This window comes from Akebia trifoliata, chromosome 12, assembly GCF_017979445.1.
Source record: "Akebia trifoliata isolate Shusen 1 chromosome 12, ASM1797944v1, whole genome shotgun sequence".
Classification (NCBI taxonomy): Eukaryota; Viridiplantae; Streptophyta; class Magnoliopsida; order Ranunculales; family Lardizabalaceae; genus Akebia; species Akebia trifoliata.
Window position 1 is genome coordinate 7985971 of NC_141386.1, and position 72089 is coordinate 8058059.

At 36.4% G+C, this 72089-nt stretch overlaps 2 protein-coding genes and 1 long non-coding RNA gene across 9 annotated transcripts; 2 read left to right on the plus strand and 1 right to left on the minus strand.

Moving 5' to 3' along the window:
- Nucleotides 1–13300: 13300 nt before the first annotated feature.
- LOC147388841 (nudix hydrolase 20, chloroplastic-like) lies at nucleotides 13301–33504 on the minus strand. 6 transcript variants are annotated; one of them, XM_086418026.1, is made up of 9 exons: nucleotides 33142–33502; nucleotides 32913–32977; nucleotides 31527–31713; nucleotides 30165–30245; nucleotides 23835–23960; nucleotides 14649–14728; nucleotides 14288–14403; nucleotides 14005–14125; nucleotides 13301–13768 (listed from the first exon to the last, which is right to left on the minus strand). In XM_086418026.1, the coding sequence occupies exons 1-9, from the start codon at nucleotides 33379–33381 to the stop codon at nucleotides 13699–13701; spliced, it is 1086 nt and encodes a 361-aa protein (XP_086274152.1). In that variant the 5' UTR covers nucleotides 33382–33502; the 3' UTR covers nucleotides 13301–13698. The 6 variants fall into 6 exon arrangements, 5 of the variants coding, with proteins under 5 accessions (XP_086274152.1, XP_086274156.1, XP_086274153.1 ...); XM_086418030.1 differs by having other exon boundaries at nucleotides 31527–31600; nucleotides 33142–33339; XR_015170522.1 differs by having other exon boundaries at nucleotides 13740–13768; nucleotides 14005–14181; nucleotides 33142–33504.
- Nucleotides 33505–51966: 18462 nt separating this feature from the next.
- LOC147388842 (uncharacterized) lies at nucleotides 51967–57949 on the plus strand. 2 transcript variants are annotated; one of them, XR_015170693.1, is made up of 3 exons: nucleotides 51967–52073; nucleotides 55474–55613; nucleotides 57454–57949. It is a non-coding gene; the product is annotated as an uncharacterized LOC147388842 (long non-coding RNA). The 2 variants fall into 2 exon arrangements; XR_015170692.1 differs by having other exon boundaries at nucleotides 51984–52125.
- LOC147388843 (Pentatricopeptide repeat (PPR) superfamily protein) lies at nucleotides 52119–54165 on the plus strand. Its single transcript, XM_086418769.1, has one exon. The coding sequence runs from the start codon at nucleotides 52174–52176 to the stop codon at nucleotides 53905–53907; it is 1734 nt and encodes a 577-aa protein (XP_086274895.1). The 5' UTR covers nucleotides 52119–52173; the 3' UTR covers nucleotides 53908–54165.
- Nucleotides 57950–72089: the final 14140 nt, after the last annotated feature.

Sequence of the window (72089 nt, forward strand, 5' to 3'; positions counted from 1 at the left end):
AACATATCTAATAAAAAAATAAAAAACTGTAGAATATTCGTCCATCATAGAGAACTGTTAGAATTGGGTTGACGAGTTAATTAATCAAGTCAACGCAAAAATGCGGTGTTTGTAGATGCCCATCTTTGGTAGAGGATACGTGCAACTGAAACAAGATCCAGTCTTGATGGCGGATGCAAAGATTTAAATGTCAAAGTAAAGACATCACATTTTTGCCGCTTGATTTCTCAATCAGTCGAGATGTCTGGATCCTGAAGTTTTCACTCTCCGCAGGCTAAGGGTGTTAGGTCCTAGAGTTCCAAAACTCTCACTTTCGGAGAACAATAAAAACATACTAAACTTCAAAAAATTCAAAGTATAGTATGTGCTACTATGATGCTTTGAGCATCTATCAGATCCTTGAGTGTAAATTCTCCTCGATTTGAAGTCTTGGTCAAGTCCTAGAAATATTCTCTTGTTGATAATACTGGATAAATCAATAAAACTGGTAAATCATGCATGTGTGCATTGAATGCATACAATGATGTGATGATTCAAGTGAACTTCTTGAACTAGAATAGATGGACTTTCTGTATCTTTGAACTCTTGACTGGTAGAGCCTCTATTGAATTATTCAAGCCACAGTTTCTTAGAGCTTGAATCTGATGAAATCTCGATTTTCTTAAACTTCAAATTGGTGAAACCTCGATATCTTTGGGTCTCAGGTTTAACAAAGTCACGATTTCTCTAGACTTTGAACTGTTGAAGTTATATTTTCTTTGATCTTAAACTTGATGAAGTCACGATTTCTTTGAACTCTGATTGTTGAAGCTACAGTTTCTTTAAGGTTAAATTTTATGAAGTCACGATTTCTTTAGATTCTGATTGTTAAAGCTACAATTTCTTCGAGTTCAGACCTAATGGAGTCTTGATTTTCTTTAAACTCTGAAAATGTGAATCCTCAGTGTCTTTGGGTAGCAACTTGATGAAATCACAATTTCTTTGAACTTTGATTGTTAAAGTTATGATTTCTTTGAGCTTAAACTTGATGAAGTAATGATGTCTCTGGACTCTAAATTGGTGAAGGCTCGGTTTCTTCGTACTTTAGATGGTGAAACCTCGGTATCTTTGGGTTCAAACTAGTTAAAGTCTCTGCTTCTTCGGACTTTAGATGGTGAAGTTTCGATATCTTTGGGCTCAAACCCGTTAAAGTCTTGACTTCTTTGGACCGCAACTTAGTGAAGTCTTGGTTTATTTGGACTCTGAATGGGGACACCTTTATTTATTTGGGCTTCAATATGATGAAGTCTAGATTTCTTCAGACTTTAAATGGTGAAGCCTTTGTTTTCTTGGGCTTGAGATGCTAAGGTTCTTTTGATAAATCCGATTATGATATATTTGGACTCATTTTAATAATTGATTCTCATCAGCTCATGATTGCTCTTCATGATACGACTCTACAACAACTAACTGGATACCTTTGACAAGTAAGAGTTTTTGGGGAAAATGCCCTTAGTTTAGGGTGTAAACTAGGATTGTTGATTGGATTACCAATTTGGCGCAATGGACCAGACTTGATAGACTTAAATGGCACATTGAATCATAAAACGATTTTATTTTGAAATTTCAAAATTCTTAAGATTATCATGCACACAATATTGAGATAATTTTTCTATTTTGAAAATTCAAGATGGTCTCAAAATTTGATAAAAATTGAAGAATCAGATTATTATTATTATTATTTTTTGAAGATTTAAATTGAACCGTCTTTTCCCTTTTGGATTATTGAATTTAATGAAAATATCATTGAAAAACCCCGAAGGGTTATCAAAAAAACACTGACTCATCATGATCAGGTCCCTCAAGAAGCAAACCGCCTCCATCACAGCCTGCGCTACACAGGAACTGTTAAGCACGAGATGCATGTCAATGATGGCGAGGTTACCAATCTTAGGGGTGACCGACCAAGGCGACCCTGAAGTATCAGCTCACTGGAACCCGATCCATCGGTGGGAATTGGGGTTGGAGAAGAAGGACAGGAGACCGATTTCTCCTTCTCAGCAACAGACATCTCCATAATAATCGAGCTTGAAAAAGCACCCATCTTTTACTCCTTCTTATAAGGTCCTGAAAAACCAGAGGAACGACGGTGGAAGATGGAAGGGCAGACCTCAGTCTAGGCAGCTCCTAAACTTCTGCCTTGGAGTCGAATTCAATGGTTGGGGGATGCTTGGTGCGGAGAATGCCCATGTCTCCTAAGTCATCTTCATCTTCGTCTCACAGACTTTGGATTGGTTGGGGAGAAGATCAAGTAACCTCTTCTTTGTTGTCTCCCTCAGGAGCCAAGAACTCTGTTACTCAATCGTAGAAGGCTCAATCAGACAGGAGATTGGCGATAATCTTCGAGTTAGGGACCCTCACGTCTTTGCCTAGTTCTAAGAGAAGAATATAAAATAGCACGGTTGTCAGAGTAAAAACAAAAAACAAAAAAATATATGGTATATCTCAAGGTCGGAAGACTCACCAGCCAAATTGAACGCGTTGAAGGATAGAGGAGGATCCTCCTCTCCAATCGCATGTTCCCAATCATTGATAAGTTGGATCAGGTACAAAAATCAATCCTTGTCTCACTCAAGAAAAATGAACCATGGAGCCTTCCCCTTCCTCTTAGTTAAATAGAAGTACCCCTTTCGACCAGGGTATTTTCTTAGGGTAACGTGAAATCTGATATCCAGCAATCCGATCTTCTCACATTCGTCTAACCAAGCATTGATCTGCTCAATTGTATGCATGAGTCGGTAAAATTATCTCTCATTTATCCTGGGGCCCTCTTGTAGCAATTGAGAACCTCCCTAAGTAACCAACTTAATGGGACTCAGAAGCAGGCCTTAAACTGGCCCCAATACACCATAGTAGTTCTAGCAGGGAGATCACGCAAAGTGGGGGTTCCTCTGTAAAAGAAGTCCCAACCTCCTCAGGGATATTGATGTAGGAGTAAGGGTCATTTACTGCTATTAAAGGTCATTTGCTACTATAAAACAGAGGGTCATTTGGCTTTGCTAATGCATTTGTTTAACAAATTTGTTAGTTGTTATTTTTGAGCACTTTCAAGTTTTTATTCTGTTTTGGATATTTTTGTTTGTTGCATAACAGATTTGGGAGGATTGTAATGGCTATAAATATAACTGGAAAGAATCAGAAAGAAAAGAAGATTATTCCCCATTTTCTTTTGTGAGTTTTGTGTGACATTTTTTCTCTGTTTTAAGGGTTGGATTCAAAGTGATCTTCCCCTTCTGATTGTTATTTTTCTAGAAATTTCAAGTCATCTTCATCAAATTGGTATCAGAGCAAGGTTTGCCTTGGTTCAAGTGGCTGGAACTGAAGGAGATAGTCGCCGCACCAACGACGAAGAGCGTGGTGTGCAGGCCCTTTGGGTGGCTATTGCAAATTTGGAGCAGAGGATCGATTCGTGATTCGAGGATTTCGCATAAGAAATCCGTCAAGCTCTGCGAAATGGCAACATATCAGGAACCGATCCAGGTGCTAACCATAACAATGAGCAAGATATGGCTCGCAATCGTGTTGGTGGTGTCCGAAACCAGCGACGACAACATCAAATTCGAGATCACATAGGTCCTAGTGGTTACGATGGTTCTGAAGATGATGAAACTTATCGCGATCATCATAGGGTGGTCGATACTGAAATTAAAGAAGAGATAGTAGATTGGGGAATGAGAAATCGACGTCTTGATCGTAATCAGAGGACTTATCGAGGTAATGAAGTCTCTAATTACAGGATGAAAATGGATATTCCTAGCTTTGATGGCCATTTGAATATTGAGGAATTTTTGGATTGGATTCGGGCTGTAGAGAATTTTTTTGATTATTTGGAAATTCCTGAGGAAAGGCAGGTCAAGTTTGTTGTGTATCGATTGAAAGGTGGTACTTCTGCCTGGTGGGATCAACTTCTAAATCAACGTCGACGTAAGGGTAAACAACCCATTCGACTTGGCCTCGGATGAAGCAGTTGTTGAGGTCGCGATTCTTACCAGATGATCATGAACATATACTTTTCCAAAAGTACCAATCGTGCAAACAAGGGGGGAGGAGTATCTCTGATTATGTGGAAGAGTTTTACAGGTTAAATGCTAGGCTTGAATTGAAGGAGACGGATAACTGGTTGGTTTCAAGGTTTATCGGAGAACTTCAAGAAAGGTACCGGGAACAATTGAGTCTGCAACCACTCTCGAAATTGTCTCAAGCTATCAATCTTGCTATGAAATTGGAGAGTAACTTTGCAAGAAACAAGGGTTCTTCCAGTCGCAGGTTTCAATATGAATCTTTGGGTGAGAAGCAACAAGCCCTCAATCCAGGAGCTGGCTCTAATTCTCAGATAAAACATCAGGGAGAGACCTCATCTGTCCCATTCAAATCCTCAAACAGACTGCCTTCAATCCAAAATTGACCCAATCAGTACGCTAAACCAATGCCAGGGAGATGCTACCTCTACAACCAACCTGGACATTGCTCCAATGATTGTCCTCAATAGGCCCATCAAGCTAATCTGGTGGAGGAGAACAGCGGGTCAGAGAATGAGTATCCTGTAGAGGAGTATGATGATGGTGAACGAGATATTGAGTTTGTAGCTGGAGATGAGGGAGACCATGTAACATGCATAATTCAGAACCTGCTCTTGACTCCTAGGATACCATTAGCAACTCAACGAAACGCCATATTCAGGACCAGGTGCACAATAAATAAAAGGGTATGTGAGGTTATCATAGACAGTGGAAACACAGAGAACATTGTCTCTAAGGCCTTGGTGAAGACCTTGGGGCTACAAACAGAAGCTCATCCTAATCCTTATCGAATTGGGTGGATTAAGAAAGGGACTGAATCTAAAGTTAATGAGGTTTGCAAGCTAACATTCTCGATTGGAAAGCCATACAAAGATGAGTTGCATTGTGATGTAGTAAACATAGATGCTTGCCATGTTTTATTGGGAAGGCCATGGCAATATGACAGGGATGTTATTCACAAAGAGAAGACCAATACTTACTATTTTCAGTGGAAAGGAAAGCAAATTGCCTTATCGCTACTTTATTTCAAGAATGAGCCACCTAGGAAAGAAAGCAAGTTAGTCACTATTTCAAGAAACCAATTTCAACTAGATGTGAAGAAGTCAAAGACACTTTTGGTCTTGGTGATGCAAGAACAAGCTGCTGAAATCCTCTGATTCCTAAGGAGTTTCAAACATTACTTTCCAAGTTTGTAAATGTTGTTCCCGCAGAGTTACCGAACCAGCTACCTCCTTTGCGTCACATCCAACATCAGATTGACTTGCTACCTGGTGCTAGCCTTCCCAATCTTCCTCATTATAGGATGGGCCCAAAGGAGCATGAAATCTTACAAGAACAAGTGGATGAGTTGCTGTGGAAACAACTCATATGGGTTAGTTTGAGTCCCTGTGTTGTACCAGCATTATTAGTTCCAAAGAAAGATGGGACTTAGCGGATGTGTGTGGATAGCCAAGCCATAAACAAGATTACCGTGAAGTATCGCTTCCCTATTCCTCGGTTGGAGGACATGCTAGACAAGTTAGATGGGGCACAAATCTTTTCAATGATGGATTTGAGGAGCGGCTACCATCAAATTCGAGTTAGGCAAGGAGATGAATGGAAGACTGCATTCAAAACTCGTGAAGGGCTTTATGAGTGGATAGTAATGCCCTTCGGCCTCAGTAATGCACCTACTACTTTTATGCGGTTGATGAATGAAGTACTCAAGCCATTTATTAGAAAATTCGTTGTTTATTTTGACGACATCCTAGTATATAACAAGAATACAGAGGATCACCTTGGTCACCTGAGATTAATTTTGCAGGCTCTTAGAGAAAACAAGTTGTTCCTCAACTTAAAAAAGTGTGAATTTCTAGGTAGTCAGCTCTTGTTTCTTGGTTTTGTAGTCAGTGTTGAAGGAATTAGAGCAGATGAAAGGAAAGTTCAGGCTATCAAGGAATGGCCAGAACCCAAGTCAGTTCATGGTCTTGCCACCTTCTATCGTCGTTTCATCAAGCATTTTAGCACCATTGTGGCCCCTTTGACAGATTGTATGAAACAAGGGAGGTTCAAGTGGGGTACGGAACAGCAAAAAAGTTTTGAACTCATCAAAGAAAAGCTCACAACAGCTCCTATATTAGCTCTGCCAAACTTTGGTAAGGTTTTTGAAGTTGAAACCAACGCTTCTATGACAGGGATTGGTACTGTACTGTCTCAAGAGGGTCGTCCATTGGAGTTTTTTAGTGAGAGGATGCAAGGCAGAAATGGACAACATATGAACAGGAGTTGTATGCCACTATCCGAGCATAGCAGCATTGGGAGCATATCTGATTCACAACGAATTTGTCCTGCATGTGATCATCAGGCGCTGAAATTTATGAATACGCAGAAAACTCTTAGTCGAATGCATGCTCAATGGGTTCTTTTTCTTCAGAAATTCACCTTTGTTTTTAAGCATAGGACTGGATTCCAAAACAAGGTTGCAGATGCCTTGAGTTGTAGAAGTTACTTGCTGACTACTTTGCATACAGAGGTAATTGGTTTTGATTACTTGAAAGGGTTATATTCTGATGATATGGATTTTGGGGATGTCTGGAAGAGTTGTTTAGAGAAAGAAAATAGTGGAGACTATAATATTCATGAGGGATATTTGTTTAGAGGTAATAGACTTTGTGTACCTCGATCATTTTTACGAGAGCAATTAATAAGAGAAGCTCATGTGTATGGTCTCTCGGCACACACTGGCAGGGATAAGACTATAGAAATGGTTGAGGAGAAATTTTTCTGGCCACATATGCGAAAAGAAATAAGTTGCTTTGTCGAACAATGTGGGATATGTCAAAGTGCGAAGGGCAGAACACAGAACACTGGGTTGTACTCTCCTCTGCCCGTACCAGAGAATATATGGGAAGATTTATCTATGGATTTTATTCTTGGCTTACCAAGGACCCAACGAGGAATAAATTCAGTTTTCGTCGTTGTTGATAGATTTTCCAAGATGGCACATTTTGTTCCATGCAAGAGGACTGCAGATGCAAGTAATATAGCCAATCTGTTTTTCCGGGAGATAGTGAAATTACATGGCATACCTCGCACAATCACCTCTGATCGTGATGTGAAGTTTGTAAGTCATTTCTGGAAGATTCTTTGGAGGCGTTTTGACACTACTCTTCAATTTAGCAGCGCTTATCACCCTCAGACTGACGGCCAAACTGAGGTACTGAACAAAACTCTTGGAACAATGATTCGATGTATTGCTAGAGACAAGCCCAAACAGTGGGATATTGCACTCCCTCAGGCTGAGTTTGCCTATAACAGTATGGTTAACAGGTCTACAGGTAAGACTCCATTCGCTGTAGTATATACCAAAGTTCCAAGCCATACAGTTGATCTTATCACTCTTCTAAAATCAAATAGCAAGATGGCTGCTGAGTTAGCTGATCAGATTGTCCAAATGCATAAGGAGGTCAAGCAGCGACTTGAAAACGTTAATGCTAGTTACAAGGCTCAGGCAGATACGCATCATCGTGAGAAGATTTTTGTTGAGGGGGATTTGGTGATGATTCACTTGCGCAAAGAGCGGTTCCCAATTGGGACTTACAACAAGCTGAAAGCAAAGAAGATAGGGCCTTTCTGGATTAAATATAAAATCAGTGACAATGCCTATGTTATTGACTTGCCCAAGACTTACAGATTTCCTCAACTTTCAATGTTGCTGATATCTATGAGTATTACCCACCAGATGGAGCTCCTACTACGTCAGTGAACTCTGAGACGAATTCTTTTGAAGATGGAAGGAATTGATGTAAGAGTAAGGGTCGTTTGGCTTTGCTAATGCATTTGTTTAACAAATTTGTTAGTTGTTATTTTTGAGCACTTTCAAGTTGTTATTCTGTTTTGGATATTTTTGTTTATTGCATAACAGATTTGGGAGGATTGTAATGGCTATAAATATAGCTGGAAAGAATCAGAAAGAAAAGAAGATTATTCCTCATTTCCTTTTGTGAGTTTTGTGTGACATTTTTTCTTTGTTTTAAGGGTTGGATTCGAAGTGATCTTCCCCTTCTGGTTGTTATTTTTCCAGAAATTTCAGGTCATCTTCATTAGATACTATAAGCATCCCTAATCGCATGCATAGTATGACAAGAGGAGACGTAGGATTTTCCCTTGGCCATCATTGAAATTCAAAAGAAAAATAAAAAAATAGAGGAGAAGACCCAAAACCCCAAAATTCACTAACATCTATTTGAAGAAGAACTGTAACAAAAGTGTCGTGAGAGCCTTGGAAGATTGAGGAAAACTAAAAGAGTAGGAAAGCTTGGAAAACAAAAAAAAAACAAAATAGAGAAGAAGATGGGGGAAACAAACGTAAAAGAAAAACAAGAGGGATCAAGAGGTATTTATAGACAAAATTCTTGAGATATGTGATTTGAAATCAATGAGGGAGATTGTCTAGAGACGCGAGGTAATGATAAATCATCATAACGTTAAATGAGAATCAAAGAATGAAACGACAAGTACGAACGCGCATGCGCTAAAGGCCATTAAAAAGGAGACACGTGGCAGGGAAAATGAATGTGACATTCTCGAGTTATGTGAACAACACATTTTAGGTGTCGGCTGAAACAGTAATTAAAATAATCATCATTGCACCGTTCGAACTACAGAATAATAAAATGATGCAATAAATAAGATCAAACAGTACCACATCCCACTAGTGCTTAAATTCGTATCTCGGGAACTTGAATACAATCCAAATCTCCAAGAGGGGGTATTGTGGAGTATAATTTTGTAATACACAAGATCGCGATGTGTGGCACCATTCATCAACTCAGTATGCATCGAATTGCTCTAAAATCCGAATCCGAGGACCCAATAAATTTACAACATTCTCGCCTCAGAATACGAATGATAATTCGGACTCAAAATGGTATTTCATAGTATGGGCTAAAAGCAGTATCGAATCCCAAGGGATTAGGGATTCAAAATAAGGTAAGATATGATTTGATCCAAAATTTAAGGGATTGTCCTTGATCGAAGGAAGATCCTCATGTAATAAGGAATGAAGATCCCCATGTAAAAAGGAATGAATGTGGACGTATTCCATAACCAGGTGCATGTTAATTTGAGTACTCAGTCCTAAAAAGAGGGAATATTATGTTTGGCAAACAGAAGAGTAAGGGTTTCCCCTTATAAATAGAGGGAGGAAGAAAGATTGAAAGTAAGTAATTCTTTCTCTAAAATATAACTGTTAATCTTGATATTCAATTCTGACTATAGTGCCAAAGAGGTTTGTTGCAACCACCTTGAGGAGTGTAAGAAGCTGCAGATCAAAAAGAAAGTTGAAGATCTCGAGGTAGTGCAAAAAATTGTATGTACATTGCATGTTGAAGACTTTAGTAGTGAGGGAAGACAACGATGAAAGTCAAAGTAATTGTATCATACACTTGCAGTAGCATTTAAAGTGGTCAACATCATTAGCAAATCTCCAACAATACCTCCATGTTTTACCCACTTTTGTTTTTTTTCTTCATCGGATCGCAATCGATACCTTTAGAATCTTGTTTTGAAAAGCGCACAATGGTTGGATATATGGATGTTTGAGTTCCAAAAAAAATGATCCTAAAATGGAACCATGTCTTCTACTGGAATTGATGTTTGGGATGGATTACCACACCCCCATGTTATGGCAGTTGGAGTAGGAGGCAATGCCTTCTACCTACGCCCCTTTATGCATCATCCTCGTGATGCTCAAGTCTTCCTGCTCATCCTAACAACATACTTGTTGACCTCGAATGGTGCCTCAGCCAAATACCCAAGTGAACATAAGGGAGACAAAGGCCATTCGTGGCACTTCATCCGAACACACAAACTAAACTAAGAGAGGCAAAGTCCCTTTAGGGCACCTCAGCCGACTCTCAAATATGGCACCTTGGCCGAACCTCCAATGCACTCAAATCCCCACTTATGGCACCCCATCTGGTCTGTCCTCTCAACATTTTAACAATATCACAACCCGAAAAAGTCCCTTTAGGGCATCTCGGCCGATCTGCCCACCATGATGAGCTAACTTCCATGCAACCCCAATAGCAATAGACAACTATGGAAAAGAAGGCAGGGGGTTCATAGTGCCTTGGGTGTTAGAGTGAAGCAGTCACAACAAGGTGCAAATGGTTACGACGCTGAAGAAACCCTTTCCTTCGATCATTCGAGCTAACAAATAGAGGTGTGAAGAACCCTTACATAAGATGAACAATCATGTTGGAGCTAAGAAGCCATTGTCTACGCTCGCTCTCGATTTTTTCGAATGTTCAGTACCATTCACGGCACCTTTACCAAAAACTTGACTACGTTATTCATGACGCTCTTGTTGTAGTTCTTGCCCCCAAAAATAGGTCGAATGGCCAAAGTAGCTCACAGCGCCCTCACCAAAACTAAATAGCATCACCCATGGCGCTAGGCGACAAAGATTTGAGGCGCCCCTCCGAAAATCTCGCATAAGTGGTTAAGACAATGGAACGAGTACGACACCAAACTTTTAGGTGCCTATTGCTCCTTAGAGTTTGGGACGACAACACCAATAAGTTTACTCATCGTCCAATGAGTAAGGGCGACGATGCATTTTCTTGATCTAGGCGATGACATCGAACTTTAGGGTTTTAGACGACAATGCCAAACCCTCACTAACATATTTAATCACTTGGGTCTACACTCTTTAAGTGGGTAGCACACCCACGTACAAGGTGATAATGTCACGGCTACCCAATTTGATGTCACACTATCCCCATTTTCTTGTAATCATCACAACATGTCATTGCGACACTCCAAGTCATCCTCACGGCTTTGTTGTTGTCCTTGTGGCTCTCATGCCATCCTTATGATTTTGATGTCGTGTTTGTGGCTCTTATGTCATCTTTACAACTCTGATGTCGTGCTCATGGCATTCACGTCATCCTCGCGACTCTGATGTTGTACTTGTGGCTCTTACGCCATTCTCGTGACTCTGATGTCACACTTGTGGCTCGCACGCCATCCTTGAGACTGATGTTGTGTTTGTGGCTCTCACATCATCCTCATGATTTCAATGTCACGTTTGTGGCTCTCACGCCATCCTCATGACTTCAATGTCGTGTTTGTGGCTCTCATGTCATTATCACGGTTCCAACGACATCTTTGCGATACTCAGACAATCCTAACTTATGATTTTTCATGACACTTGCATCATTGTAATGCTTATACAATGTCAAGACCATCAATGTGACAAAGTCTGTGTCTCATTCATAATGCTCCTACTATCATGATTCTTTTGTCTTCATTGCAACATTCAAGTCATTCTTCAGGCGACAACGTCGTCATCTTTCTTTGGTCCATCATAATTTGCACCATGGATTGCCTGTCGCATAGCTTGTTAAAACTTTTGCACCATGCAAAGGGCTAAATGTAGATGATGCAAATTAAATGGGTCCAAGTACATGCCACATAGACTGATCATATGTGAGGCAAAAAAGCACAGTCAATGAGAAAGGGTTAATTAAGTCATTTTACCTTCATTTTCCCTATAAATAAGACATGAGGCTGACTTCTCAGGGGATTCCATCATTTTCACAAGGGCTCATTTTAACATAGATATTGTAATAGTTTCAAGAATAGTGAGACCGCTCTTTGAAGTCCGAGGACATAATCCGGATTTTGGACGAATCCCGTAAACAAATTTTGTGTACTATTCTCTTTCTACTCATTCTCTTTGGTTATCTTAGTATAGCTTGTACCAATGTAACACCAATACCAAACAGCAAGGGAACATGGTTCAAGTGGTGGTTAGACTATGCTAAGTATCACTTGGCATGTGACGTGCACAAAGACCTTATCCTCCGTGTACATTACCAAAAATTGAGCATCAACACTAATATAATCTGTTCAATAAATTTTTTTTTTTCTTTTTTGTTTCTTAATTACTACATAAAGCCTACAAATTTATTGTCCTTGAAGTCATTCATGATTCAATAAACAATATTAGTTTTAAGAAATTAGCTTATTAGATAAAGAAGACATAACTTTTTCTTTTTTTTAATTAATGTTGAGTGAGGGACACACGGGAGACATCTTGATGTGGCGGCACGCGCATGCCCATAAATGTGTTTTCTCCGTGATACGAGTAAAATGCATTTATAGACATGCCCACCATCATGTCAAGGTATCCCCCACTGAGGTCACTCAAGCAGGAATCTCTTCCTTTTTTTTTTCTTTTTTCTTTTTTCTCTTTTTTAAGAAAAATAAAATTTTAAGCCTAACAACTAATGTGAGTTTGATCCCAGGCATGAAACTTTACATCCATCAGTCTTAACGGTTTTGAAGTACGAGTTGAACGTAACCATATCAATATGAAGACGGGGTATCCCTAATATTCACAAAATCTGGAGGGACATGTCTAAAATTAAAATCCTTAATCAGGAGGTCCCACCCAAAAGTAAAATCCTCTTATAAAAGGCATCCGAATTCATTAAAATATTTAAGGAAAGGAATATAAGAGCCTAAAATGCTAATAATAACCTTATAGAGGGAATGTTCCTTCTAATTCTTTCCATCTTGAGTCTAGATATTCTAACAAACCCACAAATAAAGTCAATCCTCTTAAATTTTTCTAAGTAAAAGCTCTGACTTCCAACTTTGAAAAAAGAGTAAAACTGGTTGAGGAAACATCCAAATAATAAATAAATATTAAAGAGAGAAATGAAACGGAACCAAATATCATGAAAGAAATTGCAATAAATTAAAAAAATATATATATGGTTTAAAATTCACCACTGACTCACATAAAGAAAAGGGTATTTTAGAAGGAAAAAAACCCAATTAAATTGGTGATTTTAGGTTTAACTCCTTGCAAAATGCAAGATTAGACTTACCCCACTTGAACATAAGTCAAGGTTGCTTTTTCTGCATGATTTAAAAGTGAAATTTTGATTTAATAATTTAAGACTTAAAGTTCATACCTTTTTTTTTTTTTTAATCAAAATTTCACTGTTAAATCATCAAGAAAAAACAATGCTGACTTAAGATCAAGGGGGTAAACCTAATCTTACATTTTGTGAGGGGGTAAACCTAATATCACCAATTTAACAGGGGTATTTCTAAAATACCCTAAAGGGAAAAAAAAAACAAAAACAAAAAAGACAACAATCATTATACAACAAAAGATGATGTGATCCAAGGTCTGAAAACATACATTAGTGCTGTTAAGGATTACAAAGCTAAAAGACAGGAAGGGTCTCTAGTAAAAACATCTTTGAATTATATATCATAAATACTGTTAAAAACATAATCACTCAAAACAGGATTGGTAGGGGAAAAAAAAATCTACTTAACCATAATCTGATAACAATGCTTGTTAAAGTTGCGAACCCAATGACATGGTGCTTTTTCAGTCTGCGTTGAAGGAGAATCCAATATCTTGATGAAGAGAACTTTTGAGTGAAGTTTATCACTCTTACAGGAGGAGATTGTGTTACAGCAGAACTCGGGATGGATGGAGCTGAAGATATTAATTCCTCAAGATAGGACAGACACCTGAAGTAGAATGAATTTTGAGCACATTTTGACATAAGGTTTAAGGTTCATGGCAACAGACAGGATTGAAAAAAAAATTGAAGAAAAAAGAATAAATTTAGGAACAATCTCCACTCCTCAAGCTCTGTAGAAGCTGTAAGTAACCACATTCATCGGGACTAATGTACCTGCACAAATGCACATAACAAAGTGAAAAGGGAAATAACATGAATTCTAAAAATTAGCCAATAATTCATTGATGAATTAAGGTTTATAAGGAGTTTTTTTCTCTTAGATTTGATAAAGAGAGTGTAAAGAAAGCTTTAATTCTGTTCAATAGCTGATTAATGTTTCTAAATTATGGAAGACATAGCTAAGTTGCAAATAACACATGATGTAATTGAGACGAGAAAAAGCTTAGTACCCATGTCGAAACAGGAAATCAATGATGACAAGAGAACAATTTGGCTTGAAAAACTCTGTCCTCCGTATAACATTTGCAACATGGGTCACTGGGATCAACTTGAAGCTTACCACCTCTCCATCTACAACAATTGAATTAAGCTGAACCAATCAATTGCTTAGAAACTAAAACAAGGTCCTGCAATAATTCATAAAAAGGGAACATCACAACCGAAAAAATGATGATTAAATGAACATCGTCGTCATGCTAAAACAAAGAGTTTCTGATGAAAAGTAGACCATACCTTGATTACTTGGAATGAATTCATCGGGGAGTTTTAAATCATAGCAAAAGAGAACATCCCTCTTATATCTGTACCCATCAATGTCCATATAAGAAACAGCTCCGACTGGGACAGCTCTGCAAGACAAGCATCTCTTACCCATCATAATATGGTAATACCCTAATAAAACACGGAAGAAAGAAAGAAATGACAGAAAAGAGAAGTAATGATTTTATCTGTATCTTAATCATAAAGATTATATTTTCCATAATAAGTTACACTTTTACACTGCATCTGACAGCTGTAAAATAAATCATCTTGAATATCGAGGAAGACAAAATGGGCCAAAGTTGTAATAATGAAGCGATTAAAAAAAACATACGCATTGGAGATGGATCTGGGTATTCCAGCTTCCTCTTCGCATTCCTTCAGAAGATTCTCTTGACAGGTAATATTATGAGGCTGCAATAACCATATTCGAATATATGATTTCTGAAAACTCGAGATGATAATTTAGCCGAATATTTATGCTCAAACAATAAAAAATATGTAATATATTGTAAACATTTAACCCACAAATTTCTGTGATTTTTAGATACTTCTGCATCCACTTTTAGGAGGGGATTCAGTTATCATTTTTGAATTTTCTTGGTCGGTCCCACATTGTGAATGCGGGAACAAGACTTTCATTTATTTAGATAGATTTTGCAACGTAGAAGTGATTGGAATTTTTTATTTTTTTGCTAAAGCACCACTCCATGCAACAGTGCTTCTTTGCATTAGTGTCTTCTAGCAAGTTTCAACAAGTTTTACTAGTTATTGTGGGGGAATAATTTTGAACATGTCATCAATTCCTCGAGATTCTCTCCCAACAAAGCGATCAATGCATGCATCCGTACTTTTTTTTTTTGCTTATCGTGGGTATCCCCACCGTTCAGGTGAGACATCCCACGGTCACATGCATCCATACATATGCACAATACAGAAATATAGAAGAAATGGAGATAAGGAAAATAAAATAGCTAGGCAACACCAAATTTATTGATGAGGATTATCACTCTAAATTGACAGCTACATCCCCGAGATCTAAAGAGATCCAAAACTATTATCAAGTGTAACAAGCATTTCTTCACATGCCATGGCCTCTCAGGCCTATTTCATACCTCACCTAGAGATCCGATCATCTCATTTCCTCTTCCTAACCTTTCTCAAAAAATAAAGAGAAAATAAAAAAGTAATTTTCCTTGATTGCCTTCCCTAACACAAATTAATTGCTAGTAAATAAAACTATATAAAAAGGTCCAAATCTCCTCATCAATCCTTCTTTCCGCAAACTCCCCCTTGTTTTATATCCCCTTTTTTCCTCTCCTTCCTTGGGAAGAATTGATCCCTATTTAATTTTTCTCTTAATTTTCACTCATTTCTTTCAAGTTTCTTCACATGTTTGAGCCTTTCAAACTTCTAGAATAATTTTAGTTTTTTTTTTTTTAATTGTCCCCAACCCCTTGAATGGAGGAGTTTCTTTTCAAATTCTCAAAATTTTTTATGGAATAAACCTCCATTTTTTTTATAAATTAATAAACCACCAATTTAATCACTTACTTATTAATTATGCCTATGGAGCATCTAAAGTAGAAAGAGTCATGGCTTCGGGATACGTGATAACTTACATGAAAGACAAACCTTGAGATATTTGCCACCTGAGATTAGGATACACATCCAATTGTGGGACACAAAATTTGTTATAACTCCTAGGCATATACACATCTCAAAATCCAATTGTGGCCCCACTTCTAAGAAGATCAAGTTTATTAATTGGATTTTGCATGTACTGGTCTCTTCATTAATGGTATTGTTCTTCATCTCAACTGTATTCTTGCCCAAAGTACCTTGGAGTGAAGCTCCAACACCTGAAAAGTATGATCAAGGTGAATAATCAATATTGTAAAGGTATGCTCCAACGAGCCTAACTTTCTTATCACAACCTAAAGGGATGCTTCAAAATATTCCATGGGATTGGCCCGGAAGAGCTTTATTCCTACTTCAATTAGAGAGGCCCTTTGATTACGAAGAGTTACCCCCCCCCCCCCCCCTTTCCAAAAAAATAGGATTTAACTCAAAAGAGCTTTCTCCCGAAGAACACCCCTTAGGACTGAAGTAACTGAGGGACAACCGTCTTTAGACATCCCTCAATCCCCTAAAAATAGTTTTAGGGTAGAAATTGTTTGGAGTCAAAGCCATTGGAAATAGGTATGAAGCTCTTTGGAGACAAAGCCCATGAAAGTACACATGAAGCTATTTGGGGTCAAACCCCCTAGAAGTACAGATGAAGTTCCTCTTCAGACCATAATTGAAAACGAAGATCGTTCAAAGCATACCCTTAAAATATTGACTAAAAGTTAGATTCCATCTTGAACAAACTTTTATAGTATTGGATAAGATATCAAAGCTTTGCTCCAAGGTATTTTGATCAAAGGACCATACAAATTAATAAAATAATTTAGATAAGCAACACAACTATAAACATATAAATACATGCAAGATTCAACCAAAGTATTTTATCTTCTTAAAAGTAGTGAGAAGGGGCTAGATATGTGATGTAGGAAATCTACAGCTTAAGTAGTTTTCTAATTCTATTAGATTTCTATTTCTACTTCTAGTAAGATTTCTATTTTATAGTTATGTTAGGAGTACAATTGCTTATTTGTTTATAAATTATTTTAAATTCGTTTGTATTATTTAGAGTATAATTAGAATTACTTAGAAGTCTCCAATTTGAGTTCTAATAGGATTACAAAGTTAGTATTATGTCATAGATTGGTTAGGAATATTAATTTTTAGTATTTTGGTAGGATTACAAGTTGTTATGATGGAGTTATATATATAAGGAACTCCAAATCCGAAAATTAATAATCAATCAATCAATAATCAATTTAATTATATTTTCTCTTTTAATTATTTTTTTAGCTTTATGCTTTATTTTCTTTCAAACTATTGCTTGTTTATCAATTGAATCTATTGATTCAAATTGATTTTGAGTGTTCTATTGAACACAATCTATCAAATCTATTAATTCACACGCTTCTACTACGTCAAGTGGTATCAGAGCTCCTGCTACGATCCACAAAAGATGGATGGTGAAAGTGATTTTATCACAAAATCTTATGTAGAAACTCAATTGGAAGCCAAATTGGAGGAGTTTGAAGAAAGAATCACCAACAAAATTATAGCTATGTTGGAGTCTCGTGTTCAAGGCATAGTTTTCAACACCACTGAAAACGAGAAAGGTAAGAAAACTTTTGGAAATGAAGACCCAAAGGATTCCCACCATCCCTCCCACAATTCCCTTCATAATTCAGCACGTAGAAACTCTTCTAGAGAGGCCGAATTCCCTCAAAACCATAACCTTACCCATAATATTGGTTTTACCCAAACCGTACCACTTCCCACACCTCAGACTGCCCTCCCTCAACCTTCTAACCATACTATATCACTCCTATACTCTCAAAATAAAATCCCTCACCCTCCAACAACCACATATCCACTCCCACAAAACGTTTCTCCTAACCTCAAAACCCATCAAATAACTTCAATGACCCTTCAACGATCATAACAGCCCCATATATAGATTACATAGATGAATTGGATTCTCATACTACTCCCCCAACTAAACATCCCTATTTTGACCATGATAGACTTCTCCCTAACCCTCCCCATACTCACCCACCTCCATATTGCAAAGTCACTGCAAGAGGGGGCCATTATCACCCACCCACAAATCAACACTTCCATGATTTTGAAGAGGTTGAATGCGTATTCATGCATAACGCACCCCCACATCCTCGCAACAATGGGCAATAAGAGCGGTCTTTTGAATATAGGCTTAAGGCGGATATTCCTACCTTCAATGGGCTTTTGCACATTGAGGACTATCTTGATTGGATATTCAATGTTGAACGATTCTTCGAGTACATGAAAATTTTGGAGGATAAGAAGGTCAAACTTGTGGCTTTTAAGTTAACCGAGGCAACCTCCTCTTGGTGGGACCATCTCCAACAAGATCGACTACATCAAGACTTTCGACAAGTTCAATCATGGCCAATCATGAAGCAATTGCTTAAGCAACGATACTTACCACCGGATTACATCCAAACCTTATTCATCAACTTACAAAATTGTAGGCAAAGGTCTCAAAGTGTACAAGAATATGCTGATGACTTCTCTCGTCTTCTCTCAAGGAATGAACTTCAAGATAATGAAGACCGAACTATTGGGCGTTTCATTAATGGGTTGAATAGAAGAATTCAAGAGAAATTGACCACGCATCAATATACAAGCTTGCACGCAGTCATTAACAATGCCCTAAAAGTAAAATCATTTATGCTTAATTCTCGTACTTCTTCTCATCTTTCTTATACCAACAATCAGAGGTCTAACTATCCACAATCTAACCCCCCCCCCCCTCTCATCAACCTTATCCATCCCACAGTCAGCTCCCTTATTACAATAACATCCATGCTTCCACCTCTCAAGCTCCACCTTCACATCCTAAACCCCACCAACCTAATCCTTATGCTTCCACCTCTCAAACTCCCCGTTCATATCGTAAACCCTACCAACCTAATCCCAATGGACACTCAAAGCAAAATAAATGTTTTAAGTATGGAAAAGTAGGTCATACCTCCGAAGTGTGCCAGAGGACTCACACATTAGTGGTCGAGACTGGATTATGACAATGACAAAGATGACCCCTATGTTGATAATGATGCGGCTATCATCTTTGAGGCTTATGAGGAGGACGAAGGTGAACATCTCAGTTGTATTATTCACAACTTAATGCCAATACAACATGTTGATTTTTCAACTTGATATAGTCTTTTCCGAACTACATGCAAGATGCAAGACAAGTTGTGTCAATTAATTATATATAGTGGAAGTTCGGAAAATATAATTTCAAACCACATGGTTGATGCACTCAAGCTACTCACTACGCAACAGCCTACACCTTATTCTATAGGTTGGGTAAACGATGAATGCAAGAAGAATGTGACAAATCAATGCTCTCTTTCTTTTAGTATTGGGTAATATAAGGATGAGGTTATTTGTGACATAATCTCAATAAGAGCATGTCATATTCTCTTGGGAAGGCCTTGACTTCATGATAATGATGTCACCTACCGAGGCAAAGCCAACACCTATTCTTTCATGCATAATAGTGTCATAGTGATCTTACACCCTTCCCATTCAAAGTCCAAGGCTACCCAACCAACCAAGGAGAATGGAACATGCTTTGTTTCTACCAACATCAACAAGACTTAAAAGCAACAAGTCAAGTGTTCCCGATGATAGTGCAACCTTCCGACCAAGACCCTCCTACTCAAGTTTTCATCAAGTGCAACCCTCCCTCCCCCCCTTGACGAATTCTCTTTTGTTCTTCCTTTGAAAATGTCAAATTCATTGTCTCCTATGAAGAATATACAACACCACACCAATTTGGTGCCCGAGGCAAGTCTCCCAAATCTATCCCGCTATGAGAAGAGTTTGAAAGAAAATGGCATATTGAAGGAACAACTGAAAAAAAAAAAAAAACCTTGAAGCTTCTATTAACAAGTACAAAATCGGTATCGATAGAAGATTCAAGAGGTATGAAAAAGAAGACTTGGTCACGGTCAATTAAATTCTCTAAACAAAGTTTGAAGAACAGATATCACTGGAAGTGGATTAGAGCGAGAGATGAATGGAAAACAAGAAAAATAAAAAGGCCTTCAAGAAAAACTCGAGGATGAGTTTTTTCAAAGAAAGAGGACCTGATGTAGGACATCTACAGTTCTAAGTAGTTTTCTAATTCTATTAGATTTTTATTTCTATTTCTAGTTGGATTTTTATTTTTACTTCTAGTAGGATTTCTATTTCATAGTTATGTTAGAAGTACAATTTCTTGTTAGTTTCTAATTTGTTTTAAATTTGCTTTTATCATTTAGATTATAATTAGAAGTGCTTAGAAGTCTCCAATTTGAGTTTTAATAGGATTAGAAAGTTAGTATTATGTTAGTATTTTAATAGGATTACAAGTTTTTATGATGGAGTTATCGATACAAGGAGCTCCAAATCCGAAAATTAATAATCAATTCAATTATCTTCTCTTTTAATTACTTTTTTAAGCTTTATGCTTTATTTTCTTTCAAGCTATTGTTGGTTTATCAATTGAATCTATTGATTCAAATTGATTTTGAGTGTTCTATTGAATACAATCAATCGAATCTATTGATTCACATGCTTCTGCTACGTCAGTATAGAGGTAAGAAATATGCACTTAATCTTGGCTAACACGGAAGTATATACCTAAGAGATACATCGGATTTTGTGCCACAAGATTTCAAGGATTGTATCCCGAAGACAAATTGTACGTATCACAAGATTTTCATCATGTATCTCAAGGTAGGATTTCGCATATTCTGAGACCAAGACCAAGACCATGCAACTTTATATTTTAGATGCCCAAAAGGCATCATTGATAATTAAGTAATTAAATTAGAGGTTTATTCCATAAATGAGTTTGAGAACTTGAAAAGAAAACTCCCTTATTTAAAAGAATCAAGGATAATTTAGAAGAAACTAAATAGATTAATTCCAGGACTTGAAAGGGCTCAAACAATGAAGAAAACTGGAAAGAAATGAATAGGGACTAAAAGAAAAATTACGAAGAAAAATAAATTATTTATAACGGTTGAAGAGGTGGATGAAACTCCAAATAAGAAATAGGGAAGAGAGATTAATAAGGGAATTTTGGCTAATAAATATTTTTTTTTATATATTTTGAGAAAGGATTTGTGCATAGTTTTTTTTTTTATCATCTCTTCATTCCTGGTGGGATCTCTGAGTGAGATTTCAAATAGGCCCAAAATACCATGGTATGTGAAGAAATTGGTGAAATACTCTAAAAATGGTAAATTGACTCTTTCTAGAGCCCAAGGATGTAGTCATCAGTTTAGGACTCTATCTAGAGCTCTTGTCTTGCCTTTATCTCCATTTGTTTTGGATTTATGTGTATGTATACATTCTTTAGCATATGTTGCAAGCGTTGATCGTGATTGTTAGGAGAGAATCTCGAGGAATTGATGGCATTTATAACCCCCAACCCTTCTATCTTTCCCTTCTACTTTCAAAATTTATGTTTTTCAAATTATGAAGGTTGTGTCATTGAGAGACAAAAGAGGACATGATTTTCATGTATTAAAATAGATTTTACAACATAATGGTGAGCAGGAAATAAAATCCTGAAGTACCCCAACATGCAAAGTGGTGTCTTTTAGCACTTCTCCGCTAATTCTAAGAGTTAATCTTTTCCTTTTACTTTAAAAATTTTGAGTTTTTTCAATTTTAAAAGTGCTGTCCTTTAAAGACAATGGAATTGTTGCAATTCTTTCTTTATGCCTTTTCTTTCCAGACCATTTTCTTCAAAACTGTTGGTGACTGTTAGGTCCCAACAGGTGTTTATAGTGACTTAAGGATCAAACAAATGTTTATGTAAAGACACATATATGTCAATATAAGCACATATTTTGGGTTCAGATTATATATAAAAGAAAATCACTGGCATTCTCTCCCACATCACTATCATAAAACGTTACCCAAAAAATTCAGCGATGCTCAATAATGAAGGGAGTTGGATAGCTAGTGTAATAAAAAGGAAAGGATTTAGGTTGTTTATTTTGCAAGGCAATTAGCGCAGTTGTCTCTGTAATTTAGACGTTGTACACATTGAAGTCATGGAAAATTATCTATGTTTGTCTCTACAGAGGGTAAAACCATGCTAGAATTGGTTAAATTAAGTCATTGCAGTCTTTTCAAATCGACTGCATTCTTGACAAAACATCTAGAATCATATTATTTGATGTCAGAGTTCCGAAGGATGGATTCAGATGTCGTGAGATCAAAACTAAGGAGGAAACCCTCACGTTGTTATTAGGAAGAAGACCTATCGAAGTATTCACCTTTGTTTTAATGACAATTAGAGTTTTCATAGCTCTTTTACAAAAACAACTGAAGATTGTTGTGTTTATGGAGGATTGAAAACCTTGAGGACAAGGTTGTTTCTAAGTATAGGGGGATGGAACTATGAGAACCCTAGATGACATAGAAATAGTGGTGGTGTGACAGTAACTTGGTATTGGAGAATGTTGCGTATCGGTAGTTTTTAATAAGATAAACAGTTATTGTAGTTATTTTATAGTTGTGTTTATTAGAATATAGAAGGGAGTTGGGTTGTTATTGCAGTAAGATAGTTATTGTAAAGGAAGTTGGGAAGTTATTTCAGTGAGGTAGTACTTACGTAAAAGTGGTTAGTTTAGATGTATATACTATGAAGATATCGTATGGTGTGAAGTCAAGGAAAAGTCATCAAATTTTTCCTTAAGGAGGTACACACCGCTTGAGTTGTGGTTGAACTAGGAAATTGTGATTATTCGAAAATGATCATGTTCTTGATGGTTTGAATCACGAATTGCACCATCGAGTTCAAATTCCAAAGGAATAGCTAGGACCTCAAATGTTTGCAGGAAAATACCATAACGTGAAATGAAAATCCATCTTCCCAAAACACTACATTTCAGCGAGAGAACACTTTTATAAGGCATTTGATTGCATGGAAAGTGACTTTCCATGGAATTTGAAATCCATGGAAAAATAATGGTGGAAAATAGGTAAAGTTGGAAAATCAAATTTCCATTGTTTGATTTTACTTGGATAAAATCATGGGAAAAATATTTGAGGAAAATGAAGAAGAAAGAGAGGAGGAGGAGGAGAGGGAGAGGCTTGGGAAATGATAAGAGGGAGGGCAGCAGGACGTGGTGGTGGTGGTGGAGGAGGTAAGTGAGGAAGAAGAGGGGAGAACGTCGTGGTGGTGGTGGTGGTGGTGGTGGCGGAGGAGGTAAGTGAGGAAGAAGAGGGGAGAACGTCGTGGTGGTGGTGGTGGTGGTGGTGGCGGCGGAGGTGAGGGAAGGAGAAGAAGAAGAAGAAAAGAGAGAGAGAGAGAAGGTGACCGAAGATGGTGATGACGGCGACAGCGAGATTAGTGTGATGTTGGTTATGGTAGTGGTGGTGGTGGTGGTGGTAGGGAAGAAGAAGATATGAGTGGGGAAGAAAAAGATGATATTTTGGGGATGAAAAATATGGGTTGATTTCACTTTCTCACCCATATGGGTGAGAAAGTAAAATCCATGTTTTTGTGGACTTTTTTATTGGGGTGGAAAAATGCAATCAAACACATGAAAAATATCATTTTCCATGGAAATTAATTTTCCACCCTATTTTCCATGTGCAATCAAACATACCCTACATTTCAGGAAGAGAACAATTCTATGAGGCATTAAGATTTACGATTTGATTTCCCTACTCTTGGTGCATCTTTAAAACCAACAACACATTCTATAAAAAGGTTTAAAAATTTTATAATGCAACTCTTTAAGATCGTTCGCTGACAATAGTAAGCACAGATTCAATTTACAAGTATGATAAGCTAGAAAAAATAATACTAATATGTAAACCGAACAAAAAAATGTTAACAAACCAATCCCCCAGCGACTAGATGATCAAGCATCCCAGGATAAGTCGGCTTCCCTTCACTTCTCTTCCCTATCCAAAGAAACTTTTGACCATCCCTCTCAACGTAACCATTCATATGAACGCCATAAGCCTATGTTAAAAAAAAAAAGTCAAGAGGATTGTCGATTAGCAAGACAAATCACGCAGATTTTTTATGTTACTAAAGTTTCAACTACTAAGTATAGCAGTTCCAGTAATCGTCCTATACATATCTATGGTCCTTTGACATTTTCAGGAAACCATTCAGCTAAAAAACTACAGTTTGGGCACTCATTGAAAGATGAAGCACTCATAAGTGTTGGAAATAAAACAAGAGTAATTTGATCAAGAAAACTTAACTTAGTCAAATCCTCAAAAAATTCTACATCTACAGATTCAATGATATCACTAGTTTCCAAATCTAGAAAACGATAAATTAGGCTATTCTGAGAATAACCAATAAACTTTCACTTGTAGGTTCTAACTCTTAATTTTGGTCTCTTAGGGCTAGGTTTTCTTACATAGGCAAGACACCCCCACATTTTGAGATGATTGAGATTAGGCTTCCTTTTGAACCAGAGTTCATAAGGGGTAACATTATCTTTCTTTGTTGGAACTCTATTCAAAATATAACAAGCAAAAAGACTTGCTTCACCCACTAACGAATAAGATAATCCTGAACTAATAATCATAGCATTTACCATTTCAATTAAGGTTCTATTCTTTCTTTCTGCAACTCCATTTTGTTGTGGCGTGTAAGGAGCCGTAACTTGATGAATAATGTCATGAGTTTCACAAAACTTAATGAACTCATTTGGATAGTATTCACTACCCCTATCAGAACAAAAAATCTTAATTTTATGGTTAAGTTGATTTTCAACTTCTGCCTTAAAGATTCGAAATTTCTCAAATACTTCATCTTTAGTTTTCATTAAATATATGTATACGTACCTTGAGTAGTCATCAATGAAGGTAACAAAATATCTATTGTGTCTACGTGTTTGACTATTAAGGTCACATATATCACTATGAATAAGCTCTAAGATAGTAGAAGTTCTTACAACAGATTTAAAGGATTTTCTAGTTATCTTAGATTGAACACAGGTTTGGCATTTCAAAATATTCTCTAAATTACATTTAGGAATAAGTCCTAGATTAATCATACGTTTAATTGAACCATAATTAACGTGTCATACTCTACCACGCCACAAACAAACCGAATCAACAATATACACAATAGAAGAAATTTCATTATCTAAATTTAAGCAAATCATGCCTCTACAAAAATAACCATGTCTCACAAATTCATTGCTTTTAGACAAGGTAAGCCGATCTGGTTCGTACACAAGTTTGAAACCTAATTTATTAAGCAGGTCTCCTGATATGAGATTTTTGCTGATATCTGGAACATGGAAAACATTGAAAAGAATGATAGTCTTCTCAGAAGTGAATCTAAGAGTTACAGTCCCAACTCTGAGAATGTTGGAAATAGAACTGTTTGCCATTTTCACTTTTATTCCTTTACCACAAGTTTCATACCTTGTGTAGAGACTTCTATCATTACAAAAGTGATCTATTGCTCCAGTATCAACCCACCAACCACTGTTGTCTCACAACATTTGCTAGTGAACGAGCACATGAAACTGTTGCTACCATTGCTCCCTCGGTCACTGCCGTATTTGCCTCTTTCTTGAATTCCTTCTTTCGATGATGGCATTCTCGCGCATAATGACCAGGCTTGTTACAATAAAAACACTTGTTTTTCTTCTTGGTTTTATCAGCTTTCTTCTTGAAGGAGGAAGTTTTCTTAGATTTTAACCTAAAATCAAACTTTTTGGGCATATCACCCTCAATCATGTTTATTTTGATTTTCTCAATTTTCTTATCCTTATGTTCTCTATTACGAACATCTTCTTCTATACGAAGTTGACGTTATAGAGATTCCAAAGTATACTTTTTCTCCTCATACGTCATCTTTTTCTTATAATTTTTCTAGGATTGGGGAAGCTTTGAAATGATAGCTCCCACTTGAAAATCTTCTGGAAGATCAATCCCGACAATTTTTAAGATCACCAATGATTAATTGAAGTTCATGTATTTGAGACAGAACTGGTTTGTCATTGGACATCTTAAACTCAAAATAATTACTAATAAGAAATTTTTAATTACTTGCCTCTTCTATTTTGTATTTGTTTTCCAGGACTTTCCAAAGATCTTTGGTTGAGTTGACCGTACGGTAGATATCGTAAATCGAATTGAAGATAGCATTAAGAATGTAGTTTTTGCACAGAAAATCATCCGCCTTTTGTTTCTTACGCTTTTCTTTCAATTCCGTACTGTCTTCTGGAGCAGCCTCAAGAATGAGTTCTAAATCATCATCTAGAACGTAGGCTATATTCAATGTAGTGAGGAAGAACAACACTTTTTGTTGCCATCTAGTAAAGTGTTGCCCATCGAAACGATCAAGACGTGACATATCTTGATTCATCATTTGGAGAGAATAAAAGTCGAAGCCTCTATCGAATAAAAAAATATTTGTTTAAAACTATTGGAAATAGAACATGAATAATTTGATCAAGAGAACTTGACTTAATCAAATTTCTGAAAATTCTATTCCTAAACAGATTCATAAACCTATTCAAGATAACACTAGTGATGACTCAGGTTCTGATCAACAAGATCCTGAACCTAGGAGAAGAGACCTAGAGTTGAACGCACATTTAAACCTGACTTTCTAGTTTACCTTGTTGAAGGAGATAAATATGAAGTCAAAAAAATTATTAGGTTCATACTAAATGTAAAGAGAGATGAACCCTCTACATTTTTTGAGGCTATGAAATCTAGAGATTCATTATTTTGGAAAGAAGCCATTAATGATGAGATGAATTCGATTATTTCTAATCAGATGAATTACTCTCGTTCTATCTCCTGTTCTAAGAAGCAGACTTGTATTTCAGACTCTACTATGATATCAGAAATGATAGCATTGGCAGATTTATGTAAAGAGGCAGAATGGCTTAGAAATCTATTGATGGATATACCATTATGGAAGAAGCCCACTCCAGTTATAATGATCAACTGTGATAGCCAGGCAACATTGTACAAAGTTAAAAGTAAAACGTACAATTGAAAATCAAGGCACATAAGCCTTAGACACAATTTTGTGAGAAAATTACTCAAAAGTGGAGTAATTACAGTCGACTATGTGAAATCCAATAGGAATTTAGCGGATCCTTTAACTAAAGAACTTCCAAGAAATATGATATCTAAAACTTTTAAAGGAATGGGGCTAAGATCTATAAAATAAATCAATCACCTTTGATGGGAACCCAACCTTTGTTTTGAAATAGATAAACAAGGTTCAATGGGTACAAACAAGTCAAATAAGTGATTTAGCAGGACACTAGAACTAATTTACCCCACTTTCTAAATCTAGTGTTGGATTCTACAAGATAAAGGATGGATGTAAATCCTTAATAAGTTCTAAAGTTTTTAGTAGTGACTCGCAGAATCACATCAAGTGAACTTACCTATATGAGTGAGAAAATCAGGCCGTTTCCTATGAAAACTAGACCGTTTCTAAAAGCACTCATGAAAATAGGATATAGCGGATGGCCATTAATGTGTAAAACAAATAGAACACTCAACCTCATGGAGAAAAGTATGTGTGAAGAATCCGGCTTGTCTCTAAGGGTCATTGGTTTAAGATACGTTCACTACAATACCTTGACAAAGCTCTAGTTGTTTATACTAAGTAAAGGTTCAAATCCAAAAGATACCTCTCATCTATGTACTAGTTTCTATGATGATGCCAATTTTTGTAAACTGATGTACTTGTTTAATCGTTCTTTAGTTGTAAGAACTACGGAAGCTTGATCCCTATTTGGATACGTAGGCAGTTACTTAAGTGGTGCAGCTGTTTTAATATTACATATATATTTCAATTATTTATATTTTAAAATAGTGGAGGAGTTGTTGAATATTTTCAAAATAAAATAAGGTTTTTATGATTTATTAGTTTGTTTTTTCTTAAGTTAGATTTTGAGATTTTTGTGTATATAAGGTTTAGTCCCACATTGCTCACAAGTAAGAAAGTGGTATACCTTATAAGTAATAGTCAACATACTTAGTTATATTTGTGTCACACCTTTAAGGCTTTGATCCAATGTTTCGAAGTGGTGTGAAGCACCACCCATCGCACGCGCACGTGCAACGTGCGAAAGGGCGATTGAGCGTTTAAGGCGCTTTGAGGAGAACTTTGCACTTCGCACGTACGCATCGTCGCGAAGAGCTGGGGAGCCTTAAAGTTTTCAGGATACGAAACCATCCAACGGTTTCGTAAATAATTACTAATAAGAAATGTTTGATTACTTGCCTCTTCTATTTTGTATTTGTTTTCCATGACTTTCCAGAAATCTTTGGCTGAGTTGACCATACGGTAGATATCGTAAATCGAATTGGAGAGAGCATTAAGAATGTAGTTTTTGCATAGAAAATCATCCGCCTTTTGTTTCTTACGCCTTTCTTTCAATTCCGTACTGTCTTCTGGAATAGCCTCAGGAATAAGTTCTAAATCATCATCTAGAACGTAGGCTATGTTCAATGTAGTGAGGAAGAACAACACTTTTTGTTGCCATCTAGTAAAATGTTGTCCATCGAAACGATCAAAACGTGACATATCTTGATTCATCGTTTGGAGATAATGAAAAGTTGAAGCCTCCATCGAATAAAAGAATATTTGTCTAAAACTGTTGGAAATAGAACGGGTGTAATTCGATGAAGGAAGAAAATAACTTCTAGGCTCGAATTTGATTCAATCTATTTTAGACAAATATTCTCCCCTACTGGTTGAACCAAAGTACACAAAGGATCAATAAATAAATGCTTTCAGGACACAAAGAAGCCTTACACACAATTTACTAAATCAGATTATGTACGATCCGATTTAGTCTAGAACACTCGAAAAATAAATAAACTGATGATGCCTAGATCTTAAGCTTAGAAATAGGAGAATACAGAAATTTTCAATGAAGAAATCTAGATTCTGGTTGGCTTTTTATAGCCATTTTCGTGTCTATTGATCAAGATTCATGATTTAATGTCTCTTGGTCTAATAGCCGTTTGATTATGTCTGATCTGAGATCTAACGATCCAAATTGCACCCTATCGATGGTATGTGTCTCATGCCTTTTAACCAACTTTAATTGAATCTGTATGATCTAGTGGCTCTGATCGCGTCCAATTAGTTGTCATTTGATCTAACGGATCCGATCGTTCCTGATCAGATACCAATCATGAACTAACACACATGATCCACTCTGATCGGGTACAATCATCAATCAATGCACCTGATCGTTTCTAATCGGGTACTTACTTGATCCAACGCATCGGATCATTTCTAATCCGGTATAAATCCGATCCATCGTATCCAATCAGTTCCCGATCGTATACTAATTTGATCATGCGGTGTTGATCGTACCCGATCCATCATACATGACGGATCAACCACAACCGTTGGATGGTTTCGTATCCCGAAAACTTTAAGGCTCCCTAGCTCCTCGCGACGATGCGTACGTGCGAAGTGCAAAGTGCGCCTCAAAGAGCCCAATCGCCCTTTCGCACGTTACACGTGCACTTGTGCGTGCGCGAGTACTGCTTCGCACCACCTCGAAGCACTGGATCAAAGCCTTAAAGGTATGACACAAATACAATTAACTATATTGACTAATACTTATAAGGTACACCACTTTCTTACTTGTGAGCAATGTGGGACTAAACCTTATATATATAAAAATCTCAAAATCTAACTTAAGAAAAAACAAACCAATAAGCCACAAAAACCTTATTTTATTTTGAAAATATTCAACAATAAGAGCATCTGACGCACTTTTAATGAGAGTATACGTGGATATTATTTATTTAGTTAGATAAATATCTACGACTGCATATTTGAATAACATAGGGCATGATGATGATAATTTCAATATCCACGACCAAAGTGTCTGGAGTTGACATGGATACACTACCGTATCTATCCAAAAGGCCCCTTGCTTTGAATTCCCAAAACTCTGATCTGTTGAATTTTGGCACCGTCCAACACTGATCATTTCAAAAAAGATATAATCGAACAACAAAAAATAAGTTTGTATTTATTTTCTCTTCCACTTGCACTTAATAAACCCAAAGTCATGCATGGTCATCTTAACATTGCCCCAAATCTTTGGCACAGGATTTCGATGATGATTTATTTATCAGAGGTTGGTTGACTTAATAAAGAAGAGGAGTTTTATCAGTTAGTGTGAAGTATATAACAAACCTTTATCCCAAAGTACGGAGCAGCAGCACGTTCTAGTGAGAGAAAAACGGGCATCCCAAATGATGATGTAACAGGGTATAGCTGATTCAAATCAACAAAACCAATAGTTAGAAAGATGATGGAAACAAAGACTACAAACTCGAAAAACTAAGCTCCCAAAAAATTTCTATGATACATTGCACAATCTCTTTCTTTCTTTTTCTTTCATTTTTTTATATGCATGGGCCATTGGACGATCAAAAGTACAAGAAAACCTTTACCAAAGATAATCAAGATGGACCTTAAGTTTAGTAACCATCACTCAATAAGATATCATCATCGAAGCCTAATACCAAAGATTTGGGGTCAAAAATGTAGTTTTTCTGTCGAGGGTCAAATCTGCAAGCCCCGAGATAATGACAAGTGTCACCTAGGGATACGTGCAGGTAGGTTGTATTATGGATGTACCAAGCTTAGAGATCGAGGAAGGGTAGCTTAGAGCTAGGCTGAAAGAAGGATGGAGTCAAGAGGTATAAGGTCGGGGGGTATCCTCTCGAACGGTGTGCCATCACAGATCACGCCAAATCCCTGATTTCTAGGGATTTGAGCGTGTAATTAGAAAGATTTCATTATTAGAAGGATTCTAAAGGGATAAGGGTTTAAAAGGGATAAATCCTAATTAAGAAAAGATACATAATTAGGAGGATGGATTTGGAAACATCTAAATGAGGGATTCTCATTCCATTGTCTATAAAAAGGCACACTCATGCCAATCAAAGGTAGGCAATTTCTTATACTGAACATTGTCAAAATTGTTTTGTGGACTGACTTGGGCGTCGGAGGCTCTATAGTGTAAGCGCACCCAGGAGAATTCTAAGGAGCAAGGGAGAATCAACAAAGTGGTAGCAAATCTCAAGGTAGTGCAAGATTTTTGCATCTAGTGTTTCCTTCACATTACTTTGTCGATCCCAACCCAGATTAAGGAGGAGGGTTGTGTTATGTTGGCTGCCAGTGTAAGATATCCACCCAACCCCTAACATGAATCCTGATCATACATTTCATTCACGATGTAAGTGATTTATTTTAAAATTTTCTCCAATGCAAAACATTGTGATCCAAAGGGTCAGGTTTTGCTTGGTACCAACATATCCAGATCAAATCTGATCCCCAAACAAGTATCACAATGAACGTAATTACAACCACATGGGTCCAGGTCTATTAGTTACTCAGCTACAATATTCAACAATGCATCAAAAGATTTGCATTTTTTTCGATAAAACAGTAAGAGATCCCGACCTAAGTTATACCCTTAATTTAACATAAGAAACAACAAACAATTAAGATGAGACTCAAAAAATTAATCTTTATGAGACCTAGAAGTACCTCATTCCGAATACCTGGAATCAATCCTTCTCCCAAGCACTGGATTACGTCTCCAACTGCTCTTGTCCGATCTACTGGTGATTTAAGGGATTGATGTAATGTGACATAACCACCAGCATTGCCACCAAAAGAATTATCCATTGGAAATGCAAACACATCCTCGAATTTTCCAATATGGTCCTTAAAGCTGCACTAATTTATATGGTATGAGAAGTAGTGGTCTCCTTGGATTATATCCAAGTTGAGGTTTTAAATCTTGTTTCAAGCCTGGTTTTAAATATCGCCTGAGATCAAGAAGACTTACCACCTGAGTCACCTCAATGTCATTCTTGTATGAGTGGGATATTCAACCGGGTTAAATCGATTTGTTCCAACATCTTGAAAATATCTAATTTAAAATTTTATTGTCTATATAAAAAATATGATCTTCTGACTAAGCATCTTCTAATCAGTCTTTTTATTAAAAAAATACAATTATTTGAAAATAATTATATAAATTAATAAGAGAGCTGCTATTGGCTCCCCAACTTTTACTTATAACACTCCAATTAAAAATAAAGAAAAGGGATTTTTCCCAAAATGCGTGCAACTTATATCAAATTTTCGATTTTGGTATGCTATTCATTTTAATTCCCAAAACATGTTTTCCGAGTGAATTCATCACTTTTATGATCAACGAATCCGCTGATAAATTATCAACGAAATCGTTGATATGCCGAAATCATTGGTATTTTATCTACGAATTCATTGATAACAAAAGTGACTAACTCACGAATTCATAGATTATAAAAATGACGAATTCACTGGAAAAGCATGTTTTGAGAATTAAAAGGAATAGTGCACCGAACTCGGGATTTTATCATATTCAAAGCACGAAAAGGAGATTCACCCTAAAGAAAATAAGTGAATGATTGAGAATAAGTAAAAGTTGCCGTACCAATGGAAGTTCTGTTTTTTTTTTTTTTTCTTTTTGCTAAATTTCTATATTTTAGATTTTTTATGAGCCTAATCATAACTGTAAACAACTACTAAAATTGTTTGAACGAGTGTTATAATGTTGAGCTTATAATTTGAACCAAACCTTTGTAATGTTTGAAGAGTGTGTTTTAACTTTAATTGAGGTGTAATAAGTAAAAGCTGGGCGTGCAATAGCAACTATCATTAGTAATTGTAAACCGAGTTAAATGATTTATCTCAAACCAAGATGAGATGACTGATTACCGAGTTTTAAAACCGTGGTTTCGATTTCGAACTTTTTTTCGGGATATAAAATCTAAAACTGAGATTTAAATACCAAAATTTTTTTAATTCGAAATTGCTTGAAGAAAACCAAAACAAGAAATATTTTTGAAAATATCCCAAATTCAAATCAAGAAAATTACTTACTTCTTATGAATATATCCAGCAATCCGTTCCTCGATAACAAATGGTAGGAACTCAGACTGCAATTCCTGCAAGTAATTTTGGGAAGAAAAATCAGATTATCTTAAACGATAAAAATCACTCTATATTTGGAACTCGGATTGGAATTCCTGCAAGTAATTTAGGGAATAAAAAACAGATTATCCTGAACTGTAAAAAAATCCTCTTATTCAAATATAGATTCAAAACTTACGGATCCACGGTTGCAAGTTTTGACTCTTTCAAAGAAACCTTGGAGGTTTGATGAATCATCTAGGGCATCACTTTGTTGAGAAATTCGAAACACATCATCCCAACTAAAACTACTCGAAATTAAAGATCGAGAAAAATATCTGCTTCGATTGAGAGTCGAAGAAGTCTTTTTAAGAAATGTAAATTTTATTTGAAAGAGGGGATAGAAAGAAGAGCTCAAGAGAGATGAACTCCAGGCCATGATAACTCCTCGACAAGGTTCTTTGAGACTTGAGAGTGTGGTGTGTCGAACGCTACTGAACCGGCTTTTTGTGAATCACTGTTCACTATGATTGAACCGTTCGATCCGCTTTTTTATTTTTGAAATGAGAAATCACTCTGACAGCTAGCAGTCAAGTATTTTATTTTTTTATATTTACCAAAATGGTCATATGCCTCGGGTACGAATGGGTACCCAATTACCCCATTACCCAAGATCGATTAGTTAGTTTTGGATCTAGTATCGTGGACCATTCATTTTAAGGATTGTTAATGGTTAGATATGTTGAGATTTTTCAATTTTCATGAGTCATTGGAGCCCCGATTCTTTATTAAATATTAACCAAGAGATATATTAAAGTAAATGTAAATATAACAGAAGGATCAGTCTTTTATCATTTTACCTCCTCTCTATGAGGATGTCCATTCATTTTTTACATTGGTATTCAATTTCAACAATAAATATTCTATACCATAATTTTCTAATATTTTCTTGTAAAAAAAGGAAGGTCTTGTGTTAAAATTATCTTATTGTTGGTCATTCATAAGGATTTATCTCAGCTTACTTGATATGTGTTGTTTGTGGGATATTGCATGTACTTGGGGGACTTAGCAGCAAGATATGGTGCTCTAAGAAGCTAGTAGCCTCCCCCTACTAGTCGAACCTATGAGTTTGACAATCCCTTTTAACAACAACAAAAACAAATAACAAAAATCTCAATTGAGGAATTACAAGTTAGACTTTTACCTTAAAAATAACTATCTATTTATCAAAAAAAAAATTCTCATTTTAAAATGAAAAATGTATATCTTAAAGGGTACTTGGTGGATTCAAGTATTTGTAGGATTGGTTCTAGTTCCAAGGATTTTTATATCTAGAAGTGAAACTAATAAGAATCAAAAGGTTTTGAATCTGGGTATACGTGGAACCGAACTAAACAAATCTATTGACTCCCCTACTTTCCCTTATTTACACCTCTTTCTTGAAATTAGGTTGTCAATGGATCGAGTTCAGATAAGATTGTGGTCAATTTCGTACCGATCCGATAAGAATTGGATCAAATCTGAAACTGATCCAATAAGCACCAGATCTGTAGCAGAGATAGAACACAAAAAAATATGATAGAAAACGTGCTTCAACAATACTACCTACGTGCACAAGAGCTGTTCTTATATATTGCATTTCTGTTTTTTTTTTTTTTTTGTTACAAAATTAGAACATAACCAAAGTTACATGTATATTACAATTAGGTTCCTAAGAAATAGGAAACTAACGAGTTTCCTAAGAGGTCGGAAATTAACGAGTTTCCTAAGAGATCTCTCAACTCCTATACTCCCCTTCAAGTTGGTGCGAAAATATCAAGAACACCCAACTTGCCAATGATATCTTAAAATGAAGCAACTGGAAGCCCCTTGGTAAAAATGCCAACTAGTTGTTGACAACTTCAAACAAAAGGAGTACATATAGTATTAACTTTGTAGATACATGATTTTCGTCATTACAACGGTCACATCTACGATGGTTTAGAGTCGCCACCATTCATATTGTAAGTGGGTGTGAATGGTCACCCGAGATACATTTTTGCAAAATTATTATTTTTGCCTCGTAGTGACTCACGATGGATAAGGATAAGTCAAACCTTGAGATTCGGGGTAAACGGCTCGGTTGGAGAAAAGGGAAGGTGTTAGGCACCCCTTTCTCCCTGCCAAGTGGCGGTAACCTCAACGTAACCCGGTCGTTTTAATTTTAATAAAATATGAGAAAATAAAGTGCCACGTGGAAGTGTTTGTACCATCGATAGGGATTCATTTTCGGCTTGATCATAGGGTCATTTCATTAATGGAAATGACCCTTTTAGACCATTAGCCTTGTGAAAGCGCCCTCGATCCGCGGGGTGCGCGGATCCGCTTTTGACCCTTGAGGTTTGGGAGTCGCCACCTAGTTATTGTGGTCTAGGAACCAAACTGACTCTAACATGGATAAAAAGAACTAATCTACCATAAAAAATCTGAATTCGGGGATCAAGTTACGGGGTTGGAAGGTGTTAGGCACCAACCCCGCCCGGCCAAAGCCGGTCTCTATGTTTCTGGAGTCGTATTTTCCTAGCGTAGCGTGGTTTCTAAGGTTTTGTTAGTTTGAGATACCTCATCCGGATTTCTGAAACACATCTAGTAACAAAATAAAGCAATGGAATACACATCCATCATTGGGAATCATTGCGATCGGGTTGACGAGTTGATTAATCAGGCGGATGCAAAAATGGGGTGTCTACAGATGCCCCTCTTTGGCAGAGGGTTGAAGCAAACTAGATAGCAAATCTATTGTGGTAGATAGTGCGATATCCGAATGCCAAAGCTAATGACAGTTCATTTTGCAGCCTGATTTAGCAATTCGTTGGTGTTCGGATCCTTGAGGGTAAAGCTCTCCCCGAATTAAAAGGTTGTCAGGTCCTTGAGTGTGAGCTCTCACTGACAGTGTCAGATCCTCGAATTTTAGAAAATTCTCCCTGACTAATGTAAAAGTGCACGTGTGTGCAATGGTGTGATGCTTACTGAGTAAAAATGTGTCAGGTCCTAGAGATCTTCTCTCACTGACAATAATGATTCAAAATTGAGATGCACTTATGCAATGAAAACAATCATGGCAAGGTTTAACAATGTGGTAATTGGAGTCATAACATTGTAGGAACTTCATTAAATCCCATTTGAAATTCTTTTTTAGAGTTCGAAAAAATGAGTTTCATTTATCGAATTCGAACCTATTGTAACCACGCTTCTCGGGCTAAAGGACTTAAATAATCTTGTTAATTCAATATGATTCAAACAAAGCTGGAGTCTCGTTTCTCGGACTCCGACTAAGGTTTAGAGGAACTTAAACAATCCTATTAAAATTGTAGTTTCGCTTCTCGCACTCGAACCTAGTTTTGTAGGCACTTCAAAAAACCTACTCATTCTATGATTCAAAAAGTTGGAGTCTCGTTTCTCGGACTCGCACTTAGGTTTGTAAGCACTTCCAAAAGCCTACTCATTCTATGATTCAAAAAGTTGGAGTCTCGTTTCTCGGGCTCGAACTTAGGTTTATAGGCACTTCGAAAAGCCTATTCATTCTATGATTCAAATAGTTGGAGTCTCGTTTCTCAGACTCGAACTTAGGTTTGTAGGCACTTCAAAAAGCCTATTCATTCTATGATTCAAAAAGTTGGAGTCTCATTTCTCGGACTTGAACTTAGGTTTGTAGGCACTTCAAAAAGCCTATTCATTCTATGATTCAAAAAGTTGGAGTTTCGTTTCTCGAACTCGAACTTGGTTTATAGGCACTTCAAAAAGCCTATTCATTCTATGATTCAAAAAGTTGGAATTTCGTTTCTCGAACTCGAACTTGGGTTTATAAGCACTTCAAAAAGCCTATTCATTCTATGATTCAAAAAGTTGGAGTTTCGTTTCTCGAACTCAAACTTAGATTTATAGGCACTTCAAAAAGCCTATTCATTCTATGATTCAAAAAGTTGGGGTCTCGTTTCTCGGACTCAAACTTAGGTTTATAGGCACTTCAAAAAGCCTATTCATCTAGGATTCAAAAAGTTGGAGTCTCATTTCTCGGACTCGAACTTATGTTTATAGGCACTTCAACAAGCCCACTCAATATATGATTCAAAAAGTTGGAGTCTCGTTTCTCGGACTCGAATTTAGGTTTATAGGCACTTCAACAAGTCCATTCATTCTATGATTCAAAAAGTTGGAGTCTCGTTTCTCGGACTCGAACTTACTAAGCCACGTTTCTCGAGCTTAGATTTATAGGAACTTAAACAATCCTATTAATTCATTCTATGATTCAAAATCGAACTCAAAGTTTGAAAGATCAGGCCTTTATTGGCTTATAATGTATATGGATTCGTAATTATCATTGGGCTTCGCCGGACTTTTAAATTTTTGTATGATTTTCTTTTTATCATGTGATTAAGAACAAAAACTTTGGAATTAAATGACCTTCAAAAATGCCCCTAGTTTCAAGGTTGGCTTTAACTGGGACTTGACTACGAGACTGATGGAATGGATTACGCTTGAAAAATATGGACTCTGATGTATGATAGATAGAAGAACTGACATTCTCTTAAATTTAAGACTCTTAAGATTATCATATGTGCAATAAAGAATTGATCATTTTCTTTCGAATTTCTTTTGAAAAATGCTTGAGCTAGACTTAAAAAATATTGATAAATATTAGAATAAAAGATCTTCCTCTTCAAAATGGTTGATGATTCTACATCTTCCATTAGCGAACACTTGAACAAGTAAACATACTTTTGAAGATCCTACAATGTTCAAGATGACTTCTGATTTTTTCGACTTCAATATTATCTTTGTCGGATGTGAGCTCTTGGCTAAAAGACAAATATCGTGACTTGAATGGTTCTGCAGTTTTTGCACAAGCTTCCTTCTGAATTTTTCTTCTTGACGGGACCTTTCCTCCCATTTAATGATGCCCTAATTTTTGCCTAGATCGCCTGTTTAGGTTTTCAATCTAGCGGGCTTTGTTTTTATTTTTCTAATGATGCCTTGATTTTTGCCTAGGTCACCTTTTCAGGTTTTCAACCTAGCAGGCATTCTTTTTTATGGTTATGCCCTAAATTTTGCCTAAGCCGCCTTTTCAGATTTTCGACTTAACGGGCTTCTCTTTTTTTCTTGATGATCTTGTATAACCAACTCGACAACTTCTCAGTTCCCTGCACCTTAACCGAGTCAATTAGCCTTCAGGAGGACTTAATAGGTGGGCTTAGGATATGGTTTAGAAAGAAAAGATATAAGGCTCAACTTCCCAAAATGCCCCTAGTTTGATATTCTATCTTTTCTATCAATTATTTTGATTTTTTTTCTAAATGCCCCTAGTTTGGCATTCTTTTCTTTTTATCAATTCTTTTGATTTTTTTTCTAATGCCCTTAGTTTGGCATTCTTTTCTTTTGAACATTTCAATAGTAGATTTTTCTTTTGGATGACACTTTCTTTAAGAGAATACATTTTTCTTTTAATGACCGGGCCTGAAGTAATTTCTCAGGTTGCCTACGTACCCCAAATACTTCTTTTTTTCCTTTTGGGATCAGGTCAAAACGTAGTTCATAATAAGATTCCCTTCCAAGGTTGGTTGGTGTGGTTTAGAAAGAAATAGGCTATTTGATTTTTTTAGAGGCTGCAAGGGGCTAAAGAAGGTTTTCTTTTTCTTGGTAAGACAAGAAAATGGTTCGACCAAAGAAGGCCTCCTTTGGTGAATGCTGCTTGACTTGGTCAAAGTTTCAGGAATTCGATATCTGAATTGCTCTGTCGAGCAAGGTCTTCTTTTGAGAATGAATATTCTTCAGTCTTCTTTTGTGAAATCGAGTATGATTGAGTTTTCTAACTCTAAAACTTCGAGAAAATCTTTTATTCTCTTATGAATGAAAATTCTCCTCTTTTGAGTGAGAAACCTGGTAGATCCACTTGTAAGTCTTAGCGTCTTTGTCGATCCTTTCAGCTATATCATTTTTGACCAATAATCTTTGACTTTGAAATCACTCTTGACTTTATGTCTTGATCTATATTTTTATACAATCCATCCATATATCCTTATGAGATCATGCAAGAAACATTGTTGAATTTCTCAAGTAAGTTTACTACTCTTTCATGTTCTCTTGAGGATAATGTATCACCAATTTGCACTTCTTGAGTGTACTCTTTAATTCCAATTTTATCAATTTGATTAGTGAGCTTTAAGTCATTTCTCATGTTAGATTGTATGCTCAAATCATTATTACACGCATGATAATCAGAAGCTTCTATATTTTATTGGAATTGAAAAAACATAGACTGACAAACTCGACTAAAATTTGAAAGTTGAAGAAAGGCTAACGTAACTGAGACAACTAACTGGATCTAAAGACTGACAAAAACTGGATTGAAACTCAAAGAAAACTTAGGGACAATTATCTACAAAGAAAGAATGTCCTTCTGGGTGGATGAACTACTTGGACTTGACATTGGTATTTTGACTAGACGACTCTTTTGACGGATCCAAAATGACACAGATGAGGGTTTAGAACGTTTAGGGGTACCTAAGATTAACCATCGATTCTGAAGATTTCACTTTTAACCACATGATTAAAATTTTGATATAGAATAGCCCAAGTTCGGTGGAAAATATCGAATCCAAATGCACTATAAGTCTATAGTGACCAAGAAAGTGAGAAAGGTTAGACGCGGGTCTTCCCCTGATTGGGATTGAACCTTTGATCAGACAAATTAATTTGATCCTAAGATCGAATCTTTTTATACAAAGTGGTCTAGATCTTTAAAAGTGAAACCAATTAGTAAAACTGATTTGGAATTGATCAGTTGATCCATTTGTCAATTGGGCCAACTGGTTTAAGTGGTTCAAATTAATCGGTACATTTCACCGATTGGGTAGGACCGATATTGCGGGTTTTGTTTGATTATTCTGGATCGGTCTGCCCACCTACCTGTTGGTTGGATTGAATAAAGCAACCCAGGAACACCCATAGTCAATTCGGGTCGTGACCTATAGAAAGGCTTCTAGACTCTAGGTTTACTACGTGCAATGCATTTTTATCTAGCCACCCTTGCCCAAGCACACCTATATACCTCTCGATACGTGGTGACTTGGTTTGATATACCGTATAGGTGATAATCTAAAACCTCAACTCACTTCTCTGAAGTAAAAAACAGCCAGTTTGATCTCCAGTTGAGAGGTGGCGCACAATGCTGAGCAAGGGCCCACTTAAATACCTCTCGTCTAGAATAGACGTAGTCTATCCCCCTCGTACAGTAGGGTACAGCGGGGCAAGATCTTGCTTAGGCACCGGTTTTGACTAAGAAGTGCAATTGATATACTTAGATTACCTTTTATACCTACGGGTACGAGTCAAGAGTTGTAGCTTTCATAAATGGTTTGGCATCCCACGAGGGGACCGACCACGTACTAGTACTACGTTGGCAATCGGGACATGTGACTGTGTGGCTTACAATAGGTTTGGGAGTCGCCACCTAGTTATTGTGGTCTAGGAACCAAACTGACTCTAACATGGATAAAAAGAACTAATCTACCATAAAAAATCTGAATTCGGGGATCAAGTTACGGGGTTGGAAGGTGTTAGGCACCAACCCCGCCCGGGCAAAGCCTGTCTCTACTAACTTCCCAAGTAAATTACATTGCTAAAACCTAGATAAAAATAAATATAAAAAAATACATACCTTTTCGATAGCAAGGATTTTGCTCCCTCAGATCTGACAAAAAAAATTCCTTGTACTGTACTCCCTTGTTTCGTTTTGTCTCCGGATTTGACTTCGGATCTCCTAGATCAAGGTATCTCTTTGTTTCTGAATCTGAACTCTTCAAGTTTGTTGCGGATTTAAGGGTGTTTTTAGAGGGATTTTAGGGGTTTTCTAGACTAAAATTGAAGGGGGGATGTTAGGTAAGGAGTTGGGGTTTCAAAACTAGGGTTTATGGAGGGCTAGGGGAGCTTCTAGACCTACTTCTCCTATATTTGATCGAAAATAGGGTGTGAGCACCTCTATTTATAGATGTTTTTAGGGGTTGATTTGGATAGAGTTAGTGTTTAATTAGAGATCTTTTAATTAGAATTGTGTTTTAATTAGACTTATTTTAGGTAGAATTGTGTTTTAATTAAAATTATTTTTAAGTTAGAACTCTATTAGATAGAGTTATTATTTAATTAGAGTTCTATTATGACTTTTGGTCTTATTTGATTGACTTTTAATATTTTGACTTTAGTCTTAATTGATTGACTTTTAATATCTTGACTTCAGTCTTGCTTGATTGACTTTAATTTTGACTTCAGTTTTACTTGATTGACTTTAATACCTTAACTTCAGTCTTACTTAATTGACTTTTAATTTTGGAGATCCCCCTCTAAAATATATTTAATTCTTTGGACCCCCAAATGGAGTGGTCCTTAAAGAAATATCCCACGAACCCTCAACAATTTTACCCGAAAGTCCGATTGATCGATTTTTCAGGTTCAAAATTTTAAATTAATTTCATTAATGTTTCACTTTAATTATTTAATATTTTATTTATTAATTTCAAAATTTTTAATTATGAAAATTGTGAAATTACTGTTTTGCCCCCGGAGAGAACTTTTCATGTTTTAAGTCGGTTTTTAATGTTCTAGAATGTTTTAGAATCGATTTTTTGTAAGGAATCAAATGGAAATATTAGTTTGTGTCATTTATGAAATTTTTTGTGTGAAATAGTCATGAACTTAATGAGGGGCATTTCGTAATTTTGTCAAATTCTGTTAAAATTGGCGAAATGATTTATTTGATTTCAATTTGTTGTTTTATGTGTTTGAAAGGTTTTCCTAAGCGTAATGTAGGCTCTAGGGTTGTTTTGATGTTAGGGGTATTTTGGTAATTTGATAGTTTTTTAGTGATTTTTATCGTGAAGCTTCTTTTTGTCTGAAAAATGATGATTTCTATGTTTCTGGAGTCGTATTTTCCTAGCGTAGCGTGGTTTCTAAGGTTTTGTTAGTTTGAGATACCTCATCCGGATTTCTGAAACACATCTAGTAACAAAATAAAGTAATGGAATACACATCCATCATTGGGAATCATTGCGATCGGGTTGACGAGTTGATTAATCAGGCGGATGCAAAAATGGGGTGTCTACACCTTGGGGTCCATTCATACTCAACTTGTTTAAAATAAAATGAAAAGAAGGGAGATGGTAGAAGAGGGAAGAGAAGAAGATTAGAGAGAGAGGGGAGGGGGAAGTCTTGAACCCACCTTGAATCTTCACGGTTCTCCTTTCTTTTCTTTCCTTCCTTCTTCTTCTATGCTTCTTAAATCCTTAGTGTAGTATGAAAGTGAAATTTCTTTTTAGAAGATGGTATGAGAAAGTGATAGAGATGAGTAGAAAAATATTTTTTCTTGTAAGACTTAGTAACACTTGGTAATAATTGGTAACCCTTTTTGGGAGGAGGGGAGGGGTATTTATAGTTGTTTGGAGGATGTTTAGGGTATAATGGGGTGAAGAGTTAGGAAAATGGAGAATGGCATGGGTTTTTGAAGTGAAAGGTTTGAAATTTTGAGGGTAAGTGATGGTAATTGTATAAATAAGGGAAATGGATTGTGTTTTAACCCAAATGGTTTGGATCCTACCCAAATCCATTTAGGTAGAGTGTTGGGTGGGATGAGATGAGCGGTGGTTGATGGGAGGAGTGGGGGTATAAGAGAGTTGTTTAGGAAGGAGTGTTAGGTTGATGAAAAGGGTAAGGTGGAGGGATGGGTAGTGTAAGAGATTGGTTGGTTGGTTTTTGGGAGAATAAAGGAGATGATGCCATGTGGCAATCATGATGAAAGGGTAAGGAATTGAGATTGGTTGATTGGTTGATGGGGTTGTTTGATTAGAGAGAGAGAAATGGGTTAGTTGATTGATGATGAGTGAAGTATGGGTTGTGATGTTGGTGGTTAGAAAGTGAGGATAGGTTAGGTTAAGGTAAGGTATGGGTTGAGTTGATTTTGGAGGGAGAGTGATGTGTTTGGTTGATTTTTTAGAGAATGGCGATGGAGGTAGGTGATTAGATGAGGGAGGTGAAAGGTAGTAATGACATGTGTCATCTTTTGGTATGAGAATTGTGATTGGTTGATGTAAGTAGTAGTTGATGGATTATGATTGTGGGTTGGGTAATTAGATATGGATAGAATGATGTTTGTGGGCTTTTAGTGGTGGGCTTTGGTTTGTAGATTATTTTAGATTGGGTAAGGCTTGTTTTGAGTTAGATTTTGAGGGTGGATAGGTTTTAGGGTTTAGGTAACATGGGCTTGATTTTGGATTGGATTTAAGATAGGAAATTAATTTGGAAAAGGGGTTGAAGGTATGTGGGCCTTGGATAGGTTTAGGGTGTTTGGAGTTTCGGAGGTGGAGGGTGGATGATGGGTTGGCATCCCAAGTCTCACATTTTTTAATTTTTTAATTTTTTGAGCTTTTTGTAATAGTTGGTTCGGTCAAAAATGCCGCATGTTGGCGAATCAGACTTTTTGGGCCCGTTGAAGGATTTCATCGATTTTTTTGGATGTAAGCATGGAGCGGTGAAGGTTGGGTCATCATGGGATGGGTCCGATCCCTTTGGTGGGTCCCTTAGACCATTGGGTGGTCTTGGGGGTCTCGATTCGATCAAAATGTCACTTTTTAGTGATTCGGGCCTTTAAGGCCCATTGGCCCATTTATTTGGAAAATCGATATTTTTGGGCCCTTTCGAGTGTGGGCCCGTTCAAATTGGGGTGTCTACAAACTTGAACCTTTTCTCGAACATAGTGACAATCAACTTCAATGTGTTTTGTTCGATTATGGAACACCAAGTTAAAAGCAATATAAATTGCAGCCTGATTATCACAAAACATTTCTGATGATTGGGACGACTCAAAACCCAAATCATGTAACAATACACGGAGCCAAACAATTTCACTAGTAGTCATAGCTATGGCTCTATACTTTGCTTCAATACTCGAGCGTGTAATAACACTTTGCTTCTTACTTTTTCGGGTTACCAACTTACCTCCAACAAATGTGCAATATCCGGTTGTAGACCATCAATCAATCGGATATCCTACCCAGTCTGCATCAGTATAGGCCATAATATAACTATGACCATTGTTTTTCATCCATATTCTTCTTCTAGGAGATCCTTTCAAGTACTACAAAATTCTTGTAACTGCATTCATATGATTAGTTCTGAGCACATGCATAAAACAACTAACTAAGCTAATTGTATAGAAAATATCAGGACGAGTAATTGTAAGATAAATCAATATTCCTACTAATTATTGGAATCGACCAAAATCAGATAACAATTCACTATCCAAGTTAGTTTTTCCTACACTCTCAGTAGGAGTGATTGTAGGTTTTACACCTATTTTTCCTATCTCATGTAACAAGTCTAGCACATATTTTCTTTAATTAAAAAATATACATTTTTTTAAATAAGCAATCTCTAAACCAAGAAAAAACTTTAGAATCCTCAAATCCTTAATAGCAAATCGCTTATAAAGTATAGCCTTGAATCTTGAGATTTCAGTTTGATCATCAACTGTAATTATTATGTTTATTATGTTATCAACATAGACTAGAACTATTGTAGTTCTTGAAGTAGTCATTTTGATGAATAATGAAGAATCGCGCCACTTCGTAAGACCCCACTCCTTTCAAGCATGTGACTGAACTTGGAGTACCATGCTCGAGGTGATTGGTTAAAGTCGTAGATGGCCTTTGTGAACATGGGATTTTCGATATTTTTGAAACATCCCTCCACTTTGAGGTGTTTTGGAGTCGCCACCATTCATTTTCGGAAAGGGGTGTGAATGGTCACCCGAAATTGTTTTTCTTTGAAAAACATGGCATTTTGACATGTTGATGACTCTCGTATGGATAGGGTACATATTTGGTCCAACCTTGATTCAAAGGTAAGGGGGTCCATTTATGGAGTAGGGAAGGTGTTAGGCACCCTACTCCATCCACGTAACGTGGTAACCTCGGATTCGGTTTTTTTTAAAATAAAAAAGGAAAGAAGAATCGAAAAAAGGTCAATGTGTGCCCTCAAGTGTGAGGGGCTTTTGATATTGGTTCAAATCATTGAGGGCACCCTTATTGAAAAGGGGGCCCTTTGGTGATTTAAACCATGGTGATTGTGCAAATGTGTGGAGAAGGGGAGAGTAGAAGAGGGAGGTTTAGAGGGGACGGTTCCTTTTCAAACCCACCTTGATCTTGAGTTGATCTTCAAAAGATAAGTCCTTGCCTTGATCTTGACTTGCTTGAGAGTGTAGAGAATTGAGTTGAGTTGGAAATCCTAGAGAGTTGAGAGTGAAGTGTTGTGTTTGGTAATGTGAGTTGAGGATTGAGAGTAGTGAGAGGAGAGTTGTCTTTTTAGGGGGTTTTTTTGTCAAATTTTCATTAGGTGTTGTAAGAGAAGAATGGAGGGGTTTTTATAGAAGTTGGGAGGTATTTTAAGGGTATAATGGGGTGAGGAATGAGAATAGTGGATAATGGCATGGGTTTTAGAGAGAAAGAGTGTGAAATTTGAGAGAGAAATAAGGGTAGTTTTGTAATGAGGGAAATGGGTTGTGTTTTAACCTAAATGGTTTGGATCTTATCCAAATCCATTTGGGTAGAGTGTTTTTTTGGGGTGAGATGAGTGATGGTTGATGGGAGGAATGGGGGGTGTTAAGAGAGTTGTTTGGAGAAGGAGTGTTGAGATGGTTGAAGAGGTAAGGTGTTTGATTTGGGGGGGATGGGTAGTGATTGGTTTGATTTTGAGAGGATTGAAGGGATGATGACATGTGACAAATGGAGAGATGAAGAGATTGGTTGATTGGTGATGGTGGTTGGTTGTTTAGAGAGAAGAGTATGGGGGTGATGGTGGGAGGTATGGGTTGTGGTGATTTTGTGGGAGTGTTTTAAGGGAAAGTGATGGTTTGATGTGTGGGAGATATGGGTTATGATGTGGGTTGTTAAAGAATGGGGGATAGGTTAGGGTGTATAGGGTATGGGTTGAGTTGTTGGTTGTTGATGATGAGAGGATGGGGAATAGGTTAGGGTGTGTAGGGTATGGGTTGTGGTATTGGTGGTTGATGATGAGAGGATGGGGAATAGGTTAGGTTAGGGTAGGGTTATGGGTTGAGTTGATTAGATGAGGGAGGTGGAAGGAGATGATGACATGTGTCATCTCTTGGTGATTGGTTTGATGTGATGATGATGGGTTGGATTGGATTTGGGTAGTGGATTGGGCTTTGGGCTTTAGTAGTAGATTGGGTAGGGTTTTAGGTTGTTGTTTGGGCTTAGGTGGGTAATTGGTTAGGGGATTGAATAATAATGGTAGTGGACTTGGGCTTTGGGCTTTAGTAGTAGATTGGGTAGGATTTTAGGTTGTTGGTTGGTTTTAAGGATGTAGGAGAGTGGTGAGGTGTGCGGGTCCATGGGCCACGTGAGTGGCCTCGGACATTTATTAGTTGAAAATAGATTGGGTTCTTGTAGGTTTGGGCCTCGGGGCCCATTCCAATTTTCGATTTTTGGAGGTATTTTGCGTCGAGGGCCCGCTCAAATTCGGGTGTTTACAGCCTTGTGTAACTGTAAACCAGTCTTACATGAGATTCTTGAGGGTGTCCAGGCGGAATACTCATATACACTTCTTCTTCTAAGTCTCCATGCAAAAAAGCCTTTTTATCATCTAACTGGAATAATTTCCAATCATTATTTACAGCTAGTGATAATAAAACTCTGAAGGTATTCATTTTTACGACTGATGCAATGTTTCTTTGTAATCTTTTCCATGAGTTTGGATAAACCCTCTTACAACCAACCTGGCCTTATGTCATTCAAGAGTGCCATCACTGTTGTACTTTATCTTGTAAACCCAACGACATCCTACAGTCTTCTTCCCGGGAAGTAACAATACCATAGACCAAGTTTTCTTCTCATTCAAGGCTTAGAGCTATTCTTTCATGGCAAGTTTCCATACCGGGTCAAGATTAGCTTTTCGAAAAAATTTAGGCTCTTCATAACTCGATATAGCACTTAAAAAGGCTAGATGAGACTGAGTTACATGATCATAAGTTACTTGGTCCTGTTAGGATAGGCCATAGTATGATAAGTAAAATAGTCCTTCAATTTTCCACGAGGACGAGTTTCCCTTTGAGATTTCCTCGGAACTGCTTCTGTGGATGGGATGGGATCGGATCAATGACTGTAACTTCAGTAGGGGCTGAGTCAGGACGATTAGCCACCATAAAATCATGTTCTTCTATGTTATTAATCTCATTGACAGAGCTAATAGTCGTAAACGGTACCAAATCTGTCAAATACTCACCTTATGATTGATTCCTAGACTCAAGTTGAAAGTAAGGTTCAACTTCATTAAAATGCACATTACGAGAAATCATAAACTTCTTAGAGACATGATCATAGCATTTGTACCCTTTTGTGTGGAAGAGTATCCCACAAACACATACTTGACTGCCTGAGCGTCAAACTTGTTATGATGAGTAACATGGCAGTGGACATAACATACACATCGAAAAATCCGCAAGTGGGAGGTGGTTGGCTTACGAGTAAACAGATCTCCAAAGGAGATTTAAAGCATAAAATGCGACTAGGAAGCTTATTAATGAGATAAATTGTCGTTAATACCCCGTGAGACCAATATGGCTTTAGAATGGTCATTTGAAACATTAAGGCTCTTGTAGTTTCCAAAACATGCCGATTTTTTTTCTTTGCAACCACATTCTGTTGTGGGGTACCCACACAACTAGTCTGATGAATAATTTCGTGGTTATGAAAAAAGATAAGCAATGGACCTTTTGCAAATTCAGACCATTGTCAGAGTGAAATTTTTTAATTTTGCATTAAACTGAGTAGTCACCATACTGTGAAAATCTTGAAAAACATAGTACACCTCATCTTTAGATTTTAAAAGATATATCCAAGTAGCACGAGACTTATCATCAATAAATAACACAAAATATTTGTAACCATCATAAGAAGTGATTAGGGCAGGGGCCCACAAGTCAGAATGAATCAACTCAAAAGGTTCAGTAGTAACTGACTTAGAAATAACAAATGGCAAACGAGTTTGCTTTGAAAACTAACAAACATCACAAGTACTAGATTCATTACAAAAAGTAGGAAATAAAGATGATAAAATGCACCTGGATAAATGTCCAAGTCATCGATGAAAGAGATGACTCTCAGACATATTACTAGTATGGCAAGCTTTGTTGATAGGTTTAAGCATATAAAAACCATTCGAATAGACTCATTCACCAATCTTTTTCCTCGACACACGGTCCTGAAACATAACAGTTGTAGGAGAAAAAATGACAGCACAATTTAATGAGTTAGTTATCTTCCCAATTGACAACAATTGAACAGGAAATGATGGCACAAGAAGGGATTTAGAATTGGGTGAGCCAAAGAAAAAAAATATTTTCCCAGTGCCTTGAGCATGCACTGTGGTTCCATTAGTTACAAAAATTGTCTGATTGTCAAAGCTTGGGGTATGATCATGTAAAAATCGTGAGTTATTTTCCATGTGATCAGTGGCTCCAGAATCAATGATCCAAACATTATTATGAGAAGAAGTAAGAAAGACATGAAGGTTACCTGATACATGAGTACTAGAATATGAATCATATTCTAAGGAAAGATTCTTACTGAGTTGTTGTAAAAGACGAGTGAGATGATTTAATAAGATAGAGGTCTTAGCAACTATTGCTCGCTCTATTTTATCAATACTTATGTCAAAAGTTTGACAAAGATGAGGATGAAGCTGCCAATGACGATCCTTGGTATGACCTGTCTTTTCACAATGACCATATCGATAGCAATCTCGTTTAGGCTTATGTCGATCATTTTTTTCCTTCTTATTAAAGAATTTCTTCTTGCCATCTTTTCTAACAAAGAAAATGCTTGCTTCAGCTTTATTAGTTTGACAATTCGATTCATTGGTCATAACATTTTTCTAGTTTCTTTTCATTAAATAATAGAGCAAACACTAGACAGAGAAAGAAGAGTCGCATTCATGAGAATATTACTTCTAAGATTCTCATAATAAGGCTTGAGATTACTAAGCAAGGAGAAAAGCTTATCTTTTTCAACCCTCTTCAAGAGAGTCTTAGCATCAACAATATGCAGACGATAGATCTCCAACTTGTCCCATGATTTTTTTAGATGCCCAAGATGTTCTATAAGGGTTTTTTGCCTTGCTTTGCAACAGTGATTTCACCATTTAATTCAAAAATGCGTGTTGCATTATTTTGATTGCTATACAGCTCCGCCATAGAGTCCCACAATTGTTTTGTAGAATCTGAGTAAGTGAATCTTTGCTATCTGTGACTGCATCGAGTAGTGAAGTCACGATCTCACAAATTGATCATTTTAAATCCATTCTTCAAGTTTCGAATCTGCAACAGTCGAACAAGCAATCTTGTCGTTAATATACCCAAGTTTTTTTTTACCGCCCAAAGACAAGGACACAACTCTGAACCACAAAATGTAGTTGGGATCATTCAATAACACAGATGACAATCTCCAACCAGGATTTCCATCTGAGTCTACCATTGTTGACAAAAAAAAATCTCAAAAAAAGAGCAAATCACCAAAAGCTTGAGTATGCCTCGTTTTCAACTACTTCGATCCAAACTGACTATTACTGATATGCAACTCAATGATTCTCCAGATTTTGTGGAGGATCACACGGCTAGTAGAGATAGAAAACAAGAATGAACTGATTCAAACAGAACTTGCTTTGATACCATGTAGCAGAGATAAAACATATATATATATATATATAGAAAACATGCTTTGGCAATTTCAACTATACTGCCTACGTGCACAGGAGCTGTTCTTATATGTTACGTTTCTTTTTTTTGTTTTTTGTTTTTTTGTTATAGATTTAGAATATAACCAGAGTTACATGTATATTACAATTAGGTTCTTAAGAAATAGGAAACTAACGAGTTACCTAAGAGTTCTCTCAACTCCAACAATATCAAAAGATCAACAATCCAAGACTTTGATTCAATTGAATCAAATCTAGCGAACTTTAAGGGAAAACCAGAAACTTAGGAAGAAAATGAGAAACTGTAATAACTCAATTTTATTAGATAAAATCTGCTCCAATAGTGGTTCGACCAAGGCCTTTTATCGGTTAAAACATAAATTTTAAAGTAGAATCCTAAAAGAAACATTAATGTGTAACTTATTATAATTGCTTCCTCTTTAAGAAATCCAAAATAGAAAATCAGAATACCAACCAAACTAGTGTGAAACATTATCAATGACTCTTAGTGGCCCACAACAAAAATAAAATATAAAAATAGGCTAAAAGATTGAAGTCGAAGTAGTCTAATTTTGGTCTAACCTGGTAAACTCAACCTATTTGGCCAAACTCAAGTTGACCAGAGTTAGTTGAATCAACTCAACTTGAAATTTTCGGCTAGATTTGGTTAATATGATTTTCCTCCCTTTTTTTGCTTGCCCATTTTCTCTACATACTCAAGTGCAATATGATAATCCTTACATAGATTTTCTACATTAGATTCCTATTGGATTGAGATTTTATTGAATCTCAATATTAGGGCCCAGACCGAACCAATAACAACTAGATCAGGGCAAACCTAATTTGATATACATAATTTAAATAAACTTGTTATATTTGAACAAAATATTTAATATATTTTATTTAATTTCTCACATTTTGTCTGATCAAATCTTTATCAGATTGGGCATGGTTATTTAATAAGATATTGGATTGAAATCTTATCTAATCAAATCCTAATCGAAATCCTCCATCTAAATCCGAACTTATCTCATTGGAATAAATCAGATTTTGGGTCTAATTTGATTCATTGATAGTTCTATTTGAAATTGTAATTGTGTGGTTACAAAACGAGTAGGTTTTATTCGTGATTGAATTCACCATGGAACTAAGTATATAGTGTATCGAATAGAAAACCCAACATTGGGAGGAATCCATACCACACTGCTAATCGGGGATTTGAGTTGAGTAGTTGATCTTGGAGGCGTTTATCCATTAATTGAGAAATGCCTATTAGATATATTTTCTCATTTATTTTTTTTCTTGGGTAAAACGTTCATGCCCAAAAACTTCAATAAAATAGGCATTAGAGTTTCTTTATTCATGTCAAGTTTAGCCATAAAAAATGAGTTGGGTTGGGTTGCATGCACGATACATATTCTTAAACCTTATTTTTATATTTAGATCATATCTTCATAATCTAAATTGGATTATATTTGATCCAGTTAAACATTATAAATTTTTCGATAATTTCTCTTTTCTTAGGATTCTTATTTTGTTTTCCTCATTAAAAAAAAAAAAAAAAAAACATGGTTTCAAAATCTTGTCCAATATCGAGATGACTCCCCCAAGACATCACGATATGATTTACTAATGAGATGGATTTACACAACATCTCATGCTTCACACCATCTCAAGAGACAAATGAGATGATTTGGACAATATTTTGAAAATCTCAGATGATTCAGTAGAACTTGGCCAAGTCAATTGGGATTTTTATTTATTTTTACTAAAATAAATATTTTTTATGATTTAAATAAAAAAATGGTCTTGTGAGCAAACATGGAGTCAGGATTTTCTTTTAGTGGGGGCAAAAATTGGAGGTAAATGAGAGAGTGGGGGCAAATGGGACATGTCAGTAGTTCAAAATGTAGGGGTATCTCAAATTTAAGCATAAATTCAAAAGTATCTTACTACCTTAAAAAAAAAAAAAAAAAAAAAAAAAAAAAAAAAAAAAAAAGTTTGTATGGGGCAAGTGCCCCCAAAGTCTCCTTAGTAACTCTGCCCCCCTGCTCGTGAGTTGTGACTAAAGATGTTTTGATCTACCGCATTTTATAATTGTTCATGTAAATATATTTTAATAAATAATTTGTACACCGAGTTAAGTGTTTTATCTCGTCCGGCACGAGACGACTCGTCCGAGCTAAATCTGTCCCCTTGCATGAACGAGATGAGACGAGACGGCAAACCGGTGTTTGAAACCACGAAGGGTCTAGGTTTAGAGTATAGTTAGGGTTTTGTCCAAAAATCTCAACATCAACGTCCCTCCATTTCATTTTCTGCAATTAGGGTTTTCAGGTTGGTCCTTTTTTACAGACTCCATTTCAATTCCTTCAATTAGGGTTTTCAGGTTGGTGGCATTCATAATCATTCAATTTTAGGAAATTGTGGTTAGTCGATGTCTCAAATTTTATTTATTTCTGTCATTAAGCGTTCTTCATTTTTGAATCTCTTCTCTGTACCACCATTATTGATTCTTCACTGTTGTTGTAAGACTTCTTTTAGAAAAAATTTAAGTTCACTTCTAACACCATATCGATTTATGCGAGTTCCTCTCACAGGAATTTCTGCATTTTCGATTCAATCTCATCCTTCAGTAATTGGGTCTTTTTCAAATTCACCTCTTTTTCAATCTCCATTTTCGATCCCATACTGTTTGTCTTCCCCATTTTCATCGGAACCGCTCTCATCGGAGCAACTTATTGATTCTGAAAATGTATTCACAACTATTATGGAGAATTGTAATGCTGATCAAAGCATGGAGACGGCTCTTGACTTGATTGGTGTTAAATTGACGACTGAATTGGTCGATGAGGTTCTTCGAAAACTCCACTACGAGGAAAAATTAGCCTTTAGATTCTTTACATGGGCGAGTCAACAAGAAGGCTATACCCATCAACCCCAGACATATAATGAGATGATTGACATACTATCTAGTACAAAATACAAGGTAAAACAGTTTCGAATTGTTTGTGATTTACTAGATTACATGAAGAGGAAAGATAAGAACTCGGTGCCCATTGAGATTCTACTTGATATATTGAGAAAATATACGGAAAAACATCTTACCCATCTTCAGAAATTCACGAAGAAAAAGAAAATAAGGGTGAAGACGCAGCCGGAGATCAATGCGTTTAATTTGTTGTTGGATGCTTTGTGTAAGTGTTGTCTGGTTGAGGAAGGTGAAGCATTGTTTAAGAAGGTCAAGAAAAAGGTTTCCCCAGACGCAAACACGTATAATATTTTGTTTTTCGGATGGTGTAGAGTGAGAAATCCAAAAAGAGGAATGGCAGTATTGGAAGAAATGATAGAAATGGGTCATACTCCAGAGAATTTTACTTACAATACTGCCATCGATGCGTTCTGCAGAGTTGGAATGGTATCTGAGGCTGCTGCATTGTTTGATTTCATGAGAACGAAAGGTTCGACCATGTCTTCTCCCACCGCAAAGACTTATTCCATCATGATCATTGCTTTTGCTCGGTGTGATAGAATGGAGGAATGCTTTAGACTTGTAGAAGAGATGAGAAACAGTGGTTGCCTACCCGATGTTTCAACTTATAAGGAACTTATTGAAGGAATGTGTTTGGCTGGAAAAATGGTGGAAGCGTATAAGTTCTTGGAAGAGATGGGAAACACGGGTTACCCATCTGATATTGTCACTTATAATTGTTTCCTTAAGGTTCTTTGTGACCTTAGGAATGCAGATGAAGCACTTAAGCTTTATGGAAAAATGATTGAAGTGGGTTGTGTGCCTAGCGTTCATACATTCAATATGCTCATTACGATGTTTTTTGAGATTGGTGAACCAGATGGGGCATTTGAGACTTGGAATGAAATGGATAAAAGGGGTTGTGCACGAGATACGGATACTTACTGTGTGATGATTGAAGGGTTGTTTCATTGTGGTAAGACAGAGGATGCATGCGTTCTTTTGGAAAATGTGGTGAACAAAGGGATGAAATTGCCGTATCGGAAGTTCGATGCCTTTCTGATGAAGCTTTCAGAACTCGGTGACCTTCAAGCCATTCATAGACTTTCGGAGCATATGAGAAAGTTTTATAACCCTGCTATGGCGAGACGTTTTTCTTTGAGTCAAAAGCGGAAGAGTGTGAGTTTAAGAAGGAACTAGGCCGAATAAAATTCATATATGATTACTTGACATTTCTATTACATGGGAAGCCAAGTGAAGAACAAGGCTGAAGTTTGGTTGCCACATCGATAATGATAGCTTGGTCTTATATGCAAGTCAAACGATATGAATTGGGCTTAGATCCATTGTTCAGTTATTTTGACACATTGCAAAGCAATTTTGAGGTTGTGGGTTCAAGTCCAGCTTACCCATAAAAAAAAAAAACAAAAAAAAAAAAAACAAAAAAAAAAAACAAAACATTATGAATTCTCGGATGAAAAGGCTCAAATGCCACGACATGCAACCGACTACAAACTTTGGGATGATTTTTCGGATGACTGAAAGTCTGATTGTTTAGGTAATAGTTTTCTTTTCCAATCAAAATGGTCTCAATCATTCTGTTATTTCCTCAAAACTGGGTAGTGCTCCAAACAGAGATTTTTGTGGTGGTTGGGAGTAGAAAAACATCTTTCTGGGGTTTTTCAAACTTAAAAGGTATTTGTAAAGATTGTTCCATTAATTTTGGTTTATGAGAAATATTCCATATTTGGATTTCCAATTTTGGCATCATTGAGAGTGTGGCAGCAGAGGTTGAAGCAGTATCTAAAGGCCACCATGTGGAGCAGGGGCAGAGCCAGGATTTTACCTAGGGTGGTGGGGCAAATTAAGAGTAAAAAATTCTTTGGGGCAAATAAGACCAATTTTTTTTTTATCTGTCGCAACAGCTCATAACTCCTTATATACTTTGAAAATTCTTGTGGGGGCAAGTGCCCCCATGGTAAATCCACCCCTTAGAAAACGAAACATACTCCGAAAATTTGCCACCTTTTATTTCCTGGAATGGAAGTTTTGAGTGCATTTTTTTGGATTATTATGTTGTGGCTACTGCTTATAATCATCTTCTGCCATTGCTTTCTCCGTTCCTCATCTCATTTCTTATTGCGTGCTTCTGGATAACTTGGGTTTATAATTGATTTTTTATTTGTATGGCTATGGGATTCCTTTTATTGGAGAGTTTCTCCTTTCTTGTATGTAACATATTATTTTATAAGTTTTAACATCACTTGCTTAATTCACAAAACTATGTATATTTACGCCTCTCAAGACAGCTATGCTAATCTGGTTATCATGTGACATAATCTCATGCCATCATTGAAGAGACTACTTAATGTGTTTCCCTCACTGCTAATATATTTTATGATGGGCATGATTACAACATAGGGCTACATTGCAGTGTAGTTATGGTATGTCTTGATTCATCATCATCATCATCAAACCCTTATCCCATAAATTTGGGGTCAGCTGATCAAATCATGCTAAAAAAACTTGTTTTTGGAGGGCTTTCCAAAGTGCAGAAATTTCATTCTCACTGCCACTGCATTTTAGTATCTTCTTTGGAAGTGAAATTCTATTATAACACAAATTCTATATCACCTTGCCTCTTGGAGCACTTAATTTTCCATGATGGGGTCTGTCTTTTGACATTGAAAGCTTAGAATGTATGTATCCATCTTCTGATTTATTATATTTGCATGTGTTTTATTTTCTCTCTTTTTGACTCTGCAGGATCAGATAGCAAAAACGGTTGGAGGAAAGGTTGATCAAGAAAAGATTGAATTTAGTCTGAAGAAAAATTACTTACCCAGATAGGTTTTGGGATCACCTGGGATTGATTCTACACATATCTTTAGAACAATTTTGGCCAGGTAACTCCAGACGAACTGACCAAAGTTTAAAAGTCTCTAAACTCTTAACTAATCAATGCAACTCTCAGTTCAATTTCATGAAATCATGTATACATCAAGCATTGACCTTCCTTGCGTTGTCAAACTTAAGAAATAAGAGAATACTTTCCCAAACAAAATAAAATTCTCAAGACCACACTTACCCAAAATACAACCCTGATTTCCTGAAAATGATGATTCCGAAATGCAAAAAATAGTAAAATGGGAATTCTCTATAAATAGAACAGTCACGACTATTGTACATGATAAGTATGAGATTTACTATACATAAATTTGAAGATTTTATTAGAGATTCCTTCAAGCACTTCACTTCATTCTTTCTCTTTTAGGCCCACTTCTGTTGAGTGGCTTGTTGCGGTATTGCGTGGGTGTATCGAGTAGTAGATGCCACTGCAACATAAACGATAGCAATATACTATAGGGATGATATTTTCCTTGAAAAGGCATAAAGAACAGAGCAAAGCAAAATGGGAAACTGGACCTCTCACAGACTTAATTAATGCAACAAGATCCAACACCTAGTTCAGTGTCGTGTATTTCATCATCTTCTTCATTAATAAGCTATATAACGAAGCCATGAACACATGTGTCGGTGTCCTGATTGACGGGAAGAGTCAAGACACACCAACCTCCACAAACCCGATATGCCAAAATGCTCACATAGTTTACTCCAAATGATGAGAAGCACTTTTTAATAATACTTTTATTCGTATTAAGTATATGATATAGAAAATCCTTATTCAGATAAACTAATATTCATTAAAAACAAAGAAACAACATATGAGGGTTCAGGGCACTGTTCGACACAGCAAGTTTTTGGAAAATGGAGTGTCCTTGGCCCCTGGTCATATGTCAGAATAATAATTTGCATATGTGGATTCTTTTCTAAACTTTAATTTTCAGATACGTACCCAATCATAACTAATAACTGTCTACTTGTCAACGAAAAAAAAAATTTAATAAATCAAGTGTGCCCTAAGCAGAGTATTGTAATTGAAGTCATGTCTAACAATGTGCTCAATACCTTCTCATCAGGAATTTGAATCCAAGAATGAAAAAAATAGATAAATGATGTTCAAGTGCAAGAATTTGCTATATTCTTTGATGCATATAGTTGGGTGTTGTTTATGCTATATAGTGGTGGGTGATTCTTTATCTCCAAGAATATTACTTTCCAATCCCTATTAAAAGGGTAAGAGCTTGAAGAGGACCAAAAGCTCATTATAGGTTTTGAACTGGTGTTGGATCCTGTTTGGCAATTGTGCCTGACATAACAGACTAAGTTTTCATTATCCAAGACTGCAATTATTCCTAATCTTCACTTTGGCTTCAGTTTTTTTGTTTCATAGCTTAGGAAGACTGGCAAGCTAAAGATGTTCCATTAAATGCTCACATTCTGTTTACATGTAGAATAAAACTATGCCTCTATCATGGTTGAAAGTCATTTAAGAATAGTATACATGTCCAATGTATATGACTCGAATAGAATGGAATGGTGAAAAATAGGATCATGTTGCCAACCACAATATTTGGGATAATGTGTCATTTATGTATTTTCAAGCAACAAAAGGATTCATATCTCGACCAATGCTTTTGCAGATTCTCCTTTTTGTATATCTAATAATTAGACAGTAATACATCAATGCCAAGACTTTTCCTTGTACAAAGTGACTACTTTGATAGTATATCTAGTGTCTCTTTTCTTTTTTTGTTTTTTTGGTCAATTCTGATCGATGTATAAATACCTAATATCACTTAGTGACTTGAGAGTTACAATCATTTTCCGGTTCTAATTTTTCAGGGACGGAAATCTAAAGTTTCCTGGAGGGATGCATCAATCAAGAAGTTTGTTTTCCGAACCTCTAATACCCTTACCACTGGCATGAACCAATGTAGCCATTGTGGCTTTGCACAAACAAATAACATTCATACTTGCTGGCAATCAATTGGAAGTTAGAAAAACTAGTATTAATCTGAGAGCCAGACTTGTTTTGTCTCTGGGATCCATTTTTTATTTTAGATATAAACCGTAAATTGTGGAGAGTAATCCGAGAAGCTCCATAACAAATATTACCACTTGACGAAATAGGAAATCCTCCATTATGTTGTCTTAAACTGGGCTTAGTTATGGAAAAATGCCATCTCTAATCTTTGGAAGAAATCAAAAATAGTTCAGCTATATCTTTGTGTAATTGGTTTCTTATTGTCAGGTTTATTTGCTTATCTCCTTGATGTGCCCTTTTGTAGGAGGCCTATTTTACTGATTTAATATTAGTTTAAAGTTTTCCATTTGGGCATTTGAAGTTTGAATTGATTGTGAGTTGTCTTTACAGACTACAAGCACCTAGATTAGTCTATTAGAGCCATTTAATCTCTCTACGGTGAATTATGTAGTTTAAGTTGAAGTTCAACAGAATCAGGTGAATTCTTTGAATGGAATCACATTTTCTACTTTGACAGTGGGAATAGAGAATGTTGGTAAGAGAATGCTGGTAAGAGTTGAACAAGGGTACTGAGGGAAGAGGAGTTAATATGGTTACTAAATGGTTGAAAGCATTGTGAAGAATGGTGGTATAAAATGACTTTACTGCACTCGTAGTCATCATTATTGTTGTGATCATTGTCGTCATTGTCATCTAAGAAGATGAAGATGGCTTGTTTTGGGAAGAAAAATCAAAGATTTTATGTTATTTTTCATTAGTCTATGAAAAAAAAGGCAGACTCACCATCTTGAAAAAGAAAGGGCTTAAATATTCATCAAAACATGAAGGGGTGAATATTTGAGATATAATAGGGGTTTTAAGTCATTTTTCATTACTCACCAAGAGAAGACCGAGGCTGATGGAATGTCATCAGTTTCAATACTCACCAAAATGTAGAGGGGCTAGGTGTTCTTCAAGGAGTAGGTTAATTCTTTGAAATGGCTTGGTAGCTTCAAAGTTTTTCTCATTTTTTTTAAATGATGGAATTGCCTTTTTCTTATTTCCACTCACTACATAAAAGCAATTATTATTGACATCACTTAACTTGATAAGGTCACAAGAAGCATTGAAGCGATGAATCTCATGCCTGAGGCTCGTTAGTATGAGAAGTTCGTAATTTTGAAATTGGAAAAGTTTGGTGGTGTAGAGAAGTTTGTAATGCTGAGTGTAGGCTATACAAGGACGCACTTGAAAGTGTATATTAGTAACGTGCGTCTTTTGGGCCTCAAAGATGAATAGATGACATTATTTCCATGTACTTTGTCTAGATTGGCATTGAGGTGACTAATGTCTCAAGACCTGTCTACAGTCGGAACATGGGAGAATATGTTGAAATTGTTTTGGAGTCAATACAGATATAACGTTGAGATTGAGATGTCTCGAGGAGACTTAAAGGCAACAAAGTAGAAGAATGAGGAAGGCAACAAAGTAGAAGAATGAGGAAATTTTCACTGACTTTATAAGCCATTGGAGGATTAAGATTGCACAGATGTGGGATAGACGAAAAAATGGTCATCATAATGAAAAATGTCACTTATTAGTATGCTCAACACTTTGTAGCTCAGAATCTACCCACATTCGAGTCCCTCTTGTATAGAAAAAGTTAACTTGAGGATGCCTTTGTTTCCGGAATTCTCACCAACTCTTCAGACAATAAATCCAAGAAAATTTTCGTCGGTTCCAACTTTGAAAGCGCCTTGACACTTTCTACTAAATAAGAAAAAAGAGTCTGATGGATAATTGGGAGATTTTTAGAGAATGAGGAATTGCCACCTAGTTTAGGTCGAGGATCAAACATAATTCAAAACGGATTTGATTGATTCACGGATAAGAGAAATGGGTAAAGGGTCGAGTTATGGGTTTCGAAAGGTGTTAGGAATCGAACTCGTTCGAACGAAGTGACTGCTCTCTACTACGATCCAAGAAGATCTTTAGGTCATATGAGGAAGACTATAGTTCAATCATCATCATTATTTTATGTCAATCCGGTCAATCAAATCCTTATGACTACGATTTCCTCAAAGTAACAAAGAAAACATTATTTCCACATTTTGAATTTTAGAAATCTTGAAAAATCCATATTTTTAATTAATTTTTGCAAGTCCCATGTTACATGCATCAATAAACTAAATTACGCATTAATGCACATAACTTGATAAGTTTTAAAGATGAAAGTCAAATTAAACATCATATGTATAAAAACAGATGAATTAAATCACTAGCCATATTTTGGAAAAATGAAATCCCATTTAGTTGTCACACATACGAAAATTAACGAGTCAAATTGCTAGATTTGATGACATTCAAATCAAATCAAATCCCCTATATCTCATGTAAAATTGCAATAAAAATATTGAAATTGATTAAAAATATCTCCTAAAATGAGTGAGTCCGCTCGGCCAAGATTTTAAAAGGAATTCATATCAGATTGATTTACAAACACTCCTCAAAATCAGTGAGTCGACTAAACCAAGTCTTATGAAAACTTATCCAATTGAATTAACCCAAAGGCACAAGAAGCAATGAGTCAACTTAAAAAAAAAAAAAAGTTGAAAACTAATTTTTGATGCATCCGATGGCCCTACAAATCCAATGAGTTGACACCTTTGGCAGGTAAAAGACCCCATGATCCCGAAAATCAACAAACCGGCACACTTTATTTTTATCAAAAATTTCCAACTTGAACTCGAGTTATCTAAAAAATAATGAGTTGGTTAGACCTATACCCCCGAAATGCTCCCAGCATTTCGGGGTATAGGTCTAACCACCTCAACTCCCCGTTTCTGGCATGCTATAGTTTATATAGTCTCTCGACGACGGGAATGGGAGATTACCGGTAAGCCAGATGCTTCGCGAACCACCGGTACATTTCGTTGCACTTAAATCACCCTCGTGAAGAGGCGCACTCCGATACCATTGATGTCCAATAGCTTTGATAGTAATGGCTGGATCTACTACTACCTCGTCCATTGAGTATAACAGAGCAAATGATGGTATAGCAATGAACATCGGGATGATACTAGGAAATATAGTCCAAAGAATCTTGATGTTAGTTCCATGAACAATCCTTTGGGGGATTGGATTTGTTTGATAGTGGAAATGTCATAAAGTGCGAGCAAACATCGTGATACGAAAATCAAAATCAGAATGAGGAAGAAAAAGATATTGTGATGTAAGTCAATTTTAAACATTCAATGAGTCAACAATTACTCAGAAATCACAACTAATCCAATGTACACCAAAAAAAAAAAGGCTTACCCGAACCATGAACGAAATCTGCCGCAAACATGCGATGAATGACATTATTAGAAAGAAAAAAAACTCACTTTTGAAATGTAAGGTGGTCATTATGGGTCCTTTCAAAGATTGTGCGAGATTGGCTAATGAACCTTCTTCGCGGCTTCGCCTTGATGCACACCTGCAAATAACGAGGAAGAAGGATGAGGTTTATATGGATGAAAACGTGAGAGAAGGAGAAATATGAGAGGGTGATGTGTGTGTGTGGGGTGGGGGGGGGGGGTCTGAATCGAGATGGAAAAGAGAGAGTATGGATTGTAAAGGGTGCTAAAATCGAGGATGAAAGAGGAGGTGAGTGTGCTGTGGGAGTTCAAGAGAGAGAGAGAGAGAGAGAGACACTGGGGCTATTTTTTATGTGTGAAAAGTGGGGAGAAGAGAATGGTCTGCTGTCCGAGAGGGTGAAAGGGATGACTTTGTGTGTGCGGTGGAGTCAGAACAAGGTAGGATGGCTGAGGGAAGGTTATAAGTGGATGGTGTTGGTGTGAAGATGAATGAGATGAGAATGGTGAGGGGCTGTCCAAAACGTGAATGAGGGAAGAAATGAAACTGAGAAGAACAGGAGAAAGAGAGATGGCTACTGTGGGTGTGACTTAAAGGAACTCATGCGTAAGAAGAAGAAGAAGATGGCAATGGTCGAGAGTGCTCAGCTGCTATCCAGGTGAGTCGAATCTTTTCTCCTTCTTCTTCTTCTCTTTTTTTCTTTTCTTTTCTTTTCTTTTCTTTCGCTTTTTCTTCTTGTTGCCGGAGAGAGTTCTATCTAAAAAAAAAAAAAAAAACTCTCTTCTTTTGCTTTATCGTTCTTAGCTTTAGATTTTTTTTTTCTCCTCTCTAGTTAAGTCGAAAATCTCTATATATAAGTTCTGAATTTCCAAATCTAAAGTTATTCCAAGTTTCCAACATATTTTATTTTAGATTTTGAGAATCCAAATTTTCTTGGGTTCTTTGCTTAAAGTAAGTTTTTTTTTTCTTCTTCTTCAATGGAGTCCGTGGGTTGGATTCTCTCTCTATTCGTTTAGTGTGACAAAGCTTGTTTGGAACGGGATTCATTAAGGCTATGTTTGGTAACACTTTTGAAGACTGAAGTTTGGAGTGTGGAAATATTTGAAGTCTGAATCTAGAAATCAGAAATTTCATCTAGCATCCCTCCATTGCTGGTTCAAAATTTTTGAATTTTGATTTTGAAGTTTGAAATCTGAACAAAAACAAATGGAAATAAACTTCTAAAATTTGAATTTTATAGGTGAACCACCTCCATTCAGACTTCAGAAGTATTACTAAACACACACTAAGAATTCTTTTTAAATGTTTTAATTGGCCAAACTTAAAGTGTAACGTGTAGAGGCTACTTTCTTAAAAGAGGTAGAAATCCCACGCCTCTCGCCATTTTGTGATAATTTCCTCCATCAAGTTTGATTGGTTAATGTTAAAATAAATTAAGATTTAACTAATTCTTTTTTTGATCGGTTGGCTCAAGTCAATTAGTCTGTTAGTTGGGTCAAAGATTAGTTAGTTAAATGTGTGCAATTGAAAATTGGTTCGATCAATTCAAGATTATTTCGTTTATTGGCATGATCGTTGAGCCATTAAGTTAAACGTTTTATTTTAAATGTTTTTTGTCAATTGGTGATTTTATTTGTGATTGGTTGGAAATTTTCTTTCGATTGGTTGCATTTTAGGTTTGTGATTGATTTAGTTGATTAATCATTGATGATCGGTTGGCTCAATTTAGGATCGACTTGATCGGCTTTAATTCGGCATTGATGGGTTTGATTGATGATTTATTGAACAAAGTTGGAATTATTTATTAATTTTGACTAAATCTTTTTTTTATTATTATTAAAACTCCAACATTTCAATTTTCAATATTTTAATTTTGTGATGAGCTGTCATTTCATGTGAGATTTTGTCATTTTATTTAGTGATTGGTGTCGTTTCGTGCAATAGGAATCGTCATTTTATGAGAGAAATTTCGTTATTTTATGTGAAAATTTTGATATTCCTAAATGTCGACAGTCTCTAAGTTTAGTCAATTTTTATGAACATTGTCAAAAGTTTATTTTTAATTACATTTTCCTAGAAATCGAGATTTCTAAGTAAAAGTCAAACATCAAAGAGCATTTTGATCATTTTGATAATTTTTTGCAAAATTTTTCATTTCATCAATTTTGAGTCTTATTAGATTCAAAATCATATTTCGAGACTAATGAAAATATTTTTAAAATATTTCGGAGGGGTGGGACCCATAGGTATTTTCATCATTTCAGCAAAAAAATGTTGAATTTTGGTGAGTAGTTTCGTTCGATCTCAATGTGATTGTTTCTAAGTCTCGAGGTCACATTTTCTTAATGTTGTGAGATTTCTTAGTTATCGAAATATGTCGTGAACCTAAGCGTACGTACTTGCTAAATCAAGTGTAGAGTGTAGCGATCCTAAGCGTGTGTAATTTCTAGGTCGAGCGTGCCAAGTAAGAGAGAAATAAAATCATGAGGACTAGGAAAGAATTAGAGGGGATTCGAAGAAGACCTCACAAACTTTCAACTTTTCGCATATTTTGCACTCATCATTAGGAATTAGGAATCCATAGTAATTGGATGGCGGATTGTCGAATCTGGTAGATGCAAAAATGGGGTGTATACAAACTCTACTAACAATTATATTCTCATTGCCAACGTGTCAAACACCCTTGTCCAACCCGTTGTTTAATCTTTTAATCAGGGTAACTCAAACCAAACTTGCCAACTCCTGACAATTCTCTAACCCAAGAATGAGCTCTATTGTAGCTTTTCAAAAATTCCTGAAGAAAGGGTTCATACACCCCTTTAACCTTGACTTTTGTCAAATCCCTTCCTAGCTTCACACAATCCCAATTTATTCTGTGAATTCCATCAAAATCCCAATCGTTCCGCTGATAGATGTACTACCCCCTGTCATGCCATTCAAAACCTTATTGATGCAAATAAAGTCATTATCCTTACCTTGCACAGTCAAAAGTTACCGAAAATCCTTTATTTGTCTATCAACCTCCTTAGACATTGAACATGGTGTCCAACATCCAACTCTCATTCGATTTAGTCCTTATCCATTCAATCTACTCCAAACCAATCAATTTCCCCTTTGTCAGGATCATATTCACCAATGAGGTCTTCACCATTAACTATAAATCTTTCGATCCATCATTTGACGAAACCTACTACGTATCACTACTTTGTTATGATGATCCGGCCTTCACCAGTTACTTCCTAACTCAGATGAATCCGGAGGAACCCTTCTATTTTGAAGATGAGAATCCTTACCTGTTGGTCGAAAAACACGAATTTTTTCTCTTCTCTTATGATGAAGTCATACATATGTCCCGGGAAGTATGAGTAAAATCACCTGAACTCAATATTGATAACGTCGTAGCCTTGGCCAAGAGGGAGGAATTAGGTCAACTCAAGGAAGTCCTAGAAGAAGACAAAAAACTTAAAGAAGAAGTCCAATATGGACAAGCTGTTGCCCAGATGTTCCTTGAAGATTTGGGCAAGAGAGATGAATCAGGTCTAATCAAGGAAGTCCTGGAATAACAGAAAGAACCTAAAGAAGAAGTTTACGACAGGCACGCTTTCGCAGACCCTCTTAACATTGCCTAGAGTTTCCTTGAAGATCATACCACCTTTATCTTGTTAGTTGGAAGTAGTGTTCCAAGTCCTCAACCTGTAATCAAAGCCCATTGTGGGGGCGTATATTTAATTTTCACAAGTCCTTTGCTTTTAGGTTGAGTCTAGTCCTTTTTCTTTTTTATTCTTTAGGTCGAGTCTAGTCCCTTTGTTTTCCTTGAGTCAAATCTTTTTGTTGAGTCTGTAATGTCGTTTGTTACCCCAATTTAAATGTAATAAAAGAAAATTTTGCGTATCCTGAAGTGTAATAACAAATTAACTAATTACTTGACTTTAGAGGGAGAATCTTCTGATGAGGAAGCTCCTATTGAATTAATCATGAAGATGAACATTGAGCTCAACTTCTAATGGAGGAGACATAGGTAACTAACCTCGGGAAAGGGACAATCCTCAATAAATTTGGATTGGAACCACCTTATCTCTAAAGGAACACGATGAGATAGTGAACTTGCTCATAAAGTTCAAAGACGTATTCGTGATGTTCTATGAGGATATGCTAGGTGTAAGCATGAACATTGTTCAACACCGAATTTCATTATACCTAGATATTCAAACAGTTAAGTAAAAATTTCAATGCTTGGCTAAAAATGGACTCTCAAGATAAATAAAAAGGTTACCAAAAAGATCAATGATGAATTTCTCAAAGTGGTCCAATACCTAGAGTGGATTATCATCCTCAGACTAACAGGACAATAGAAGCAACTAACAAGAATCTCAAAACCATTATCAAGAAAATGTGTCAGTCACATCGAGATTGGTCTAAGAAATTTCCCTTCACACTTTGAGAAATACTCTTAACTCTCTCCTCTAACAAATACTCCTTGAAATCAACCAATGTCGAATGCTAGACTACCTCCAACATAAGCTTTGGAAAGCTCTAACAGTTTACAAAGGGAAAATGGAGGTCTGACTTGCGAGGACGAAAATTCTCCACCACACCCATTGACATAAAGAATTGCATAACAGAGAGAGGAGTAAGTGTTACACCAAGATTGGCAGGGATTCCTTTATCGAAGTTAAGCTGGCTACTCTACTGGTTAGGATTGTAAGAAGACACATTGATGACGATGCCGATGAACTTGGGATGAAGGTGGGGGGTCGTTGCTGAGAAGAAAAGAACCTCATGGATGTTTAGGTCTTTCATTTGAAGGGGTTCAATGTAATTTCTCTCATCTCTAGGTGAGATCTGGGGCTGCTTGACGTGCTTTGACACTATACAATACGGCTTGGCTGACAAAACAAATGCTTGACCAATGGAAGATGTCTGAACAAAGTTCTTCGATGACCACTCCATATCCAAGCACGAAGCTTGTCTAATGATACCTAAAGAGAAATGAGATTCTATTGATTTCTTAATTGAAATTACAAGAGCCCTAAAAAGGTTTATATAGGCCTAGTAAAGAATCTTAAATAAAAATTAAATTTCGATGATCTTATCTAATCAAATGAAATCTTTCCAATGATAATGTTTATCCTAATCTCCATATGAACGTGATTTGATGTGTCGTAGTACATCTTATTTTGCTTTACATCAATACTCTAACACTCTTCCTCAAACTAATGGAGATAAATGATCAACTTTAGTTTGCTGTAAAATCAATTACTTCAAAAAGAAGGATCATCGGAGAAGTGTCGCCATTGATTAAACAATGTCATTGAAATTTGCTTAACTTGTTGCGATTTCTTGTTAAAAAAAAATGATGTGTCCAAATCCAAATGTGCATAAGAGAAGGAGCTAACCACTCAACTCAAATGGGCCATGGTCGATTTAGGCTAGATTGAAACTTGTTTGATTTTAATCCGAAAATGTAGCATCCAACGGACCAGAAGAATGAACTTGATGTCAGCTCCATGGGCTCCACCACTGGCAATGACCCCTATTGGGCATTAAAATTGAAAGTGGGACTCCATGGACCACAATGAGCTTGATCATAAAATATTCAGGGGCTCTTTTTGGAATAGAAGACTTTTGGGCAATTTCAAACCCATAAGCAATTTTTTGTTTAAAGCACAAAATGGATTTTGGACTATCAAATTAGGTTGAAGCAAGCCTATTGTGTTTACTCTAAGCTATCCAACACTTTATTCTTGATCTTTGATATCTATCCAAGATAGGCAAAACCAAAGCAAACAACTATCCTATACTAAAGTCACTATGTGAAAAAGCCCAAATTTGAAGGCCTAGGGCCATCAAATTTCATAAAATTCGACGGACAAAGGGGTCGAATTGGCGTCGAATTTTTCATTCAAATTGTTGTTTTTGAGGGGTAGAAATTGTCAAATTAATGAAAGATGGGAGAAATTTGACAACTCTAAGCCGTCAAATCTGGGAACATCAAGAATTTCAACAGTCCTAGACCGTTAAAATTCAGTTTCTAAAATCTGCTGGCCTTGGCTTGTCAATTTTTTCTGTCGAATTTTCCAGTTTTCACGTTGTGAGTGGTCTTTGAGCACATGTATGTACCAACTTGTGGAGCAGTTCGAGATGACAATTGAGTCACTCTCAACTACTCAACAAGATATTGTGGTAATGGTGGGAGATTTAATGGCCAAATTCGGTCCCAACATTCTGGCTTTTCAAGTTAGTATTTCCCCAAGCTAGTGAAATTGGTTTTTCCACACTTTGAAGGTAGTGAAGATCCCTCTAGTTGGAACTATAGAGCTGAGCAATTTCTCCAATTGCATGAGATGTCGAAAATTGAGCGAGTATTGCTCGCATCTTTTCATCTTGAAGGTGATGCACGATTGTGGTATCAATTTTTTAAGCAAGAGATGAATGAAATTGGTTGGGACGAGTTCAAAGAAGGGTTGGTTTCTCGATATGGTCCAAACCAATTTTGTGACTTCTTTGGAGAACTCAGCAAGCTCCAACAGTCTGGCTCGGTACGAGATTACCAAATTTAGTTTGAAAAGATTTTTGCAAAGGTTGGAACGCATTCACAAAGTCATCAGGTAAGTAGCTTTGTTAGTGGTTTGCGAGTTTCCATTAAAACTAATGTACAAGTTGCGAGACCTACAACATTGTCTGAGGAAATTGGGTTGGCTCGTCTCTATGAAGCTCAAAATTTATCTCAAAGAAGGGCTAATCAACATATTTCTCTGCCAGGAAGTCAAGCAAACTAAGCCATTATTAATAACTCACGCTCAATTCTGGTAGGTAAGATGTATCCAGTCGAGTCGTAGAAGAGGAGAAATAAAGGCCTTTGTTACAACTTTAATGAGAATTTCAATCCGGGCCATCCCTGTAGGAAGTTGTTTGTTATTGCAGCTTGCCTCGAGGAAGATGATGGAGATTTAATAATGGAGGAGGAGGATGATGCCGAACAACAAGTCGAGGAGACTCCAAAGATCTCTCTTTATGCCATCAATGGGCTCGTGCACCTTAGACCATGTGAGTCAAGGGAACTCTTGAATTTATGGTTGTTTCAGTCTTTGTAGATTCTGGCAGTGTTACTTACTTTAATGTGCACACTATTAAAAGATTAAGGAATTGCAAAGATACAATCTTTAATTGACTTTGAACTATGAATGCAACTAGTCAAACCCTAGACATTAAAGTTTACAATGCAACAAAAATGGGTGTAACTAGGCATGGCATGTAGTATAATGCAACAAAGATAACTTGACAAAAATAAATAAGAGAAAAATAATGGGAAAAGATGAAATGCGCAAGTGTGTGTAAGTGTGCTAGATAAAATGTAAATGAGTAAGCAAAAGATAGAGGGCTAGAGCATTAAGATTTGGCCCATCCCCTTTCTCTTGGTTCCTTAAGGATGCAAATCACTAGAACTAGAAGGGAGGGATTCAACTAATAAGTAGATTTCCCTACAAAAATACTTAAATACTTAAAATAACAATAAAATTCAATAAATACTTAAAGTTAGGCTTTTTCCACGAGAGGTATTTCTAAATATTTAAAATTTAACTTAGAGCTAGTTTGTGCACTAAGAGTGTGTGGAAGACAAGTGTGAGCCCAAAGTATTAACCATGTATGACACAAAGAATCAAAGGAGAACTACATTTGATTTCACAAAACAACAAAATGAAATACCTTAATTTCTCATTAAAACCATGAATTCAACTATATCATATGCATGAAAACATATGGAGAAGATGCAAAAAAAAAAAAAAAAAAAAGTAAGAATATGTAAAAAGCCTCTAAAGATGAAGCTTTAATGATGATAAGCAACCCATAAGTCCCAATAAGTGGGATGGTTCTCCTCTCTAAGCTATAGTAAGAAGTCTAGCCAAGTATGCTTGAGCTAGTCATGAAAAATAAGAAAAGAAGAAGATGGTGAAGGTGGAGGAAATGGAGAAAAAAGAGCTCTAAGGATTTTTAAAAATGTCTTCTCCAAATGTGTTCTAGAGATGACAAAAATTACTAAATATAAAAAATAGAGAAATTCAAAATAAAAGTCAAAAAGAGAATTTCTAAAATGAGGCAAAATAGAGATGGAAAAAAGAAGGGATAGATGGAAGCTAGAAATGGCTAATGGCTTTGGAAAGATAGGGCCAACGGGAATATAAGAGAAATGGGTTGGTAAAATGGTGGGCTCTCATTGAACTATTTTGAAATGGTTTGGGGTAATATGTTGACCACCCAAGGTCATGTCACTTTCACCCATATGAGGGTGTCTCAAGTAGTGAAAAATTATCTCATAGCTCAACTAATATATTTAATGGCTAAGATGAATCCAACAAAAAGAGTTGGTGGGGTGATATGATCACCATCAAAGTATGTTATTTTCTACCTCCCATGTGTGACACATGTCTCCAAAGATACTTAGGGTGATGATGTCTAAGAAGATGAGGTCATAGTAAAAATAATGGATCCAAACTGAGCTAGGGAGGCCCATCTAGCACCCAAACCCATTTCTATTGGGTGGTGGGGTGATATGATCACCATCAAAGTATGTTATCTTCTACTTCCCATGTGTGACACATGTCTCCAAAGATACTTAGGGTGATGATGTCTAAGAAGATGAGGTCACAGTAAAAATAATGGATCCAAGCTGAGCTAGGGAGGCGCATCTAGCACCCAGGCCAATTTCTATTGGGTGGTGGCAAGGTAATAGAAGGCATCCACAAGACCCACTTGGGGTTTCTTAACCATCATTCTTAATCCTATTTGTTGGTGCCTTTGGAGTGGTCTATGAGGAATCGTCTCGCTTGATTAATATCTTAAATCACTGATTTATCCACACTTTGCTTAGGCACTTATCACGATTTAGGTTCTAGTTTTATCATTATTAGTGAATAATCATGTTTATGCCTCTTATTATCTCTTTTCATGATTTATCATCTTAAGCATGCATAATTGCATGATATAAGGCATTTGTTGGATAACTAATTACGCATGTGTTCAAATGTGCAGGTCAAAGATTAGAAGGACAAAATTGAGTTTCAAATCAGCTGAATGACTTAGCTATGCAAAATAAGAGGGTAAGAAGAGGACCCCAGCCATTTATGAGCTAGCTTCATCGCGGTGCGGTAAAAGTAAAAAAAATTAGTTCTAAAAATATGCGGAACTTTTATGTGTGCATGAAGCAATCAATTTGTAGTGGCGTCTTGAAAAAGAATCCTTTTAGAAGCCACAATTTCTTTTATAAATAGGACCCTTGCCCATTATGGAAAAGGCCCCTTCGTTGAGTCTCTTGGCCTTTAGCCAATTCTTCTGTAATTTTTCATTTTTAGTAGGTTTAAGTTTTGTAACTAATGAGAGTGAGAAAGAAGAAGACGACTTTGATCTTTATGAATACAAATGTTGCTCATTTCTTTTATCTTCTTGTTCTTGTTATGACTTTAGGCTAATCTCCCTCCATTAGAGAGTGTAGAAGCTTAGATCAAGTTTATTTTTGTTGTATTTAGTTTTTTTATTCTTCTACTATTTACGTTAATGTTTATAGCTTATCTTCAAGACTTGTCTAACTCCAATGGATAAAATCTAAAAGATGAACCCTTGCACCCTTTTATGCTAAAGTTGACAGATCATGCTAAGATAAGGTCAAGATGTTTTGTGCATAGTTTAGATATTGGAGAGTAAGTGCTTAGCATAATAGTGAATGAAGGAGCCCCAGTTTTAGTCCCCTATTAATGGATAGGTAAATGGCTCTAGATGGATCCTCCTCTCTAATGGTTTCCATTCCATATTTTTAGTTTAATTTTCATCAACTTTCATTTCATTTATTTGTGACTTAAAATCAACTGAACTATTTTAATATTTGGTTTTAATCCATGTCCCATACCACTTCAACCACAGTCTTGCCCCTTATCCCTTATAGTTTAACCTTTTGCTTGCCCACTAAGTCGACTCAATTTGTCTTCCCCCGTCTAGCACGAGATGTATTACTCATCATCCAAGTGTAATCCATCTCACTTAATCGATCCCTTAACACCTACAATTATCAAAAAATATATGTAATGAGATTTTTGAACATTATAACCAAATCATTGAATTTTCATGCAAATCAAGAGTTTTATGTGATCAAGATCCACTAATGCGCTAAAAAGATATAAGAACAAATACAAATATGTGCATTATCAGTCATCACTTACAATTTATTGAGTGAGAAACTAGCAAAAAAAAGTTGGGGCTAAAGCTATCACTCAGGGATGATTTGAAGTAGTGATAACATCTGGTGGAAGGTTGGTTAACCCGAGTAAATGTACCAAAGTCAAACTCAATCTCAAGGGGCTCCAATTTTTGTTAATTTTTATTTGCTGCCCCTCAAAGGATATGATGTGGCTTTAGAGACTCGACGGCTTTGCACATTGGGCCCTATTGTGTGAGATTTTTCTAAGCTACAAATGAAGTTCAAAACTAGGGGGAAGGAAGTGACGTTACACAGGTTGCTCATCCTCGAAAATAAAGTCATTTGCAATAGCAAAATGGAACATGGAGCCAAGAAGAACCAAAAGGTAATGTTATTGCAAATGTATTCTTTGGGTGCTCCACAAGTGCATTTGAAAAAGCTCATGAAAGTGCTCTCCATCCGTGGGGTGCGCGGATCCGCTTTTGATTTTTGAAGTTTAGGAGTCGCCACCTAGTTATTATGGTCTAGGAACCAAACATTGACTCTAAAAGAATAAAACAACTAATTTACTAAAAAAAACTAACTTCGAGGATCAAGTTACAAGGTAGGAAGGTGTTAGGCACCAATCCTGCCCGGCAAACGCCAGTCTCTACTAATTTTCAAATAAAAATACATTGCTAACAAGACCTAAATAATAAATAAATAAATAAATAAATGGTTACCTTTTTCGAACGCAACGGTTTTGTTCCCTCAGATATGATAGAACAATTCTTTGTATAGTATTCCTCGCTTCGTTCTGTTATCGGATTTAATTTTTGATATCCCAGTTGAGGTATCTTCTTCTTGGATCTATGATTTTTCTAATTTTTTTTATGGATTCTAAGGTATTTTAGAAGGGTTTTTGGGTGTTTTTTGAGTTAAAGTTGGGGTATGGATGTTAGGTAAGGAGTTGGGACTTCAAAATTAGGG

Bases quoted from the DNA above. Each gene is read 5' to 3' on its own strand.
- LOC147388841 (XM_086418026.1), bottom strand. From the start codon at position 33,381: ATGGCCTGGAGTTCATCTCTCTTGAGCTCTTCTTTCTATCCCCTCTTT. The intron at 31,714-32,912 runs GTAAGTAATTTT...AAATTAGTGCAG, and splicing joins GCTGGATATATTCATAAGAA to CTTTAAGGACCATATTGGAA. The intron at 30,246-31,526 runs GTACTTCTAGGT...GATTTGAATCAG, and splicing joins TTCCAGGTATTCGGAATGAG to CTATACCCTGTTACATCATC.
- LOC147388843 (XM_086418769.1), top strand. From the start codon at position 52,174: ATGTCTCAAATTTTATTTATTTCTGTCATTAAGCGTTCTTCATTTTTG.